The following is a 71300-nucleotide window of genomic DNA, read 5'->3' on the forward strand; positions in this document are numbered from 1 at the left end:
AGGATAAGGAACCATTTACACCTACCTAGTATAACTCCTAGATTCATTCCTGAGAATATGGTCCTCCAGGTCTGCCCTGGTGGCCCACATGGCGGCTCTGAAAGAGTCTAAACATCTAGAGATCCTTAGGGAAGCCAGTGGGTCTAGAAATGTCTTTCATCCAGACTTTAAGTGTTGCTTAAGAATGCAACACACTTGATCTAGTTTCGTACATCACGGGTTTCCAAGTGACAGAAAAATTTCGCTATTTTGTTCATTATGATTTTGGAGTAACTGTAATAGCTGATTCACTGAACCAAATTAAGTTATTCACTAATGCTTAGTTTCATTTCACTTAATTTCATTACTGGAAGTTCAGGTAACAGAGAGGTGCCAAGGCTTGTTTCTCCCTAACAGACTGTGATCTGTTAACACCTCCTAAGTCAGAATGTCTGAGATTTTTCCCTCTTGGTTTATGATAAACATGGAGTGAGAGTTAGAGTGACAGAGGCACCTTGAGTTTTACCTACTTCCATGTGCTATTTTCCAGTTAGCCCCCCAAGATAGAGAGCTATCTTGCTTCTGCAGATCAAAGATCTGTAATGATTCACATTATACTACTTCCCAGATAACCCAGTGTGAACAATTAGTTGTCACATCACCTGGTATGCAGTCGGCACTTAGAAATATTTTCTGATGAAGGTTGAATAAGTAAAATGTTCAAGCTGAGTTTCACTTTAGGTCCCTTTTGTCTTTCTTGGACCTTAGCAAAGAAAACTGCTCAGTATTTTTCTCAAAGCCCTTTATTGGACTTGAAGAGAACACTAAAGTCTTTTCTCTTGATGAAATGACTTTTTAAAACTTTTAATAGGAGCACTTTGTAATTTTGCAATTTTGTTTGTAATTTTTTATGATAATTTGGATAACCAGTCTCTGTATTTTAGGAAAGAACAATGAATACAATAAGCTGAGAAGGCATCACAAATCCAGTGAGGAAGAGGACGGAGAATATTCTTGACATTAATGTCACCATCTACATGGATTAATTTTTAAGCTAGCCCCATAAAATAGAACTAATAGTTCGAAGAACGGCGTCGTCTGCTTCTCATCAAGATTCAATTCAGTTAGCATTTATTGAATATCTTTCCATTGTGCTCTGGGCAGGTTGAAAGAAGTAAAATACACAGTCCTGCTTTTGAGGAGCTAGTAACTCCAAAGGTGCTGGGCTCTCTCAATAGTTTCTTAATTCATTAAGAACTCTGTTCTGATTTTATATACTCTGAGAAGGCTTTTGCATGAAACACTAATTTCTAGTGTTTACATGCCTTAGAGTTTTGCCTCAGGAGGCAGAGAAAGAGTTGGGGTGTGTGTGAAATTTTTTAGTTGGCCAAGAGTTTCCATTCACTTTGAATCTTTGAATCCTCTCTTTTCTTTTTGCTATTTCATGGTGTTTTTTTCTTCTTTTTTCTGAATACAATCAAAGATTTTTGCTGTATCCCAAAGAAGTTCATGTAAACTTTGCATATGTAAATGGCATTCCCAGCATAGCAGAGTGGAATGCGTGTTATTGTGAGTAAATGCTTTATAACTTTTCCTTCTATTTATTCTCAATGCCCTTTACAACTCTGTGAATTAGCCCTTTGTGTGAAAATTTTTTCCAGGGATTTTTAAAAAGACAGGCAACAGCTTTTTACAAGTTGCATTAACCATTCTTAGATAACACATTATAAGGTTTTGGACCCAATTCCAATGTGTGTTTGTGGGGGGAAGTTCCCACACCACCAAGGAGCAGCTGGGTGTCCTACAATTCAACTCAACTCTGACACTATCCACCTGGAGACGGCATCAGATCCCACAGGTCAGGGCTCAGACCCACGAGACTGCCCTCCACTTCAGACAGCAAGCACAAGCCCAGGTTTTTAACTGTGCTTCTGACTGACTGGCTACAGATTGGACACTGACGATTCTCTCTGTGGGTTTGACTAATTTGCTAGAGCAGCTCCCAGAGCTCAGGGAACCCACTTACTCACTGGATTAGTAACTGATGGCAGCTTCATACCATGCGTGACCAGGTAGCCATTCCAGGGGTCAAACATCCTTCATCCCTCACCCTTTATCCTTTCTCTTAACAAACCACGTGTTTGTGTGAGCCAGGGCCACTCTAGCAAACCCCTTTTCTCTGACACCGACTAAGGGTTCTGGTCACTGTGTCCAACGTGTGGAGGGCGTCTCCACACCACCGAGTAACTCTCAGACACCAACTAACCTTGGCATGAATCTAATAAGAAAAGTGCTTGAGCTACGTGACAAAAAACTATAAAACTTTAAAGTCCTAAATTAAAGGGTGGAAAACAATTCTATAAAAACATAAATTTTTTTAATGTTTATTTATTTATTTATTTGGTTGCGTTGGGTCTTAGTTGCGGCAGTTGGGCTCCTTAGTTGTGGCTTATGGGCTCCTTAGTTGTGGCTTGCCGGCTCCTTAGTTGTGGCATGCAAACTCTTAGTTGTGGCATGCATGTGGGATCTAGTTCCCGTACCAGGGATCAAGACGGGGCTCCCTGCATTGGGAGTGTGGAGTCTTAACCACTGCTCCACCAGGGAAGTCCCATAATTATTTTATATTAACCTGTACATTTAATGTTATTCCCCTCTAAAAATCCCAGTGGAAAGAATTTGACAAGATGATTCTGATATTTTTCAAGAAGAGAAAAATACAGAAGTAGAAAAGAAATTCTGAAAAAGAAGACATAAAGAGGAAAATGATATAACAAATATGTTTTTAATAAAGGTATATTAAAAGAGTTTGGTATTGAAAAAGGAATAGATAATTAAATCAATTGAAACAAATGAGATTCCAGTATGATTCATATGTAAACTGTAATTTAAGATACAGAGAAGACAAGTAATCAGTAGATGGCTTTGAGATAATGGCTATCATTTGAGAACAAAACATATTTTATTACATTTTACATAAAAATACAAATACAGAAAAAAATAGGTAACAGTTCTACAGTCTTGCGGTGGGGAATATCATTCTAAGTAAGTACTAGAAAGAAAGGGAAATGAAAAGCAACTTAAAGGGAGTAATATTTGTAAGATATAAAATAACAGTGTTACTATCCATCATGTTGGATACATACTGGATACGTACAATACATAAAAAGCTTCAGCAAATCTGTAAGAAGACAAACAATCCAACAGAAAAGGGTCAAAATGCATGACACAGTGGTTTAGAGAAAAATAAATTAAAATGGTAAAATAACCATTTGAAGAGATGGTCAACTTCACTAATAATCAAAAACGTGTAAATTAAAACAAGACACCACTTATACCATCAGATTTTGAAGAATTCTAGATTGAATACACAGTTTGGTGAATGGGCTGGACAATCAGGTACTTTTAAGCACTGTTAGTGGAAATGTAAACAATGATTACCTTTGTGGAAGGCAGTGTGGACCCTCTGGTCCGGTACGTGGCATATGGTAGGCATGTGATAATTATCCGTTGACTTAATACAAGATTACTTTTGTGAATGGAAAGAGCATGGACTTTGCTATCAGACAGAGTTGAATTTTATTCCTGGCCCCGCCATTTATTTACTAAGTAAACTTGAAGCAATTGACTTCTTTATGCTCCAACTTCCTTTTCTAGAAAACGGAGCTACTTCCTATTAGAATTGTGACAAATAATGAAACAACGTACGCAGGGTTTCATCTTATGGCTGCCAAGTTTATGTGCCGGAAAAATGGAAGACACTATTCTCTCCCAAAGATTTCCCTGGCTACCCAAGAGAATTCCATATCCTCAGAAAAGTTTACCCAGCCTCCTTTCACATTCTTCTTCCTGGTCATCCAAGCACCTCGCTGTTTAAATCCAGCCATCCTAAATCTGCACTTTGATTCTTCTCTTTCATGCTGCCAAGAGTTCATTCAAATCTTCCAATGAAGGATGATTTTCCACCATCACATCAGCCTTTTAATAGACTCACCAACATTGCCTTTTGTGGGTTGAATTGTGTCTCCCAAAAAGATATGTTTAAGTCCTAACCCCTGCCTCCTGGGAATGTCACCTTACTTGGAAATAAGTTCTTTGCAGATGGAATCAAGTTAAGACGAGGTCAAGATGGAGTAACGCAGGCCCTAACCCAACGTGACTTGGTGTCCTTATAAAAAGAGGAAATTCGGGCGCAGGTGCACGCTGGGCGAGTGCAACGTGATGATGGAGGCCGAGGGTGGAGCCAGGTGCTTCCAAGCCAAAGGATCCCAAGGACGTCTGGTAACCACCACAAGCCAGGAAGAGGCAAGGAAGTAGCCTCTCCTAGAGCTCTCAGAGGGAACACAGGCCTGCTGACACCTTTGTCCCAGACTTCCAGGCTCCAGAACTGTGAGAGATTAAATTCCTTCTACTGAGTCTGTGGTACTTTGGTGAGACAGCCCTACGAGACTAACACACTGACCCCCAAAGGTCATTTGACTCCGATTTTTGGCTTAGTAATAATCTGTGGATCAAATGGAGGCAGCACCAGGTTTTGATAATTCTGGATAAATCCGCTAAAATATAATCTTGGTTTTCCAACATGAAGCCAGGCTTAGAAAAGGGGAGAATATTTAAGGATGAGATGGGTTAAAAAAAAAATCTAAGGAAACAAACAACAAAGCAACAAACTAGTTCTCTCAGGCTGCCTGGCCTCAGGAAAGATGGTTTCAGGGGTAGATTCCCCACCAGGGAGCCCCAAAGCCCCACATTTCCCTGGCAGCGTGCCAGAGGGTGGTACGTTCTTAGTGTCCGTTCAGGTGCTTCTGGGGCTGCCAGGTTCTTTTCTGCTATGCTGCCTAGTGGGGAGGATGTCTCCCACGGGGGGCAGGGACACGACAGCAGAACAACTTCACCATCATGTCTCACGGCACAGGGTCGCATCCCAGATACGTGTCAGTCTTGCCCTGACAAGGGGAACGGAATTATCATGATGAGTTCAGAATAACTGACACTCACACAGGTGCTGCGTTCCTTGAACACTTGCTACAGGTCCTCGTGTTGGGACTCAAGCCTCAGTGTCTGCAGGATGACCGTCTCCTGCCAGCCATGGTGCCGGCACCGCCACTGCCTCTGATTAGGCCCCAGCTCTCTGTGCTGCTCAGTGGCAGCTGAAGCTTCTGTCCCCACCATCCTCACCGCTCTTCAGTGAGGTTCCTGGAGGGGCAGCTTGCTTTCTTGGGGCTTACTGTTAGCTTTAAGAACTTGGGATGAATTACGGCAGAGCTGCACCTGAGGATTACTTGGTGGCTCCACCCTGCGTCACACCAAAAGTGAATCTTTTTATGAATGATTAGGACACAATCAAGGACAGAGCCCAGATACACTTCAGCCCTCCTCCTGTTACCGACCAGCGTTCTTGGCCTTCCCCAATCAATAGAAATTGACTAGAGGCCAGACAAGAAATTCAGGCAAGGCTTCAGTGGGGCCCCTGCTACAGCAGGGGGGAGCGAGAACAAGTAGCGGGTTCCCTCTCTCACTCCTGGAGGGAAGGCGAGCCAGTTCCTCATATGGGGAGGGTAGGGGTGTGTCCAGGGGTTTGGCTTAGGTGGTGTGCCCACCCCTTTGGTGGTGTCGAGTGCCGGGGGCGTGTGCAGTACCCTGTTTTTGCTTCAGCTCTTCAGAAGTGGCAGCTGGGTTTTTTTGGCTTTTTTGTAGCTTTTTGTCCGTAATCTGCCCCCACTGCGCATGCGTGCAGTGATTCTTAGTCCCATGTAGTTTCGTTGTATTTTGTTGCTCCTGGAGACATCTGTCCAGGTGCAAGCTCTGCAGCCCTGCAGCAAAGGGGCCCAGGTCCCAGCCTACCTCATTTCTAGTCCTAGAGAAGATTCCTTAAGACATGCCTCCCAGAGGTCAAAGGAAGCTTTCTCGGTGGGGGAAGAAGGGGCCATTAAAAAAATTCATTAGCATCAAAATTCTTACCATGTCTCCAGCAGGTCTAGCAAATTCTCTAATGCACAGGCTTTGTGGTGCGTGCCTTTATAATCCTAATGTTCCTCTGTTACCTACACACATTGGGCCCCTAGCCCAGACCTTCCTGGGCACACAGGTATTGGAGAGAAGATTGGAAGCCAAAGTGGACTCAGCCTGGAGAAACTGGAAATTTATGAGAGCATCCTGAATATGTTCAACATGTTAGTACAGAAGGGTAAAGTTTTCTGGAATTAGAATTCTTACAATTAAAAATGACACCTGGGGCTTCCCTGGTGGCGCAGCGGTTGGGAGTCCGCCTGCCGATGCAGGGGACACGGGTTCGTGCCCCGGTCCGGGAGGATCCCACATGCCGCGGAGTGGCTGGGCCCGTGAGCCATGGCCGCTGGGCCTGCGCGTCCGGAGCCTGTGCTCCGCAACGGGAGAGGCCGCAACAGTGAGAGGCCCGCGTACGGCAAAAAAAAAAAAAAAAAAAAAAAAAAATTGACACCTGTATCTTAACCTTGAGGCAATTTTGACATATTATAAGGGTCAGAGTAGTAGCCAGGAACTGGAAGGTTTCCCTAGGCAGTCAAGGGCGTTTTATTACCTCATCTAATTTAAAGAATGATGTATTACCCCTACTCTAGTGACTATTTTGCGTTATGGGAGATTCACTTTTTATTGGTCACAGCTTTAGGAAATATCACAAAGGGGGAGTGAGCACGTATGCGTCCCAAAATCCAGAGAGGAGAATGCTGAAAATCAGAGCCAAGGGACACTTAAAGCTTCACATGCTTTCCCCCTGTGTTTGATGCCAGTAACGGAAAAACAGCATTGTGTGCCTTGAGTGGAGATTCTAATGAGACGGTACAGCAGTGACCCCGAGGCTGTTCTCCCTGGGATTTTTGTGAATTAAGAAACTAAGACTATCAGAGGGGAAAACTTTTCCAGTGGATAGCTCTTCTAGCTTGAAAACTATTAGTCCAACTAAAAACTGAAATTTTAAAAACAAAGGAGGTAGTGGCAAGGTGACATCAGGCACACATGCTCCACTAGAGATAGAGTGTGTATAACAGGGCCCAGAGAGCATCCTTCTAATACACGTTTGCCTGAAGACAGAGAGCTATCTGATGGGAAATTGTACGAGTGAGGATGTGAGAAGCACATGTCTTCGATTGTTTTGGATACATTTTCCCTTTTCTAAAATCATGGTCTAAAAATCTTGCAATATTGTAATTTCATTTGTCAAGTGGGAAACCCCAAAGTGGAGGTGACGGATTTCAGGAAGTCCTCACAAACCTTCCAATTCTGTTTCTAAAACTCTGCTGCTTCTGCCACAAATCCTAAGACAGGAGACTCACACAAGTTAATTTTATTCTGAAGAGAAACACAGTGGAAAACAGAGGTCTGAGTTGCCTCATCTCCAGTGGAGTTGGAGCTGATAAGATTTTACTTAAAAATTCGCTACTTCAGGGCTTCCCTGGTGGCTCAGTGGTTGAGAGTCCGCCTGCCGATGCAGGGGACGTGGGTCTGGGAAGATCCCACATGCCGCGGAGCGGCTGAGCCCGTGAGCCATGGCCGCTGAGCCTGCGCGTCCAGAGCCTGTGCTCCACAACGGGAGAGGCCGCAACAGTGAGAGGTCCGCGTACCTCAAAAAAAAAAAAAAAAAAAGATTCGCTACTTCTACCCTGCTTTATTTACTGGAAAACTGGTATAAATCCTGAAATAGAGGGAAAATAAAAAGGAAATGGTCTCTTCTTTCCCACTGGATGTTTTCCCTGCTACAGCCCTTCTCTCTCAATTACACACACACACACACACACACACACACACACACACACACACACACACACCCATTTCGTTGGCCTTTCTATGGAGGTGAAGGGTACCTGTCTGGAGTTTCTGTCTCGTCCGTACTGCTGTGTCCATCAGAGTTTAGAGTGGGACACAGAAACCACCGAAGGCAATTCACGTAGAAAGGGATTTAAGGCAAGATATTCTGTTAACAAACTCTTTGCAAGAAAACAATTTGGAAGTTTAAAACAAAACAAACAAACAAAAAACCCCAACTAAACATGCAATTACTATATGGCCAAGCAATTACACTCTTGAGCTAAGTGAAAACTAGAGTCACAGAAAAACCTGTACATGAATGTTCATAGCAGCTCTATCTGTAGCAGCCCCAGACTAGAAGCAGCCCAAATACCCTTCAATGGGTGAATGGCTGCACAAACCTGGGGCATCCACACCATGGATTGCTACTCAACAATAAAAAGGGATGGGCTGCTGATACACACGACTGGGATGGACCCCCAGGAAACTTAGGCTCAGTGAAAAAAGCCAGTTCCCAAAGACTGCAAGCTGTATGAGTCCATTTATAATACTTTTTGAAGTGACAAAACTTGAGTAGTAAAGGGCAGATTAGTGGTTTCCAGGGATGAGAGATGGGGCTGTAAAAGGGCAGCAGGAGGCATCCTTGTGTTGCCAGATATTCTGTATTTTGATCTTGGTGGTAGATAAACGAACCTATACATGTGATAAAATGGCATAAAGCTAAACACACGTATGTACAAATGAGTACAGGTAAAACTGGGGAAATCTGCATAATAGAAGCAAATTGTATCAATGTCAATATCCTGCTTGTGATGTTGCACCGTAGTTTTTGAGCATGTGACCATGGGGGAAATTGGGTAAAGGGTGCATGGCATGTCACTGCATTATTTCTTACAAATACATTTTAATCTACAATGATTCCAATAAAAACCTTGGTTTAGAAAAAAAAAAACTTTGTAAGGAGTGGAGGAACAGAGGCTAGAGGGCTATCACTGGGCTGCTGATGTCAAGGGCACACCCCCAGAGCTCCAAGCCAGAATTTAGGAAGCTGCTGCCGCCACCACCCTGACCGGCTCCGGTACTCATGCAACTTGTGACAGACCTAAACTTGGAACCTAGCTGCCGAAAACTTTTCTACTATGTGACCAGCAGGAGAAAGATGGTGCCTGTTTCCCTTCCACCTGTCATAGTCTGACTGGTAGAACTCAATTTCCAAAACCCTGGATGCAACATAACCTGGGAAATGTGGGCTTTAGCACTTCAGTTTTTCCAAATAGAATATGGAATGGAGTTGGAAGAGCCAATCATGGTTTTTACCCTAACCAGTTACTAGCTATGTGACCTCGGCAACACTTTTTACAAATTACAATCACCATTCTTAGATGACATGTTATATAAGGTTCTGGACACAATTCCAACGTGTTTTGGGGAGGGTTTCCCATACCACCAAGGAACATCAGCTGGGTGTGTCCTAACAACGCAACTCAATTTTTTTTTTTTGGCCAGGGATTGACCCCACGCCCTCTGCAGTGGAAGCGTGGTGTCTTAACCACTGGACCGCCAGGGAAGTCCCAGCGTAACTCAATTCTGACACTTGTTACCAGGAGGTACCTTGGTCTCTAAGCCAAGGAGAGAGGCTACAGAAGGAACCAACCCTGCTAACACCTGATCTTGTTCTTCCAGCCTCCAGAACTGTGAGGAAACAAAATTCTGTTGTTTAAGCTCTCAATCTGTGGCAGCCTCAGCAAACCAATATACTGCTCTACCACTGTTCTCGGGCCCTCTCCAGATTCTGGGACAGCAAGACCATAGAAATGAATGTCGCTCCCACAAGACTCCTAGGCGAGCAAAGCTTTCTATTGGAAGGAGAGCTGGTGCACGAGGGAGAAGGTATGAAAGAATGCCAGCTCCCCGAGGACTTTCAGGGAAGGGGTTTTAAAGGTCATGTGAGGGAGGGGATGCAGGAGCCTGTGCTCAGGTCTCCAATTCACTGGCGTCAAGGTGAAGTTTAGAGCATCATCAACCATCTGGTTTCAATAGGTCTGGGGTCCACATGCTTGTAGTCAGCAGTTTTCGTCTGCTTCCTGCAAGAACAAATTAGGAATGTGTGTCAGGCCTTTATCTATATCTTTCAGGGAACCGGCAGTTCAGTGGTTCTGCTAGGTGGCGGTTTTACAGTCCTGCTTTTGTACTTTGGAAACTGTGTACATTCATCAGTGGAACAGAGATAACCTTCTACTCCTGTGGGTCTTTGGTTATTTTCTCAGAAGGCCAAGCCTTTAGGTGCTTTGTTTTACTGGGCCTGTCAAGCCCACTAACTCAAGGCCATTCCCCAGTCCTTTTCCAAAATGGCTGTACTCCTGTCTTCCTGTCTCATCACCTTTCTTCAGAGAATTTTTCTAGAGAAATATCCTTCTTTTTTTTTTTTTTTGCGGTACGTGGGCCTCTCACTGTTGCGGCCTCTCCCGCTGCGGAGCACAGGCTCCGGACGCGCAGGCTCAGCGGCCATGGCTCACGGGCCCAGCCGCTCCGCGGCATGTGGGATCTTCCCGGACCGGGGCACGAACCCGTGTCCCCTGCATCGGCAGGCGGACTCTCAACCACTGCGCCACCAGAGAAGTCCAATATCCTTCTTTTTAAACCTCCCACTGTATTTCTGAACTACCATTTCCCTCAATATTTTGGAATTATTTTATTTGCAAGCCCTAAAATATAATTGATTTTCTTTCCATGGGTCTTCCACTGTCATGCTTCTTACCAGGACAGGCCAGCAGTGTGATCGGAGGTCTCGGCTGCCAGATAAACTTGGCACGTCCTCCCTAAGGATCCACTTTTTCAGCAATTTGGGGGAATGTTAAATAATTTATCTGCAAATTAATTCAAAGCATATTTATATTAAAACAAACATAAGTTTTTAATAGAATCTAGTAGATTTCAAAGACATTTCTTGCTTATAGCGAGTTGCCCTAGTGAGAGGGTTTCCTCTCCTCTGCCTCAGGGCCTCTCTGTTAACCAGTGATGCAGCCCTCTGCTGGGGCTAGTAACAGACCTTCCTTTAGTCATTCTCTGAATGGAACGGACAGGGGAGAGGCAAGTGAATCCAGAGACAAGTCTATCCATAAAGTTAAGGCATATTGCTGACATGCTTAGGGGACAGAGAGATTTTTAATGAAATCCTGAGCTCTTCTATTTTGGGATTTGAAGGGTGTAAGGGTCTTTCCCCCCACCCCTACCCCCATTTTTTGTACGGGCCCTGCCAGCATGCGGGATCCTAGTTCCCCGACCAGGGATCGAACCCGCGCCCCCGCCTGCAGTGGAACCGCGGAGTCTTGACCACTGGACCGCCAGGGAAGTCCCAAGTCTGTAAGGGTCTTGCAGGTTAGGTTGGGCACCTCCTAGTCACTCAGTTTGTGATTTCAAGCGCTGGTCTGTGCTGATCCGTTGGGGAGAGGAATATGTACAGTGCAGAGAAGCAGAGCAGTGGGCATAAGGAAGTTCCTCTCTCCTCCCTGGTTCCAGCCAATGCTTAGGTACACACACCTGCTACCCTGCCAGCGTCTGAGTCAGCTCCTCTCCTCTCCCTGCCCTATGTGCAACTGCCACACGGAAGCCAAATTCGACAGACGTCAAGCTAGGACGCCACCTTGCATCTGAATTACTTTTTGAAATTCGGCATGTCCAGGTTTACTGACCTGTGCAGTCTTTTCAACACTTCCTTCTGCTGCACATGGTTGGGGTCACAAACTTTCGTCTTGCTCTGCCAGTCCTCTGACTACAACATTTTGAATCGAGTTACTTGGAATCTCGTGCCTGGTTCCAAGCCTCAGAAAAACACGAGAAGATCCAGAAAGCAGGTTAGGCGTGAGGCCGGTCATTGCCCCTATCCGTGACCCCATTCAGGGCCCTTGTAACGCTAGTGCCCTTCAGGAAACAGAGAACCAGACTCCTCAAAGGGCATTGCAGCAGGTTTCCAGGAATTACTTATCAAAGCCGATGACCCAGGGGCCGTGACCCCTAGATTCGGACGGGATTCAGGGCTTTCTCCTAAGGGAAATGTCTGCCCCTACTTCTTCCCAGCATCCTCGGATAGTGTGACGATTCCTGGGAGATTCAGGAGGGTGGAGGGGAGGACGTGCAGCGTGAGATGGTGAAGTCAGGCCGCCGACGGTCCGCCCCGTCCACTGCCAGCCCTTGCAAGCGGCATGCCTGGCGTAAAGACCCGGCATCCCAGCCTCTCCTGAGGATCCGGATAAGCCCGCGCAGGCGCGCCCGACGCCCCGCCTGGCGCGCGCGCTGCCGGAAGTGGGCGGGGCCTTTCAGCGTGGAGGGCGGGGCCTGCCGCCGGCGCGGCGGTGCGTCGTGCGGTGATGCAGCTGACGCTGCGCCCGCCAGGCCGCAGTCCGGCCGCCCCGCCCCCGGCCCGGCCCGCCCCGCCGGCCCCCCAGGCGGCCCTGTCAGAGTGCGGCAGCGGGCGGCGCGGGGCTGGTCCTTGCAGCCGGCGAGGAGGCACCTGCGGCATACCCCCGGCGGTCGGCGCCTCTCTTCAGCGCGCGCGGACATGGCCCAGGCAGCGGCGTGCTGCCCCAGCGCCCGCGGCTCCGGGGACGGCGAGACTGGCAAGCCCAGGAAGGTGGCGCTCATCACGGGCATCACAGGCCAGGTGAGCAGGGGCGGGGGCCGCGGGCACGTGTGCGCGCGGGGCGCCGGGGGGGCGGCCGCGGGGGCGCCGGGAGCTCGGGCCGCGAGGAGGCCGGTGCCCGCGCGCGGGGCTCCCTTGCTGCCCGGTCCCCTCGCCCGGGTCCCAGGTCGCGGAGGAAGTAAGACGGAGCGGTGCTGTGCAGTCACAGACCAGGAAATGTTTTCTTGTTTTGTGTTTTCTTACACGTTAAAAGCCACCTCGCAGGAACTTCCGAGACCGCGGCCGCACCTGGACGTGGGGCAGGCTGGTCTGGGCTCGGGCCAGGTCCCCTCCCTGCCCCAGACCCTCAGGAGTGTCCGGAGCCCGGCCCGCGAGCGGCGGGCGGCGCCGGGGCCGGGCCTCTAGGGTCCCCCCGGGCGGTGGCGGTGCCGACACCCAGGAAGTGATGGGGTGAATAAAGGTGATAATCCTAATGCGCACGCAGGCTGTGCTTATTACGCGCAGTCACTTGGCTGATAGGACCTCATTTAGTTTTCCCAGCTGCTCTTTGAGGCGGTGCTCTTATGATCTCCACTTCACAGATTGGGAAACCAAGGCCCGCGGTCAAAGCGCTAGGAAGTGTCCAGTTGGGATTCACACTGCTGTCAGACTCTCTGGCAGGAGACAAGAGGTAGAAACTGTCTAGGCGTACAGTCAAAGGGAGTTAGACAGTTGTAACTGCTGGATACCTGATTACTTCTTAGTTACTCATGCATCGTGCTGTGTTTAAGGTAATTACAGTAAACCCCGTTTTGAAAACTGGTGGGAGGGGTGTGGGGGAGGGACAGGGATCTGAGGCTGAGTAAGAGAACCCTCAAAGTCAGTCAAGGGCCTGCATACTTTCAATATTATGGAGAAAGTAGTTAAGCTGTTCGTGTAAGTCTGTTGGTATGGCTTATGCCTACGGAAGTGCCAGCAGCGTGAATCCATGCAGGTTAGAAGGGAAGCCTTATTTAGAGCCGGGAGTGCAGTGGTCGGGTTGGTGCTGAGTGGCCTCCTCCAGGCTGTCTTCCTGAGCTACTCCCTGGCCAGACAGTTTTGGCTCCCCACTTCATTTCCACCTTAAAACCCCTGCTTGAGGGTCAGGCTCCTTCTAACCTCTGCACCAGTATCTCCCACTTCCCTCCAACCCCACCCTGTGCATTGTCCCCTCATTTGTTGGGTGTTGTGCTGGCTTCTGCAGCCCCTGGTACAGTGCTGATCTCTGGTTGCCACGTAAATCCCTGCTGGTGGAGTTTACTGCTCTGCTTCGCATTTATCTCCCAGGACAGTGACTCCCGCCGTGGGTCTCGGAGTGCTGTGAGGTTAATGCAAAGGATCTGGAGAGCCATACCTGCTGTCCAGTTTCTTAGTCGTGTTGGGTGAGAGCTTGTTGAGCTACTCATTCTGCTGAACATTTTATATATTCCTATGTAAGAGGCAGGTACAGTTTTTGTCCCCATTTTACACCTGGCTTAGTAAGTAAGGTTAAGTATGTTCCTTGAAGGCGCACACCTCATGAGTGTCAGGGCTGAGATCTGAACCCAAGAGTTGCTCTAGTCATTTTGTTATACTGCCTCTGTGGTAAGCCACATTAAGTTACAGCCCTGTGTGTGTGTGTGTGTGTGTGAGAGAGAGAGAGAGAGAGAGAGAGAGAGAGAGAGACAGACAGAGACAGAGAGACAGAGACAGAGACGGGGGAGTAGGGGAGAGAGAGGGACTGTTTTACTCTAAGAAGAGGTCTCAGATTCAAGGTGAGGTTGAAACCGCTGCTCTGGCCCTTAGGGCTGTCGTGGCCTTTGTGCTAAGATGGGCTTTTGCATGGGTTGTCCCACGTTCGCCCTTGAGAGTGCATGCAGGTGGCCAGGGTGCCTGTCTGCTGTGCATCTCTAGTGCTCACTGCCAGCAGTCACTCCAGCTTTCTTCCTCCTGTCTCTTCCTGACAGTAGTTGTGAATCATTCCCGGGGTTTTTTTTACCTTATTAAATCACCTCGAAGAAAACCAGGCTGTGCTCTGCATTGCCGCTTCAAGGCCCTCTGCCAGCCATCCCCAGGGCTCACCTCATGGTCTAATTATGCTTGCTCTTTGCTACACCCGGGGAAATGTTATTGCTGCTCCCTGAATATTGCTGCCTTGTACCTCCGTGGGGTCATTATTTTGCACCTGAATGCCCTCACAAGTCTTACTCCTTTTAACTCAGCTAAAAGCCTCAGCCAAATGCAATCATTCCAGGCTTTGTATTTTCAATTCTTTGTATTTACAGATGTGCAATCCATGTTGGCTACATAGATAGTTCACATAGCTTAGTTCTTTGGTTTCTTAACTCCTTTAGGGTAGAAACCTTCTTTTGAGCTTACTACCTCCCATGTGGCTTCACCTAGTGGGCTTCCAAAATGTTGACTTACTCTTCCCATGAACAGAACTTGTCTCTACTGTGTGCCTGCAGGGTGCAAGGCTTGCTTTGTGGCTGCTGGGAGCCAGAGCCTACGTAAGCTGTACTCTCTGCCCTCCAGGATCTCACAGTTTTTGAGGGACTTAATGCACATGTCAAAGTCCGTATTTTACAAATATGTTAGGGGCCGCATGCCTGGTTCATCCAACCTCACTGAATGCTGGCAGTAGCAGGGGCTGTGTTTGGGGAGAACAGCGTGTACAGGAGTGCAGAGAGGGGAGAGTTTGGGGGGCCATGAGGACCAAACATAGTAATAATGGGAGGAAAGAGAATTTATTACATTTTGTACCTCTTGCTTATTTCCAAAAAGATTCTGAGGTGGCTTCAATAAAAAAAAACACAGCGTTGGACCATCCTAAGAAGAATGAAAAAAATAGGAGTCTGCAGTGAAGGCTGTAGAAAGATGGAGGTAGTGTCCCCAACACTGAGGACAGCTGCCAGGTGGGCATGAAATTCAGCTTTGAGCTTCCTGACCGTCGAGGCAGAGTGGGTGGGCACGTGGAACTTTGTTAGTACTGAACTCTCGGGGACACAGAACAACATGATGCACAATGAGCTCGATGGAGTCATCTCCTCAGGACGCTCTTGTTACCCCGATGGACTGTGGGAGCACATTTTTCGGTAGGTGGAGACTTCAGAGAACTGAATGGTCAGCGTTTGTGGGGTTTTCCCTTTCTGATATCTGTTATGTCAAGCTAGTCTCTGCCAGGAGCATAGGCAAGTTGGAACTGTAGATTACCTTGTCAGGTGTCCTTGGTACGAAATTAATATTGGTGTTTTAAATATGGAAGAACTGACACGTTGAGGTCCTCCACACCTGCAAGCAGCCTAGGTTTTCCTTAGGAAGCGCTTTAGATGTGGTCAGACATCTAAGCAAACACCAAGTCCAGAGTTCTGCGCCATGACACATGGAAGGCAAAGTGTTTATCTTTAAATGGTTGGAAAGTTAGTCCTGGTCAAGAGGAGTTAACTTGTCTGCTGTTGGCAGACAACACATTTTTACCAAGTCTTGCGTAGAGGAAAGAGATGGACCCTTTGAGCTGTCAGGCAGATTATTTAAGCCGTAATATTTTGTTTCAGAATTTTATTTTTATGGCCTTATTTTTTATTTTCACTAATTTAATTATTTTCTTTTGAGCATGTTCTAGCTGCCATCAGACAACCATAGCCTTTAAAGAGAGCATGTTTAAAACAGATACCCAGATTCCCTAGACTTAGGTGGCTCTCACAGGCTTATTATCTTCATTTAAGATGCTGGAAAATGGTAATTGAGAATTGGCAGGAAGTACCATTCTTTCCACAGTTTTCCTTATCCCTTTTAAATAATGCTTCAATGGGATCATAATAGATGACGGGGATATTACATCTTCTGGTTTTACTTTCTAATCCATATTTGGTGTCCCGCAAATTTCTGCATTCCAGTATTGGCATCAGAATCATCACTTGTGTAGATAGAGATTTCATGAAATGTGATGAAGTCTATTAAAATAAGCCTATTTGATTGGTAATGGCTACATGGAATTGCGGAGCCAAAGCTGTGTCCAGTTCAAGGGAGAGGCCCATGATAGATTAGTGATGTCTGCCTGGGAGAGGGATGGGAGTGATGGCACAGTGCTATGTCTTTACAGGATTGTGAATCCTTGGGTTTAGGAAAAAAGTGTCTTAATCACTTATCCCCTATATCTAGCATAACTGGTAAAGGTTAGGTACTCAAAATATTTCATAATTAAGTCTTTACTTACTGATGTTTATTATCTTGCAGAAAACTTGCCTGGAAGTTGTAGAAGTCTGTAGAAATGAGAACAGAATGCAGTTATTGTTGGTTGGGTAGAAGCAAGGCATTTCAGGGTACTGTGGGGGAATTGGACAGTGTATACCCAACATAGTTGCAATTTAGGAGATAAAATGATTTGTTGTAACTTCAGATTTAAAGGATTTAGAAAATACCCATTTCAGGGAAAAAAGTAACATATCCAGTTTTATATGATAGATTTCCTACCATTTTTGTACTCATGTTAACCATTGAATTAAAAAAAATATTCCGTTGTCGTGTGCGTTGAGATCTTCGTACTGGAGTTAAATAACCATCATTGTGTGGAGGAGGAGGGGAGGCTGAGAAAGTGTGATTCCCCAGGTCACACAGCTGGTTAGCACGGGGGCTAGGACTGATCAACACTGTCCTTCACTGACAGCAAAGGGGCTGCTTTGAGCCAGAAAAATTGGAGTAAAGGAGTCTATGGTAGTGAAATGTGGAGGATGGTGTTCTGTAAAGTTGAATAATAATAAATTACACCTGAAAAGCCATCAAATCTATTTCAGTATTTAAGGAAAAGGTGACTTTATGTTAAGTTTTATAACATTTAACATCTTATTTTGACAAAATTTTTGCAGTTTGAAAAGATTGAGAGGCAATTAAATAGGAGTCTTTAGTATTTAACTTACAAAGGAAAATTAATAAAATACAGGGACTAGAGAAGGTGGTTCACGTTCGGCCATTCCTTAGAGAACTCGGACACTCCCTTCATTGGAGGCGTATGCTGTCCCGAGCTAGAGTTGCCTCCGGAGCCTGCAGACTTCTTGAGCACGGCCTGTCTCCCCGTTACACGCAAAAGCCCAGTGCTTCTGTCTCCATGTGGGGCTTCGGGACTCCAGGGCTGAAATCGAGGGGAGTTTTATTAGTTACCACCTGATCGCTGAGATGAACTAGAAGAACTGCTAATTGTCCTTGTGATCTTGAACAGCTTTCTTTGAGGTGTGGAGTTCTCAACTTGCCTGTCCTTTGAAGCAGCCTTTCCTCAACTTTTGTTAGAGGTTTTCACTAAACTGGGATTATTTGGCTATGATTCCATATAAAGAATCAGGCTTAAGGAGTGAGGCAAAATGTTTGCCTTTAACCAGGATTCTGGACACTTGGTAGATAATTATTTGGGGGAAGGGCACAGAAAAAATTTACTGACATTGATAGAATGATTGCTGTGTGCCAGGCAGTGTGCCCAGCATTTTATATAAATTATCTCATTTAACTGTGGGTGGTAGGTATTTTTACTGTCCTCCCTATACCGAGCAAGGAAACTGAGATTTGGAGAACTTCAGACTTGCCTGAGAACCTCTTGCACCAGTCTTTTCTCAGGACCTTCTCTCCTGTGTCAAGTCAGACTAGCTCTGTTGGCCAGATTGTTGACAAACTGTACAAGTTCACTGCTCTTGAGAAGCAGGTTGTTTTTAAAGGCTGCTTTTTGATTAGTGCTTTACCATGCTGTTTAGGTGATATTAACATTACTAGCCTGTGTGTCTAGGAGAAGTCTGGGGTGAGGGGGGGGAGGGGGGCGGAGAGCTGCCCTCTGAAGCCTGCTGAAGACCCCTGGTGGCTCCTTTCCCCAGCGTTCTTCCCAGTTCTCTGAGGGTTTTACGGTAAGAAATGGAGATGGGGGAGCAGAGTGGCTTCCCTGCCCACAGACCTCCCGGTGGAGGGTCAAGAGCCAGCAGCCACTTCGTGGGCCCTCAGAAGTGGGCCAGGGCTGCAGCTTGGGTGAGGGCGGTCTGGTTGGAGCCTGTGGCTGCAGAGCTTGCCCGCGGCCCAATGTGCACAGGGACAGCCAGGTCTCCGGGTGGTGGAGAGAGGCGGGCGAGGGCCCTTCTCCACCTGCATGTGGACCGTAGTTACAGCTCCGGGTTCACTTGCTGTGCTTCTTTCCTCTCTGCAGAGTGGGGTTTGTTCTTGCTGTCAAGGCCCAGATTCCTGAGGAGACTAAGAAGTCTCCTGTTCTAGACTCTTGGATGCCGTCATGTAAGCTGGAACATCTTTTGGCCTGCAGAGTGCCCTTAACGGATACTTTGGACTTGCCTTTTCTCCAGGTGGTAGTTTAATCTGAAGAGATGCTTACTTGACTTGAGAGGACCCTCTCTTCTCTCTTCCAGTAAGCCTTGCATTCGGGCTGAGAGTGGTTCTCTATTTCATATCCCCAAAATTTCCAGTAGGATTTGGTGGTTTTTTTTTTGTTGTTGTTTTTTGCTTAATTAATCTTTTCTCTTGGAGGCAATTACATTTGGGGGCAGATCATCCTCTACTTAGTGATAGAAGTACTAGTGCTCATGATTAATTCGGTCGACGGATGTTTGAGTGCCAACGATGTGTCAGGCACTGGGGATACGACAGTGAACAGAACAGACAAAAATGAGCCTCCTGTGACACTCACGTTCTGGGTGGTGATGATGGCGGTGATGGTGGGTGGATGACAGTAATTAAGGTGTGTTGAGCATTCACTCTGTGCCAGGCACCGCTTAGTGGGCTTTACACCTGTTTCCTTTCTGGAGCAAGGGAGCCCTCCTCTGAGGCGGTTTTCTTGTCACCCCTGAGGAACGCAGAGGTTAAACAGATAGCCCAAAGGTCACTCCCGTCCTTGTTTGCAAAGTCAGAGGTGAAATGTAAATCCCAGTAATTTTATTTTCTATCAAGTTTATTACTAGAATTAACAAATAAATTCTAAGGAGAGGTAAATAGATGGTGTGTCAAATTTGAAAAATAAAGCATATTCAAGAGGTTTTTTGTTTGTTTTTGCAGTTGTGGAAAGATATGGATTATAGTAGTAAAATAAGCCTGTATTAATCACTACATTATATGGCCCTTATTTTATTTTCTTTGCTGTCATTTAGGTCACACCGTTAATTAATTCATTGATGACTTATCTTGCGAACTCCCTAAATGCTGGGACTCTGTCTTGGGACAAGTGGAAGAGGAGTTGAATTTCTTGGCCAGCATGGGTTTCAGTTACTGCTTAGCTAGTTAGGAGCTGCATCGATTTGGGCAGGGTATTTACCTTTGCTGCCAGGTTGGAAGAGTTATTCCTACCGAATAGAAAAGAAGTCCGGCATGGAATAGGGCGTTTGCCCCATGACTAGAATGGACCTCTCTTCACAGTGCTAACCGGATAGTGAGAGTACTCCAATATGGGGAAAGGACATTGAATGTGGAGGGAGCCAAAGTCAGCCTTGCTCCGTGGGGGGAATCTATCGCCTAGGGCGGAAAGTTCCCTGGGATTTGGAATCAGCCACAGACTACAAACAGATTTGAAGTCCGGTGTGTCTTACAGTGCAAAGCAGATCTGGGGGCCGATCTTATCTTCCCTTGTGAGAGGATTGTGGGCAGTGGACTGGACTCTAATCCTCCTTACTGTGATTTTCGGTCCAGGAGGAAAGGTTTGGCATAACTGGGAATGAGAAGGATGTCTTCAGTCCTGTCCTGCTTTGGTCAAAGACTGTTATGCGGTGAAACTTTTTTTTATGTCTTTACATTACACATAATTAACTGATTAACTGAGGAAAGAGCATGGACCTGAGAATCAGAGGCTGGGTTTTAACACCAATTAATTGTATAGCCTTAATTTTTTCTTAATCCATAATACGAAGGGATCACCTGGCGATCTCTAAAGTCTGTTCAGAGTGGAACGTGCTATAACTTTAGGATTGAACACTAATTATAGTTTATTGTATGCAAAAAAGTCTTGCATTTAAGCAGTGCAGTCATTTAATATCAGTTTCAAGCTAAGGCCAATAGGACAATTTAAAAAAAAATAAAACCAGTGACTGTTAACTGTAGTGAATTTATAATTAAGTGTGTAAACTGGGAAGAAATTCACATATGAGTTGTATTTTGCTAGAATTTATAAGGTTAAAGCAGGAATTCTGAGCTGTCTGCCCTGGTAGGTTTTACCAAATGAAGTGGTTTTTTGGTGAGGAAGGATTTAAAATTCCTGGAGATCACGCCTCATTTTCCACATTAAAAATTAGATTCAGAGAGGGCTTCCCTGGTGGCGCAGTGGTTGAGAGTCCGCCTGCCGATGCAGGGGACACGGGTTCGTGCCCCGGTCCGGGAAGATCCCACGTGCCGCAGAGCGGCTGGGCCCGTGAGCCACGGCCGCTGAGCCTGCGCGTCCGGAGCCTGTGCTCCGCAGCGGGAGAGACCACAATAGTGAGAGGCCCGCGTACCACCAAAAAAAAAAAAAAAAAAAAAGCCGTCTCTGGCAAACTGCCATCCTGAGCAAACGCCCGGCGTACGGACTCCCGGGCAGTAGGCGCCTGGGGCGAAGCGCAGAGGTCAGGAAGCGGCCGTGGGGCTTCGGGACCGCGTGAGACTGGCCTGTGCCTGCCCTTCCCTGCCTGCGTCTCCCCGACCCCACCGCCAAATGGACTCGGAAACACTGCGACTTGTCTCCGGGAGTTGCTTGAGGGTTAAAGGACGTGGATGCCTCTCAGGCCCTGAGCCCAGTGGTTGGCACAGACGAGCGCTCAGCACCCACGGAATCAATGCAACCAGAGCACGGACGCCACCCTCCCCAGCAAACCTCAATTTAACACATGCCCGCCAAGAAAATGACGTCTTCTCAGTGTCCCCCGAGTCATCCCCTCGGTGCCAGACTCTGGGGCGGGTTTCTAGGGCAGAAAGGTGAGCAAGTTAAACACGGCCCCTGCCCTCCGACCGGGGACAGGTACATGATTCCTCCACTTGGCTTCAAATACGCGCGCGTTTGTCAAGTAAAATCAGGGTCACCCTCAGATCGGGCTGATGCACCGTAGGGGAAATCTGGAAAGGCATCTGCTGCAGGAGCAGCTGGGGAAATGCAGGGTCGGGAAGCGCCCCCATGGGCCTTCTCTGCGAGGGTGCTGTGGGGGGACAAGGGGACTGAGAGGTACCTGGTGGGAGCGCTGGCTGGCCGGGGCACTCCCCCTCCGCGGGGTCCCCCTCCTCCGGAAGACGGGCACCGCCCTAGTCAGAGGCCTGAGCGTGGTCACCGCAGCCTGGGCACGCGCCACACGAGATGATGCACGAGGCTGACGCCGCTGCCTCGTGGATGCCCTCTGGTCACAGCGACCTCTCGCGGCCTGAGCCTCCTGCTGTCTGTCCTCAGCCTCGGTGCCCCCAAGGGACCCTGCTTCCACCCTAGTAGGTGACACGGGCCCCGTGCTCCAGTGTGTGGGTTCATCACATGCAAGGCCCACCCCTGTGGCCGTCCAGCCAATGAGGGTGCAGCTGGCGGGCTCCTGTGGCGGCTGTCTGGAGCTATCCGGATGCGGGAGCAGCCTGTGCAAAGCTTCTGAGGCCAGAGTGTGCCTGATGTGTTCAAGGAAAAGCCAAGTGTTTGGAGCAGAGTAGGTGAGAGAGAGAATAGTAGGAAATGTGATCAGAAAGAGAATAAGGATTCAGGCTTCTACTGTGCATGAGATCTGAAGTCCCTGGAGTGTTTGGATCCTTAGAGAGGATTCTGTCTTATGTTTTGGAAGGACGCCTGTGGCTGCTTGACTGTGAACAGGTTATAATGGGCTGAAGAGTGAAGCAGGAAGGCCAAGTAGAAAGGTACTGCTTCATGCCTGGGCACAGTGGCGGAAACTGTGTGCCCTTCATGCCCTGCAGAGGGAGACGGCAGAAGAGCTGCAAAGAGGATCATCTGATGGAGGAGATGGAAAGGGAGACGCCCGAGAACCAGGGGAGAGCAGTGTTCGGACAACGAGGGGAGGTCTATGGGGCGTGGGGGGCATGGTGTTGAGTACGGGGGGCTAGAAATGTCTACTGGGCTTAGGTGATCACCAGTGGCTGTGGGATGGATTTGGGCAGCAACAAGTCACAAGGGGAGAATAGAGAGTGTGGTCTGTCCTTTCAGCAAGTGTCAGCATGAAAAAAAAATGAGATGGGGAAGAATGAAGGCAAGGTTTTTCCTTAACGTACTAGTCATGGTTGAGCCTTTAGAGTGTGTGCTCTGTGCTGGTACCGTGCTGAGCACTTGACGTGCAGCCACTGATTTCATCCGCCAAGTTTTTCATGGTAGGTGTTATTATTATTATCCCCACTTTATAGATGAGGGTCCTGAGGCTAAAGGAAGTGGAACAACTTGCCTGAGGGTGCCAGCCAGGGGGAAATGGGATGTGGGCCTGAGCAGTCTGGCTCCATCATTGGTGCCCATGAGCACAGGGTCACGCTCAGCGGCCAGAGCCTGGAGACACCCATCCTTCTACTCCTTCCCCCTTCATTCCAGAAACACTCCCCAAGAGAGTGGTAAAGACCCGGGGGAGAGGGGTTGGTTGACAGATCAGGAGGAGGTCTGGGGTGTGTGCTAGCATCTTTCCCTGGCTTTCTGATCCTTGTAAGCTGTGAGTTGGTGCATTTGCTTCTTGCTCCAACTTTAGGGGCAGTGGTTTTCCTTTAACATCTGATGTATGTGAAAAGAGTTGTTGATTTTCAATTTGTTCATCTTTTTTCTTGTTATGAGGATGAGAGTCATGACTTCCAAGCTCCTTACTTGCTGGGCAGGAAACCTGGTTTTATTTTTATGTCGGAGAATGTTCTGGTTTTTAGGAGATATGTGCTAAAAACAAATTTAGGAATGAGGTGTCATGAGGTTAGAACATGTCGTTGAAAAGGTTCAGCATGTTGGGGAGGAAGAGATTTTCCTCTACCCTTCTAGCTTTTTGTGGCTGGTCTAAGAATTAAACTTTTTAAAATTTTAATTTTATTGGAGTATAGTTGATTTACAATGTTGTGTTAGTTTCAGAAGTAATAAGACTTAAATTGACGTGAGACTGATTAACAAGAGAAAATCACAGAAAAGTTTAATAATGTGTATCCATGGGAGAGACCCCAGGAGAACTGAGTAACTCCCCCAAATGGACAAAACCTTCATCTTAAATACCAACTTCAGCTAAAGATAGAAAAGGATGTTGGGGGTAGGGGCTTGGAATGTAAAAGGGGAGGAAGGCATTTCACATGAAGATGGAAAAGCAAATGTTTGGTAAACAAATGTTTGCTGGGCCCTGCAGAGACAATGGGACCCGGGGTGGACTCTGATCTCTAAGAGTTGCCCCCCCAGACCCAGCCCCTATTCTTACAGGTGTCTCTGGTGATAGTTCTATTCTGAGAACAAGCCCTGTACCTAAATTCTTTAGGTGGTTAGGGGGAAAGTCAAAGTTTCTTCTTGAGTCTTTTGGACCTAAGAGACATTTTGGAGTGGCAAATTTTGCTCTCCTATGTGCACAGTGTTCATGGCAAGAATGTTAATGATAGTTGTGTTTAGATGGTGAATATTTGGGTGTTCATGGTGCTATTCTTTCAAGTTCTCTGTATATTTAAAATTTTACATATCATTTTGAATTTAAAAATCAAAAGGAAAATAGGAATCTAATCATGTGAAGGAGCTTGGTAGTGACTATTTCCCTAAGGGAAATTGTCAGCCCGGTGAGGTTTGACATCCTTAACCGACAAGGTGAAAGAAACCAGAGGCACACAACATGGGGATTCTAACTCTGCCAGAAATGATCTGGGCCCCCAAGTTGTTATGGTCTAACGGCTGGGAGGAACAGGAAGTGGACTTAATATCGGATGGAATTATAGATTAGTTTCAAATACCCTGGTTTGTGTAGGGGCCTCAAGTTTTGCACTTGGTTTTCTTGGCCCCCATCTAGAATGACCCCAGGCATCTGGCAGAAGCAAATGAAAATCCTCTCTGGAGTAAGCTGCTAGCATTCTAGGTCTCAAGTTATTCTTACAAATATATTTGAAACACAGTGGACAGCAGGAGTGCAAAAACACGTAGGCACAGATAGAAACAGGTCTCTGTGAATGCAACCCAGCAGAAACGGAGTCACTCTGCCCAGTTTGACAGGCACTTGCCAGTAGGTTTTGGTTTAGTCTGTTCAGGCTGCTCTAACAGAATATCATAAACTGGGTGTCTTATAAACAACAGAAATTTATTTTTCATAGTTCTGGAGGTTGGGAAGCCCAAGATCAAGATGCTGAGAGATTCGGTGTCTGGTGAATGCTCACTTCCTGATTCTTACACAGAGGTCTTCTTGCAGTGTCCTCACATGGCAGAAGAGAACTCTGGTCTCTTCAGCTCCTTGTATGGGCACTAATCCCATTCATGAGGGCTCTACCCTCATGACCCAATCACATCCCAAAAGCCTCACCTCTAAATACCATCACACTGGGGGTTAGGATATCAACATCTGAATTGGGAAGAGGGGGAACACAAACATTCAGTCCATAAGTTTGTTTTGTTTACTCTGTGAAGGTCTCTTTGCCCCTAATATTTTATTTTCTCATTATCATATTCTGCTTCACAGCAAATAGTTTGCATAGTCAAAGAAGGAATTACTTTGATGATTAAAGGCTGTTTGAAAATGCAGATTTTAAGTAGGTAAACATCAGGTAGATCTGGGCGGGCCATATTCCAAGTCTGGCAAAATCCACTATTAGACAAATTGTAAAAGAGGCAGAGAAGAAAAAGACATTAGGTAATAAACTTCTAATTGCATATTAATTACATGTTGATCATATGTAATATTTACTATGCCTGGAAAGCATCTCCAAACGACTTATTCTGCAATGACTGAATAATAGTGATGTGGTTAGTGCTTTCATTTGCAAGAGCGTATCTCCAATACTAAATAAGATAAGCCTGTTCTAAACTTTTAAGGTATAAGTAATATTTTAAAAATATTATACTTGATTATACTTACCAAAGGAACATTAATTTTTTTATAATTCGTTTTTGAATTTTATTTTTTTATACAGCAGGTTCTCATTAGTCATCCATTTTATACATATTAGCGTATACATGTTGATCCCAATCTCCCAATTCATCCCACCACCACCCCACCCCACCCCCCGCCACTTTCCCCCCTCGGTGTCCATACGTTTGAGGAACGTTAATTTTTTCCCTTTGTATTAAATATGGGTTTAGTCTTTTACCTAAAAAGGAATTAATGTGATCAAAATGATTAACTCCCGGGACTTCCCTGGAGGTCCAGTGGTTAAGACTCCGCACTTCCACTGCAGGGGGCGCAGGTTCCATCCACGGTCGGGGAACTGCAATCCCTCATGCCACGCTGCAAAAAAAAAAAAAGAAAAAAGATAAAAGAAAGATTAATTCCAGCCATCACTGTTGATTCATACCTAGTATCCAATCAGTCTCTGAAACTTTTGCTTCTGTCCTCCTCATTGCACGGTTGCCGGAGTCAATGCGTTCAGGTGAATTTGGGGGAAGACCAGTAGGAGGCTCCACAAGAGCTGCAGGAGGTCCTTTCCTCAGGCTGCCCTGGTGTTCCAGAACCTCTGGGTCTGCATAATGGCTCATGGCTGGTAATCATGTGTAAGGATGATTCCAGGGCAAGGTACACTTAGTCCTTGTACAGTTGACTTATAATTTGCACCTGACTATACTCAGCTGGCAGAAAAACACGGACACAGTGGGTTAATACTTCCACATATTTGGGGGGGGGAGTCAACCCATAACCCCCTGTTTTAATTTATATTGGGCTGTATTAACTATTTATGTGGGATTGAAGGTCCAAGGGCTTGCATTTTGTAAAACCAGTTGTGCCAAAGACTTTATCTTTCATTGAATCAGAGCATAGTTTTGGGTAATTTGACTATGGGGGAATTTATGCAAGGCAACAGTTCTGATGTCCTTTATTTTGTGTTTGATAACTCTCTCCTAAAAGTATAATTGGTACCTTTTTAAGATCTAGTGAGAATCTCCAGGTATAACTGTATTCGTGTTCTAAGTCTGATGCTGATTAAGGCTATGAAGCTTTGCCAATTGGTGCATATCAACAGATGCTAAAGTTAATTCAGAACCTCTCTTGTAGAAGTACAAAAGCCAGTTAGCATAATTTAATCTTTTGTTGCATAAATTCTTTTAGTAAATTTTGGATTTCCAATTGGGTAGAACTATGAACCTCTATTTTAGTTTTTTGTCCCCCTCACCACCCAGTGTTTTGCCTTTTGCATAGTTACTGGATACTTCCAGGGTCCTCTCTGTTCTGCTTAACCCCAAATTTGGTTTAGATATCAAGACAGGTTACACCTTACATGCATTAAAGCACTAGTAACAGGATCAGTACTCACATATTGAGGCTTTCTTGGGAGACCAGGGCAGCCTCCCCAAGTAGGTCTGAAAATGGCTTGAGTGAACAGGGAAGGGAAATTGACTTTGGGGCTTTATTATGCTTAGGAGATGGAGCTGGGGTGAGGGATTTTGCTTCCACTGGGTGGGGCTGGCATGGTTTGAACTTCTGGCTTGCATCAAAGGAGGGAATATATGTACCACATCTTTAAGATGATGTGGTCCATATATATAATGGAATATTACTCAGCCATTAAAAAGAGTGAAATAATGCCATCTGCAGCACAGGAAACTCTGCTCAATATTATGTTTCTAAGTGGGAAAAGAATTTGAAAAAGAATAGATACATGTAAAGAAAAAGTTGTAATAAGAGGGAGAAATTGGGAAATGCTAATGCCTAATTCACTAAACTAAGCAGATGGGGTTTGGGTCAATTACTAAAGAACTGCTGTGGGCACAGTGTTCCCCCCACCATACACACACACACACACCATCGCCACCTGCTCCGGGGAAGCTCTCCCCAGTCCAGGACTCTCGGCTCTCTGCACAGACACACAGCACTTACACTGCTGGGTCTGGCCTGCTTTTCCAATGGGGGACTGTGTAGGGAAGCTGGGGACACAGAGTGCCCCCTCCTCCTGGGGTGTTGGCCTGCTAAAGGGACCTCAGGTGGGGCTCCGTTAACCAATGTTTCTGATGTTAGGGTGGACACAGGCTGCTTTCCAAGGGGATCAAACTGAATAAGAGCAGACTTTGAGGGGCCACCTCCCAACCATACATCTCCAAAGAAGTTTGTCATTTCCCTTTCTCTGCACTGTGAGTCTTGCCTCTGAAATCCCTGACTCCCACTCCAGTTTCCTGCTCTTCCCAGATCGGCGAACTCCCTTTTGCTGATCTGACCCCTACCCTCTTCTTTGTATTCACCCCACCCAAGCAGAGCATCTCTTTTAGGAGCTGGGTTGCTCTGCCCCCCTGAACTAAGTATTCACAGCATTTGAGTACGGCTTGCATTTCCCCAGGGCACTTGCCCCTGCTCCCTGGGGGGTTCAGATGTGATTGGAGAGCATAGCTGTCCTCAGCCCCCACTGGTGGCTCCTCCCCGCACACAGAGTTCTGCCTCTTGTCCGAGGGAGGGTGTTCCTGCACCTGTAGCCCGTCCTTGGTGCTTTCTATTGTTCTCATATGGGGTTTGGAATTTTTTTTTTATGTTAAAGCCATATCGTGCCTAGCCTCTCCTCTGTCCTCTAGTTTCTGGGATGGCCTGACCTTTCCTGAGTAATTGGCTTTGCATTCACTAAAAGTGAAAAAGACGATTTGTGGATATGCCCCTGCATTGCTGCAATGGTCCCTGTTCGCCTCCACTGTGCTTTGCTGGCTCCAAGGCAGGTTGCTCCCTGGTCTCCGAGGAGGTCTAAACTCTGCGACTGACCCCTGCCTTGCACTTGGATATTTGCACATTCCTTGATAAAACGTGCCAATGAACCCCCTATCACAGCCCTGTTGCGGTAGCTTCCCCTTTGGTACCCTAGTCGCTGGGTTAACCTCATTTTTACCTTTCAGTTGCTTTTTACAGTCACTACAGTGAATAATACTATTCTGAATGGGGCACTTAAGATGGGCTGCCAGTGTATTGCCTTCTGCAGTCGCCTCCATTTCACATGATCTGCCCTGAGTCACAGCTCCCTGCTCACCAAGCGTGGCAGACAGTGCTGGGGTGATCTCCATGATCCCCAACTCTCGGTATCCATGCTTTTGTGTAACCTCCTCCCCTTGAGTATGAGTGGGACGTTCTAACCAGCAGAATGTAGCAAAGGTGATAGGATGAACATGATGACAGTGTATAAGATTGTAACCTTCATCTTGTGTGAAGACTCTCACTCCCTTTAGGCTTTGAAGAAGCAAGCTTCTGTGTTGTGAGCTGCCCTTAGGAGAAGGTCACGTGACAAGTAGCTCAAGGTGGGCTCTGGCTGACTGCCAGCAAGAAAGGTCCTCAGTCCAAAGACCACAAGGAACCGGATGCTGCCAACAACGATGTGAGTGAGGAAACAGATCTTTTGCTAGTAGAGCCTCAGAAGAGACCACAGCCTCAGCTGACACATGGCCTGAAGACTTTACTGCAGAGGACTCAGCTAAGCCAGGCTCAAACCACAGAATCTGTGAGATGTTTAATGTGTGCTGTTTTAATCTGCTAATTTTGTCTTAAAATTATTCCCCCACCATTAGATAACTAATATGCTGATGATGTATAAATTCTGCTAGTAATGCTTGTCCTTGGACCCCCATGCCTATTTTTCTTTCCCAAATGGACTGATATCTCCTCTGTAGTAGCCTTAGCTGTTGTTATGGTCTAAATGTTTGTGTCCCTCCAAAATTCATATGTTGAAATCCTAGCCCCTCAAAATGATGGTATTGGGAGGTGGAGTCTTTGGGAGGTGCTTAATTCATGAGGCTGTAGCCCTCACGAATAGTATTAGTGCTTTATTTAAAAAAAAAGAGAGCCAGGGAATTCCCTGGTGGCCCAGTGGTTAGGACTTGACGTTTTCACTGCCGTGGCCCGGGTTCAATCCCTGGTCGGGGAACTAAGATCGCATAGGCCACTCGGAGTTGGAAAAAAAAAGGAAAAAAGAAAAAAAAAAGGAAAATGGAAAAATGAGAGAGCGAGAGAGAGAGAAAGAAATCCATCTGTTACCCCTTCCACCATGTCGCCATGTGATGGCACAGAGAGAAGACACCAGCTATGAGCCAGGAAAAGGACTCCCACCCAACCGAGCTGGCACCCTGATCTCAGGTTTCCAGCCTCCAGAACTGTGAGAAATCAATTTCTGTTGTTTATAAGATTCCCAGTCTGTGGTATTTTGTTACAGCAGCCTGACCGCACTAAGACAGTTAAATTTGCATATAATACTCTGCTCCTAGTTTCAGCTAGGAGTAGGCTGACTGACTGCTGTTCTCTGCAGGTATTTAAACTGTTACTGACAATTTTTGCCTCACCTCCATATCTGATTTCTCACTGCACAAGGTGTCTGCTTTATCTATCATGGTCTTGTTGTGACCTTGGGAAAATGTGCTACTGTCTTTGGGCACCACTGTGTTCAGTGCTCTGAGAGGATGCCCCAGGTCATTTTCCTCATGCTACACAGATAGCTCTATCCACTCTTGTCCTGACCACTGCTTTATTAAGACCTAATCTTTTCTCAGACATTGACCTTTTAAAAATAGCTTTATTGAGTGGATGGACCTAGAGTCTCTCATACAGAATGAAGTAAGTCAGAAAGAGAAAAACAAATACCATATGCTAACGTATATATAAGGAATCTAAGAAAAAAGCTACTGATGAACCTAGATGCAGGGCAGGAATAAAGAGGGAGACATAGAGAATGGACTTGATGACATGGGGTGGGAGGGCGAAGCTGGGGTAAAGTGAGAGTAGCATGGACATATATACACTACCGAATGTAAAATAGTTGGCTGGTGGGAAGCAGCCGCGTAGCACAGGAAGATCAGCTCAGTGCTTTGTGATGACCTAGAGGGGTGGGATAGGGAGGGTGGGAGGGAGGCTCAAGAGGGAGGGGATATGGGAACATGTGTATGCATGTGGCTGATTCGCCTTGTTGTGCAACAGAAACTAACATAGTATTGTGAAGCAATTATACTCCAATAAAGATCTATTTTAAAAATAGCTTTATTGAGGTATAATTTATGTACAATAAACAGCGCCTATTTAAAGTCAACTTTGACATATGTATACACAATGAATCAAGATAGACGTTCCCGTTACCACCAAACGTTTCCTCTTGCTCCTTTGTAGTCCATCCTTCCTTCCATTTCCATCCTCAGGCAACCACTTATTTACATTCTGTCACCACAGAATAGTTTGAGATTTTTCTAGAGTTTTAAATAAATTGAATTGTAGAGTATGTACTTCTTTTTACCAGTGTTCTTCCATTCCACCTAATGATTTTGAGGTTCATAGAGTTTGTTGCATTTATCAATCGTTCTTTCCCTAATATTGCTGAATAGTATTCCATTGTATGGATATATGACAATTTATTAATCCATTCACCTGGTCATGGACATTTGTGTGGTTTCCAATTTTTGCCTATTACAAAGAAAGCTGCCTTGAACATCCACGTACAAGTCTTTGTGTGTACGTGTGTCATCTTCTCTCTTTGGTAAATATCTAAGAGTGGAATTACTGGGTAACATGGGACGTGTACGTTTAACTTTTCAAGCAACTGACAAACTGGTCTCCAACTGCTTCACATCCTCCCCAACACTTGGTATGGTGAGTTTTAAATTTTTTTAGCTTTTTTATTTTTATTTTTTCAAATTTATTTATTTATTTATTTTTGGCCACGTTGGGTCTTCGCTGCTGTGCGTGGGCTCTGGGCGCGTGGGCTTCAGTAGTTGTGGCACATGGGCTCAGTTGCTCCGGAGCCTGTGTGATCTTCCCCCACCAGGGCTCGAACCCATGTCCTCTGCATTGACAGGCGGATTCTTAACCACTGCGCCACCAGGGAAGTCCTTGGCTTTTTTATTAGTGTTTAGTGATTGGTATCTCATTGTGGTTTGATTTTTCATTTCCCTAATGACTAATAATGGTTGAGCATATTTTCGTGTCATCTATATAATTTCTTTGGTCAAGTGTCTATTCAAACTGATTGCCCTTTTTATTAGATTGTTTGTCTTCTTATTATTGTATTGTAATAGTTCTTTTTGCTGCACCGCACAGCTCGTGGGATCTTAGTTCCCCCGCCAGGGATCAGTCCCGCGCCCCCTGCAGTTGAAGCATGGAGCCTTAACCACTGGACTGCCAGGGAAGTCTCTGTAATAGTTTTTTAAAGATATATTCTAGATATAAGTCTTTCATCCAACATGTGTTTTGCAAATACTTTTACCCAATCTGTGGCTTGTCTTTTTATTTTCTTAAGTGTCCTTTAAAGAGCAAAATATTTTAATTTTGATGAGGTCTACTTTATCAATTTTTCTTTTATATTTTGTGGGTTTTGGGGGGGTCTTATTTAAGAAATCTTTTCCTAAAACCTAGGTCATTAAGATTTTACCCAGTGTTTACTTCTAAAAGGTTATGGTTTTGTCTTTTACCTGTATGCCTATGATTTTGAGTTAATTTTTGTATTTGATGTAAGGTAAGGGTCAAGTTTTGTTTTAAAAAATATGCTTATCCAATGTTTTCAATACTATTTGTTGAAAATATTATCTCTTCTCCGTTGTATTGCCTTGACACCTTTGTCAAAAGTCAGTTGTCCATATAATCGTGAGTATATTCTGAACCCTCTGTTCTGTTCCACTGATCTCTAAATCTATCTTTATGCCAAGATCACACTGCCTGGATCATTGTTGCTCTATACTAAGTCTTGAAACTAGGTAGTGTAAAGTTCTGCACCTTTGGTCTTTTCAAAATTGTTTGGGCTATCCTAAGCCTTTTGCAATTACAAACAAAAGAAGAGCAAAGAGCATTGCACTCACCATTCAAGTCTACAAAGATTAACCCGCTGCAGCTGCTGACGGACAGTGCACTTGGTGCTTCAGACGAAGAGATTAAAGGGATAACTGGGTGAAGCACCCTGTGCTTCAGACAGAGGAAATTAAAGATGATAACGGGGTGCTCTGTTCTTTGGGCAAACAGGCCTTTAGATAGTTAAGATGCATTTCAGGAAGAATTTTAATGGACCTGCTTCTTGCACCTTCCCATACGTAGAAAAGCACTATATTCATTGAGTTGAGATATCTGTTTTTGGTGACTAGCAGTAATGTTTTGCCAAAGTGTATGCTGACTGCTTGTATTCCCTCGCACACACAAAAATCACATATAAACTAGCCTCTATCCCCGCTGTTTCTTTGGAGCAGTTCCTCAGAGCTATCTGAGAGGCTGTCTCCTGGGCTATACTCTTCAGTAAGACCCTGAACAAAACTTAACTCATAATTCTCACATTGTGCATTTTTCTTTCAGTCCACACATTTCTATAGAAATGTTGGACTCACCTTGTCAATTAAAAAAAAAAAAGGTACTGCTATGGCCTTTTTACTTTACTTCCTCACTTCCTCCCCCTCTCTGTTCTATAAAAGAAACTGGCATCCAGACCCCGATAAGATGGTTCTTGGGGACACCAGTCTGCCATCTTCTTGGTCTGCCAGCTTTCCGAATAAAGTCGCTATTCCTTGCCTCAAAAAAAAAAAAAAAGGTCCTGCTGTGACTTTATTGGGAATGCATTGAATATATAGATAAGTTTGGTAGAGTTGACATCTAACAATATTGCATTTTCAAATTTGTGAGCATGGTACATCTTTCCATTTATTTATGTATGTATTCTTTAATTTCTTTTGTAATTTTCAGTATACATACAGGTCTTGCATATCTTTTGTTAAATTTACTCCAACTACTTAATACTTTTTTCATGCTACTGTTAAGTATTTCATTTTTTTTATGTTATTGTACACGGTCCTTTATGTTTTGTTTTCTTTTTCTTTCTCTTTATTTTTTCTTCCAGTTTTATTGAGACATAATTGACATAACAGCATTGTATAAGTCTAAGGTATACAGCATAATGATTTGCTTTACACACATCATGAAGTGATGATCACAGTAAGTTTAGTGAACATCCATCATCTCATATAGATGCAAAATTAAATAAATAGAAAAAAGTTTTTCTTGTGATGAGAACTCAGGATTTACCCTCTTAACGACTTTCATATATAACATACAACAGTGTGAATTCTATTTATTATGTTGTACATTATATCCCTAGTACTTATTTATCTTATAACTGCAAGTCTGTACGTTTTGACTGCCCTCATCCAGTTCCCTCTCCTCCCACCCCTACCTCTGGTGGGTACATGGTCCTGTTTAAAAATAATTCAATTGCTGGAAATCCATTGCTAGTATACATAAGTGCAGTTGGTATTTTTATTGACCATGTGTCTTTCAATGTTGCTAAAATCGTTTATTAATTCTATAAGCTTTCTAAAAATAATTCCTTAGGATTCTTTTTTTTTTTTCCTTTTTTGCGGTACGCGGGCCTCTCACTGTTGTGGCCTCTCCCGTTGCGGAGCACAGGCTCCGGACGCGCAGGCTTAGCGGCCATGGCTCACGGGCCCAGCCGCTCCGCGGCATGTGGGATATTCCCGGACCGGGGCACGAACCCGCGTCCCCTGCATCGGCAGGCGGACTCTCAACCACTGTGCCACCAGGGAAGCCCTCCTTAGGATTTTTTACATAGATAATGAAATCCTCAGCAAATAAAATTTTATGTCTTCTTTTCCTATATGTATTCCCTGAAAAAACTTTATTGCATTGTTGCATGTTTACTTTTTTAAGTAAATGCAGAAACTTTTTCCAGGGTGGCTGTTTAACAAGTTACACTCCCATTAGCAAAGTATGAGAGATCCACTTTCTATGCATCCTCCCCCAGTATTTGATGTTTTCACTAGTTTTAACTTTAGCCATCATAATAGGGTAAATTCATCTTTTTGTATAGATTTCCAATTGTCTCAGCACCATTTGTTGAAAAGACCATCATTTCCCCATTGAATTGTCTTGGTACCCTTGTCAATATCAGTTGATCATTCTAATATATAAAATACATAAAGAACTCTTATAACTTAACAAAAAAAGACAACTCAATTTTAAAATCAGTAAAGGACATGAATAGACGTTTCTACAAAGATACACAAATGGCCAATAAGCAAATGAAGAAATGTTCAACATCATTAGCCCTAGGGAAATGCAAACAAAAATTACAATGAGATACTACTTCACACCCACTAGGATAGCCATAATTTTTTAAAAAGGAAAATAAGTGTTGGAGAGGTTATGGAAAAATTTGAATCATCTACACTACTGCTGAGAATGTAAAATGGTGCAACCTATGTAACACAGCTTGGTGGTTCTAAGGTAAGCATAGAATTACCATGTGATCCAGCAGTTCCAATCCTAGGTATGGATGCCCCAAATTGAAATCGGGTGTTTAAATAAAACTTGCACATGAATGTTCATAGTAGCAATATTCACAATAGCCAAAAGCTGGAAACAATACAAATGTCCATCAACATATGAATGGATAAACAAAATGTGGTATAGCCATACAATGGAATATTATTCAGCCATAAAAAGGAACAAAGTACTAATACCTGTAACAATCTGAGTGAACCTCCAAAACTTGCTAAATTAAACAAGCCAGGCACAAAAACTCACATATCGTATACTACCATTCTTATAAGATATCCAGAATAGGCATATACATAGAGACAGAAAGCCTGTTTGTTGTTGCCAAGGGCTGGGGTAGGGAGGGAATGGGGAGTGACTGCTTAATGGGCATGGCATTTCGTTTTGGGGTGATGAATTGTTCTGGAACTAGATAGTGGTGATGGTTGCACAACGTTGTGAATGTACTTCATAGCACTGAATTGTATATTTTAACATAAATTTTATGTTATATGTATTTTACCACAATAAAAAAACAATTGATCATAAATGTAAGGATTTGTTCATAGTCTCTCAATCTGTTCCATTGATCTACACACCTACTTTGCACCAATACCACACTGTCTTAACTGTTGTGGCTTTATAATTTTTGAAATAGGTAAGTGATTCAACTTTTTCAAAATGTTTTGGCTATTTAAGGTAATATACATTCCACATACATTTTAGCATCAGCTTTTCAATATCTATAGGAAAGTTAGCTGAGATTTTGATAGATACTGTGTTCAGTCTACAGATAAATTTGGGGAAGATTGCTATCTTGACGATATTCAGTCTTCTAATTCACAAAATGTCTTATTTATTTAGAGCTTTTATTTTCATTTAAAAAAATTTTTAAAGTATAGTTGATTTACAATGTTGTGCTAATTTCTGCTGTACAACAAAGTGACTCAGTTATACATATACATAATCTTTTTCATATTCTTTTTCATTATGGTTTATCACAGGATATTGAATACAGTTCCCTGTATTATACAGTAGGACCTTGTTATCGTCTTATACATACTAGTTTTGCATCTGCTAATCCCAAACTCCTGATCCTTCCCTCCCCTACCTCCCCCTCCCCCTTGGCAACCACAAGTCTGTTCTCTATGTCTGTGAGTCTGTTTCTGTTTCATATATATGTTCATTTGTGTCGTATTTTAGATTCCACATATAAGTGATATCATATGGTATTTGGCTTTCACTTTCTGACTTACTTCACTTAGCAGGATAACTTCTAGGTCCATCTGTGTTGGCATTATTTCATTCTTTTAATGGCTGAGTAATATTCCATTGCATATATATATATATATATATATATATATCAACTTTGCATTCCTGGTATAAATGCCACTTGGTCATGGTATGTATGTCTAGGGTGTTTGGACCAGGTCTTTCCTGGTCTCCCTACTTCCCATTCACAGAGGATGTGATCCATGAAGCAGAAAAAAGAGAATCATAGTGAGGAGGGTGCAGATCCCCCAGCTTCTTCTAGGGCTGTATCTCTGATCAAAAAGCCACACCTTCCATGCCAGTCTCCCATCCTCCCAAGGACCCCACAGAGGAGCCCCTCATCCCCCTGAAGCACACACAGGGCATAGACCCCAGCCCATTTCCCTATGGCCACCAAATTGGCACCCTCACCAATGATGGGAGGAGCCAGGATGTCCCCGCCCACCTCCTCTTAGCGGCCACAGGAGCCCACCTGCTGCACCCTCATTGGCTGGACGGCCACGGAGGTGGGCCCTGCACATTGCGCACCCAGGGACTGGAGCATGGGGCCCGTGTCACCTACTAGGGTGGCAGTAGGGTCCCTTGGGGACACCGAGGCTGAGGACAGACAGCAGGAGGCTCAGGCCCTGAGAGGTCGCTGTGACCAGGGGGCATCCGCGAGCCAGTGGCGTCAGCCTCGTGCATCATCTCGTGTGGCGCGTGCCCAGGCTGCGGTGACCACGCTCAGGCCTCTGACTAGGGCGGTGCCCGTCTTCCGGAGGAGGGGGACCCCGCGGAGGGGGCGTGCCCCGGGCAGCCAGGGCTCCCACCAGGTACCTCTCAGTCCCCTTTTCCCCCCACAGCACCCCTGGTCTGGGCGGCAGAGGCGGCTCCGTCTTGTGTGCAGGGGGTTTGGGGCGTCCCTAGTCCTCGAGAGCTGGGCCGGCACCACCCAAGCCCCAACTCTCCATCGGTCTCAAGTGCGGAAGACGGGGGCAGAGAAGGCCCACGGGGGTGCTTCCCAGCCCTGCATTTCCCCAGCTGCTCCTGCAGCAGATGCCTTTCCAGATTTCCCCTACAGTGAATTGGCCCAATTTGAGGGTGACTGATTATATTTCACAAACGCCCATGTATTTGAAACCAAGTGGAGGAATCATGTACCTGTCCCCGGTCGGAGGGCAGGGGCCATGTTTAACTTGCTCACCTTTGTGCCCTAAAAACCTGCCCGGGAGTCTGGCACCTAGGGGATGACTCGGGGGACACTGAGAAGGCATCATTTTGTTGGCAGGGATCCTTTAAACTGAGAAAGTTTGCTGGGTAGCGTGGTGTCCCTGCTCTGGTTGCATTGATTCTCATGTGTGCTGAGCGCTCATCTGTGCCCGGGCAGGAGTGGGAGGTGAGCACCTGACTTCACCCCAGATGCCAGGCAGGCTGGCCTCAGCACCAGGACAACTCCCATGCTCCTGGGTTCTAGGTTCTAAAAATAGAACTACCGTGTGATCTAGCAGTCCCACTTCTGGGTATATAGTTAAAGGATATGAAAACAGAATATCGAAAAAATATCTGCACTCCCATATTTATTGAAGCATTATTCATAATAATCAAGATATGGAAAGAATCTAAGAATCCATTAATGGATGAAAGGACAAAGGAGATGTGATATGTGTGTGTGTATATATATATATATATATATATATACACACACACACACACACACACACATATGTATACACACACATAGAGAAAATTTTTTCTTTTTTTTATTTTGGCCACAGAGAATGTGGGATCTTAATTCCCCGACCAGGGATGGAACCCGCGCCCCCTGCAGTGGAATAGCGGAGTCTTAACCGCTGGCCCACCAGGGAAGTCCCATAGAGGAATTTTTAAAATTTTTTATAGTTGATTTACAATACTGTGTTAGTTTTGGGTGTACAGCAAAGTGATTCATATATATTATATATATTCTTATAAGAATTATATATATAATTATATATATATATTCTTTGATTCTTTTCCATTATAGGTTATTATAAGATATTTAATGCATTTGCTTGTGTTATAAGGAAATTGTTGTTGTTTATCTATTTTATTTATGGTATGTGTACAACAGAGGAACATAATTCAGCCATGAGAAAGAAATCTTTCCATTTGTGACAATATGGTTGGGACTTGAGGGCATTATGCTAAGTAAGATAGGAAAAACAGAGAAAGACAGATACTATCTGACATCACATTATGTAGAATGTAAAAAAGCCGAAGTCATAAAAACAAAGAGTAGAACCATGGTTAGCAGGGGCTGGGAGGTGGGGAAATTGGGGAAAGGTTATTCAAGGATACAAACTTGCAAACAGGAGATGAGTTCTGGGGATGTAATGCACAGCATAGTGATTATAGTCAACAATACTGTATCATAAACTTTAAAGTTGCTAAGAGACTAGATCTCAATTGTTCTAATCACACACACAAAAAATGGTAATTATGTGATGTGATGGAGGTATTAGCTAACACTACTGGTGGTAATCAAACTGCAAAATATAAATGTATCAAACAAACACGTGTACAACTTAAAGGTAGACAATTTATATGTCAATTATATCTCAATAAAAAATTACTCCCCATAGTTTAAAACTACAAATGGCCAATGGACATATGAAAAATTTTAATCTTGATATGTATTGAAAGGCATGCAAAATAAAATATCAAAATAAACAATTTGGCTTATCCAATTGAGAGATTCAAAACCTGTCTTGAGACTTCGCTACAGGCAAAGGTGAGGAGCAGAAAGAAAGGAACCACGACTTTATCCCAGGACAACTGGAGAGTGGATTTAATTCTAGCCGTGAGCTGGGGATGATGGGAAAGGAAGAGTTTGAGGGAAATGATGAGTTAAATGAACGATTACACTGATCTTGAGGAGAGAGAAATGCACCCAGCTTGAGGCAGGAAAGGCAGTAACAGATTTTGAAACGTGTTGTGACCCACAATTGCCACCCTCGTCTGACAACAGTCTCACTCCTGAGTGGCATGAGCACAGTAACGTGGCACCGCTGCTCTGGAGGGTGTCAAACCCCTGAGGCATGCCTACCCTGCGGCCCACGTGCAGGAGTGTATGGTAAAAGATTGACCATGACTGCAGCACAGCATTTATCCACAAGGACACCTGTCACCGCGTCATCAGTAAAACCCAATAAAAACCACAAAAGCAAACCAAAGCCAACAACAACCTCAAACTCAACCCCCCAAACAACAAAGGAAAACAAGCAAGAGGCAGTGCGAAATACATGATGAGAGCTTCATACCAGAGATACTCTGTGGCTTTGGAAGCAGAAGCGTACTTCATCACACAGGAAGATGAGCAGGAAGTGTTTATGTCATAAAGTGAAAAAAGTCATATGTTCCTAATTTTACGTATAAAAGGGACATGCACACAAAGTGAAAATTCATCCGAAACTGGGCAGTTTCCCTCGGGGTGGGCTGGGCTGGGACTCTGTACGCCGTTTCTCTCTCTCGTGTTCTGACTGTATTGGGTTCTGACTGGCCCTCCTGGAACTGCCCTCTCAGCTGCTCTTTCGCCCTCCCTTGACTCAGTTGCTTGGATCCCAGTCAGTCTGCAGAGGTGGGAGGTTCGCAAGAAGACAGGTGGCCCCACCTCAGCGTGGCCCCAGCTGCTCCAATGGGGAGCTCCACGTTGCTAAGGCTCCCAGCTCCGCCCCCAAGCCCTGGGTTTCTTATCTGGCCCCTGGCCCCTACCCAGAAAGACCAGGGTCGCCTTCAGACTGTGTCCTTGCACCACCCCTCCAGCCTAATTCCCTGCCCCTGCAAGAGGCACTGGGGCCTCAGGAAAGCAGCTTCTGCTTGGGCTTCTAGTTCAGACTGGGCTCCGAGACTCAGTTTCTCCGAAAAATGGGGATAACCGTGGTGCTGGTTTGCAAACTGGTCCTGTACACAGAAGGCAAGGAGAGACCTAGAAAGAAGCAGACCACTCCAGACTGGGAAGGGGGCACGGTTACTAAGCAAGTGAACTTACAGATGAGGCTTGTCTTGAGTGCACAAGACAAGCAGATCTCCCCACCCACCTGGCAGAATCTTAAAAGTTTGTACAGAGGTCTTAATGGAATTCAGTCACATATTCAGTCCAGATAGTCCCAGAGACGCCTTACTCTCTCAAGGCCACGTCCTCAAAAGGGCTCTGGCTGTGGGAACAGTGGGCAGAACGTGCATCCCAAGGAGCGGGGAAGGGTGAGGAGCCTCCGACGGCCTGAGGCCAACTCGAGGTTCAACCTCAGTGACATCCTAGTGGTGACCTCCTCCAGAAGGTGGCCATGGGGATAATGAGGTTAAGGGATGGTGCCTGGAGCTCGGCAGGCTCTCATCACCTGCCAGTTCGTTTCCTTTCCTCATGGTGACAGGGCTGCTCTGGCTGAGACCTGGGGCCATTTGTTGAAGAGACAGCCTCACACTGAAGGCCCACAGCACGCTGAAGGCTCCTTTCTGAAAATGCACGAGTGCCCGTGGCTGGCCTGGGGCTCCGCTGTGGTCAGTGGAAGAGCTGGGCTCAGCGCGCAGGTCTCTGGTCTCCTAGGCGCCCCTCTTAACCAGAGTGTGATGCGCCAGCCTGCCTGCCTCCCTCGCGGGGGAATACGGTCCTCCCTCATCACGGTCCCTTGGCCCCTGGGTGCTGGATCCTCTCTCCCATCTGGCTGTGCCAGGCTACCTGGTCCCTGAAGTGGGTGCAGAACCATCAGGGACTGAACAGGACCATCTGGACCAAGGGACGGGAAGCTCGGGGCTCTGGCCGGGACTGGAGTCTACCCCTCCCTCCTAGGTTGGCGGATGCTGGAAGAGGCCCTCTTGTCAAGTTGCTCTGACCCCTGCGGAGCTCTTGGCGACAGGTGTCTTACCCCAGGCTGCGCTCCTCGTGTGACCACACCCCGAGTCCTCAGGACACCCCTCTCCTGGGTCCTATGGGCCTGCATTCCTCCGATGGGGGGTGCTGCCCTCCCCTGCAGGCGCCCCTCCCCCAGCCCTCTGTCCTCGGCCCACCCTCCCCCTGCAGCAGCCTCAGAGCCCCCGCCCCGGCTTCTCTGCCGGGACAGCTTGCGTCTAAGGTGGGAGTAAGGGAGGCAGGTTTCCAGTCCCAGAGGTTGATCTTCTCCGAAACTCAGACACCACCTGGCCAGCTGGGAGGTGATGGAGACCCTGCCACCTGCGGCTGCGGAAGGGCCTTCGGGGACACAAAATGATCTGCAGACAGCCCATTCCACCTCACCTACCGCAGCCCACCCTCGGGGTTCAGCTGAATTACGCGCCTTCTAACACCAGCCTCTAAGATGAAGAAAAGGCCTAGGCGTCAGTTGATTCAAATAAAGTTTGTGAATGGGACAAAGTGCCACCTCTTGGGCCAGGCCTGTGCTGCTGCCTTCCCCTCACGGGAGCAGTGGTCCGGCTCAGCTCGGGTCTCGCCTCATCTTCTGACCCGGCACCAGCCCCGCCCTCAGCCCCGCCCCCTTAGAGCCCTCGGGGTGCTCCCCTCCCCCAGCTCCCGGCCACCAGAGTGGGGTGAGCTCGCCGCCCCTCTCTCCTCCGAGGCGGCAGAAACAGGAGGCCTCCAGGTTTTATTTGATTGAACTCAAAGGACTTTCTTCTTAACTGAGACAGACAACAAGATTTGACAACACCCGAGACAAGAACCTTTCTCTGACCAGACGCTGCTGCCCGGTGCAGCGTACATCACACACAGCAAAGTGGAAGTTGTCTTATTCAAGTCGGTGTCTGATATCGTAAAAGCTCCACTGCCTGAGAAACAGACGGCAAATAAATAAAGTGCTCTGAGAGCCCGTCAAGCAGCAAGGGCCCAGCGGGGGAGACGAGGAAGAGGTGGGGAAGCGGAAGCAGCTCAGGACTCAGGGCCAGAACCGTAAGAACAGCCGCGGCAGGAGCGCATGCTAAGGACGCGTCCCCAGCCCCTCCCACGGCCAGCCCCTCAGAGCGCAGACAGCCCCAGCCAGGGCCACCGCCGTGCTCCTCCCACGATGGGTGGGAGGGGGTCTCTGAGCCCGGGCCCCTGGGCCTCCAGCGCGCATTCTCCCTGTTGGGAAGCAGCCCCAGGCAGCTCCGGCTGAGCCCGGAGCCCAGGGAGGACAGGGCACCCTGCACAGCTCACTCTGCTCAACAGCTCCGCGCCCGCTGCAACGCACAGCCACTCGTGTGTGTGCACAAGCACCCACACACACGCTCACACCCGCACGTTCACTCACACACACGCGCTCACACCCGCACACCCGCACACACTCATACATGCGCACTCACACACGGGCACCCACGCGGTCAGTGAAGAGCCTCTCCTGTGCCATTCTCAGGCCCTCTCAGGCTGGCCCAGCAAGAGGCTGGAGCTGGGGATCGAGCCACCTGGAGGGTGAGAGCTGGGCTTGAAAGGGGCACGTCAGCAAATCAGCCCCAAGGAGGCCCCTCGTCCTCTGCTGCTCTCCTCCCGTGCAGCCCCGCGGCACAGTCTCTCAGAGGCTATCCCCAGAGCTCCGGGGATGCAGTCCGCAGGCTGGCAGGCTCCCAGAAGTGGCCCTGGGTGGGCACAGTTGGGCTGGAGGAGGGCCACCAGGACCAGGGCTCCCGGGTGACTTGGCACAAGGAAGGAAGCCATCAGGCCCCGTCGGTGGGCATCTGTGGGGGGCACGTGGTGGCCGCGGTGCAGCCTCCGGCCCCGGGGTGAGGCAGGCAGAGATCCTCAGCTGGGACCCGGGCTCCAGCTGGGCAGCTGACGAGGGCACATGGTGTGAGGCTCGGCCGCTCTGTCCTGGGGGCAACCAGGCTGCTGGGGTGCTCAGCCCCAGGAACTCTGAGTGCATCGACCATGAGCAACCACCGCCCGAGCAGACGTGGCAGCGGTGCGGGGTGAGGGCCAGGGTCTGTCCTGCCTCCCCTCTGCACCGCTCCTGGGGTGTCAGTCAGCAGCGCAGCCAAGGCCTCCAGGACCAATGCAGGCCCATCCAGAGGAGACTCTCCCGTGAGATGCTGGGCCCAGGGGCCAGCCTGGGGACAGAGACATGGGGTCAGGCGTGGGTCTCAGCCCCACCCCACCCACCACTGTCCCTTCCCCTCCTGGTGACACGGTCCCCAGGAGCCACCCATCGTCCCGTCCCACCACCCAAACTGAGAGCGTTGTGCCACTCAACACTGAGGAGCCCTTGGTCCAGCCTTGGGTGGGATTTGTGGCAGGGTGGGGAGGTCCGGCTCTGTGGGTGAGGACCTTGCTCGCCGGGGGTGCTGGGACTCATCTCTCCCGTGCCCATCTCAGCTCAGACTGTCCCCCGGTCTTCCCTGTGACTTCCCATACACTCCACTTTCCCTACCATGGGCCCCTCTGTCTCTAGGTCCCCTGGGAGCCTCTGCTCCCTTCCCCCATCCCATGGCGCTAGGTCTTCCAGAAGAAGGTGGGAGAGTGCAGGCCCAGAGGCAGATTCGGCTCCACCACTTCTTACCTGTGTGATAAGGGCAAAGCGCTCCCCTCCCAGAGCCCCAGTAGGTGGGGAGGACAGAGCTCCCGCAGAGTGTCGCTAGGTCTGTCCTTCCTTCCCCGTGTCAGAACCGGAGCACTGGGCCTCCCCACCCCTCGGGGTCTGTGCCTGGTCCCTTCCTGTCCTCGTGGGTCAGGCCCTTCTCTAGGCTGCTCCCCAGGCAGCTCTAGGGTCAGGGTCAGGGTTAGGGTTAGGCACTCTCTTGACAAGACCAGAGAAGGGGCAGGTCACTTCCTATAACACCAGTTCCTGAGACAAAGAAAGAGATGGGGACTTGAGAGCTGCCTCCCCACCCAGAGAGGTCCCTGTCTCGCCAAGTGTCACCTCCTCTACAAGCCCCTTCTCCATCTCCCCTCCAGCCTGAGAGCTGCCCTCCGCTCAAGGAGATCCCCCCTTTCCCAAATCCTCTGGGACACGGGGGCTGCTGGAGGCCGTCCAGGGCTGTGACACCGGAAGGGCACGGGGAGGAGCTGGAGGGAGCGTGGCTGAGATGGCGGGAGGGCCGGGGAGGAATGCACCTTTCCTGCTCTTCCGTGGCCGCAGATGCGGAGCTTTGGAGGATGCCCCAGGAGAGCGGAGAGGGGAGCAACAGGGCCAGCAGCAGCAGGCAGAGAGCAGTCCCCCGGCCGCAGAGACCAGGCAGGGGGCCGGTTTGCAAAGCGCTGAGAAACAGACCTGGGCTTTGGCCAAGAACACAGCCACCCTTCCAGGCTGCCCCCCAGCGTGTAGAGGACAAGGGTAGCAGCATCTTTTCTCCTCTAGGGCCTTCCCTGGGCCTCCCCTGGGCCTCCCCGAGCCCATTTCCCTCCACTCCCCCGTGTTCAGGTGACACCACTGGGGCCGTGGCCGGGAGGTGATGGGCTGACCCTCCAAGATGCCGAGGCCGCCGCCTCTCACCCCCATCTTGGAAATATGACAAGGGACTCTGGAGGGCATGCGCCCGCCCTGCCTTGCCTGCTCGCGGCTCGGCAGCTTTCCGGGCTGGCTTTCTCGGGCCCCTTCCACGTCTCCCCCAAACCACCGAGGGGCCTGGACATCTACATGTCATGGCAACCACCTCCCTCCAGCCCGAAGTCCAACCTCTGGCCTCCTACCTCTTCGGTCAGGGCCAGTCATTCACGTTCCTGCTGCAGAATTTCTTCCTTCTGCTCCCCACTTCGCCCAAGGTGAGGCAACAGGTCGGCCGCACTCAAGTAATTTTCTCGAGTTCGATGGAAAGGGCCCGTTTCGCGAGTTTCTGTGTAGTTCGTCACCGGCCGCGACGTGGGTGACCGGAGCCGGGGCTTGGGGCTCGGTGGCCGTGACCTCCGCCGAGGTCTAGGGTCCGGTGGCCCGGGCCGCCCCTTCTCCTTCCCCCGCCGCGTCCCGGCGGCCCTGGGTCCCGCGGAGCTTCATGCCGGCGCCCCTGCCGTCGCGGCCGCGCGGTGGTTGCGGGCGCTCACTCGATCCGCACCTGCAGGCGGACGTTGAGCATCACCGAGGCCACGATGTAGAAGTAGGGGAAGTTCATGCGCAGCCGCCAGGCCAGGTCGAAGAAGGTGATCAGCGTGCGCGTGAGCCCCTTGCAGAAGGCGCCGTACGAGCCGCGGGCCGCAGCCGAGCGAGACAGCCGCACAGCCAGACCCGACATGGCAGCCGCCGCCGCCGCCGCAGACAGGGCCGCCGACGCTGCCATGGGCCCAGCCCGGCGCACACCCCGCCGACTGATCGCACCGCAGGCTGGCGGGCAGGTGGAGCCGAGGCCTTGAGCCGACGGCCAGCAGCCCTCGCGTACCGCCCGGCTCTCGGTCTCGCCTACCCGGCTGGGCTCCAGCTGCAGTGGTAGCCACAGCCAAGTCTCCGCCTTAGCCGCCCAGGGACAGCTCCGCCCCCTCGCCTGCTCCCGGAGTTGCGGCCGCCAGCGTAGCTCCGCCCCTAGCGTGGTCACGCCCCTTGCCGGGCGCCATAGAGCTGCGGGCGCGGACTCAGCCCCACCCCCAGACCCGCCCCCCGGGAAGCCCCGCCTCCTCCCGGGCTGCCAAGAAGAGAGCCCAGAGGGCCTTGAGTGCTTTGGAAGGCAGTGCTGTCCTGGCATTCTTTTGCAGAATGTGCTAGAGCAGGGGCAGTGGAGGCCCGGAGGGTCTGGACCGCTGGGCTTATTCTGCACAGAAGGTCCACCCTGAACGCTCTGCCAGTTTACACCATCCCCTCTCCCTCCCTGTCTCCACAGAAAACTGGGCCAGCCAACCCACTGTACTTTTTCTTAAAAGTATTTATTTATTTGGTTGTGCCGGGTCTTAGTTGCAGCAGGCGGGCTCCTTAGTTGTGGCATGCAAATTCTTAGTTGCGGCATGAATGTGGGATCTAGTTCCCCGACCAGGGATGGAACCTGGACCCCCTGCATTGGGAGTGCGGAGTCTTACCCACTGTGCCACCAGGGAAGTCCCACTCTGTACTTTTCTTTAATTCACATTTTTCTGGTAACTCTGCACTATAGAGTTTCACCAAGCCCACATGCACATTTTTTCCCCTTTCTGGTATATTTGCTGGTGTTGTGTATTTCTTTATTCATGAATTGCCCCATTGTCCTTCCCTTTTACCTGTAGGGGAGGAAAGACTTTCCCTCTACCCTCCTAGATTCAATATGTCAATATATACACTTCCTAGGTCAATGAAAAAAACCGACAACAGGCAGAGTAGCAGGAGAAAAGGTATACATATTTATTAATTTTTAATGTTATTTGGGCGATGGCATCATAAGAAAATAAAGAATACCCAGACAGGCAGTGAGATTTGAGATCTTATATGCCACCTTAACAGGGGAAGGGGAGGTAAGATGTAGGCAATCTAGGGAAGAGTAAATGATTTGTAGAAAGTTGGATGACATCTTAGAAGCATAGATAGGAGATTTCACAGTTTGAGACAGAGTTTTTCTGGGTGTGGTGTTGACATCTAGTTCTTCTCCTGTGGTAAGAGTCAATCCTCCCTGGTTGATGAAAATTCCAAGGAGGGGATTTATGACAGAGTTCCTTTTAGAAGCTCTGTCTTTAAGCAGATAAGGGGATTTCAGAGAAAGCTGTTTTTTCAGATGACTTCCGCTAAAGATAATCAGTATAACCGAAGTGGCATATTTTGGGGTGGCATGTACTGAAGTCCTTCATACCCTACAGTGATTTCTAAGCACTTCTCCTAATCCATTGTTTGTCCTGGATACTGCACAGAATCTCTCAGCTTTTCATTTGCCCTCGTTCATGGCATTTCTTGCTGGTGTGTTTAAAAGCCCTTTCATGGTTTCATCTCATCTTTATTGCAAGCCAAGTCCAACCCAAACTTGATCATGTTTTCAAGACTATTTAATGAAGTGGAAAAATGCTCATGTTTCCTTATAGTTGTAACTTTTAAAAAACTGTCTGCAAGAGGTAGAGTCACCACGACCCCATCCCAGTTTCACAAGGAGGGCTGGCCTGAGTATTAAGGCTTTCTCAAAGTGCCTGTTCACCATCACATTTGAACATCTATATGGCATCCATGTGACTGTTTAAGAAACCCAACAGATTCGTATACACTGATTGGGCAATTGTCCTACCTACATGATCAAGGAGAAAAAGGCAAACCTGAAGCGTCAAGGACACTGAAAGAGGTGGTACAGAACGGAACTAATTGCTGGTTCAGTTTACCACCCATACACACATACACAAATTCTATATTTGTGAAAACCTCCTTCAGAAGTGAAAGGGAAATAAGGACATTCTCAGAGAATTTTTCATCAGCAGACCTACCCTTAAAGAATGGCTAAAGAAAGTTCCCTAGACAGAAAGAAAATGATACGTGAGGAGGATGACTTGATGGTTGAAGCAAAAATTATGTCATCTGCTGCCATTTATTACATATGGTGGGTATTGATCTTTTTTTTCCCATCCAGATATTTGGCTTCAGAAAAAATCAGATTAGGAAATGCTTATAAACAAGCTAGTGTTTCTGTTTTTAAATAACAGTTTCATTGAGATGTAATTCATATAGCATAGAATTCATCCTTTTAAAATGTGCAATTCAATAGTTTTTAGTATATTTACAAAGTTGTGCAACCAGCACCACTATCTAATTTTAGAAAATTTCCCTCACCCCAAAAAGAAACCCTGTACCCCTTAGCAGTCAAACTCCATCACCCCCTTCTCCTAGGCCCTGGCAACCACTAATGTACTTTCTATTTTTGTGGATTTGCTTATGCTGGACGTTTCATATAAATGAAATCATACAGTATGCGGCTGTTCATAACTGGCTTATTTCACTTAGCGTAAAGTTTTCAAGGTTCATCTTGTTGTAACCTGTATCAGTATTTCATTTTTCATGGCTAAATAATATTCCATTGTACAGCTAGGACAAATTTTGTTTATCCATTTATCAGTTGAAGGATATTTGGGTTGTTTCCACTTTGGGGCTGTTATGAATAATACTGTTAGGAACATTCATGTACAAAGTTTTGTGTGGACATATGTTTTCATTTCTCTTGGGTATATACCTAGCAGTGGAATTGTTAGGCCATATGGTAACTCTATGTTTAACTTTCTAAGGAACAGCGAAAGGGTTTGCCAAAGCGGATGCACCATTTAACAATCCCACCAACAATGTAAGAGGGTTATAGTTTCCCCCATATCCTGCCAGCACTTGTTCTGCCTGTGTTTTTTATTATAAACATCCTAGTGGATGTGAGGTGGCACCTCATTATGGTATTGATTTTTATTTCCCTAGTGACTAATGATGTTGAACATGTTGTCATGTGCTTGTTGGCCACCTTTGGAAAAATGTCTATTCAGACCCTTTGCTGATTTTTTTTATTGTAGTAAAATAGATGTATCATATATGACGTAATAAGAAAGATATACTTGGTCTTTGACCGTGGTTCCTGACACTGAGCTCCCAAAACTCTTATAATGTCCTGGATGATAGGGGTGCTAGAAGCATCTTATTCAGAGTGCCTAAATCCCTTTCTGGGGTAATAGGAGTGTCTTTCATTCTAATGAGGTGACCCTTGGTGGGCTCCTGGGTAGTTCCAGGATGGGGGCTGGTCCCCAGAAGGACCAAGTAATGATTAAAAGCTTAGTGCTTTCAGCCCCAAGGGGAGAAGAACCTGTCCATGTGTTGGAAGGATGGCACACCACAAACTCCACAGGGACACAAACTCCTGTGCTCGAGACCCTTGCAGACCTCTCCCTGAATACTTCTTCACCTGGCTGTTCCCTTGTATCCTTTATAATATCCTTTATAATAAGCTGGTAAGTGTAAGTAGTGTTTCCCTGAATTCTATGACCTGTTACAGCAAATTGTCAAACCCGAGGAGGAGATCATGGGAACCCCTGATTACAGCCAAACTGTAAAGAAGTGTAGGGAACCTGGGAACTCATTACTTGTGATTGGCATCTGAAGTGGGGGCAGTCTTATGGGACTGAGCCCTTAATCTGTGGGATCTGTGCTAACTCTGGGTAGTTAGTGTCAAGATTGAATTAAATTGTAGGGCAACCAGTTGGCGTCCACAAAGAACTGCAGAACTGCTTGGTGTAGAAAACCTACACATTTGGTGCCAGAAGTACTGTGAGCAGAGAAAGTTTCCCTTTACATAAATTTACCATTGTAAAGTGTAGAGTTCAGTGGCATCAAGTACATTCACAAAGTTGTGTAACCATCACCACTATCTAGTTCCAGAATTTTTTCTTACCCTAAATGGGAAACCCCATACCCACTAAGCAGTCACAACTCGTCCCCACTTCCCCCTGTCATCCCCTGGCAACCACTAATCTGCTTCCTGTCTCTGTGGATTTGCCTGTTCTGGAAATTTCATGTGAATGAACTCACCTAGTATGTGGCCTTTGTGTCTGGCTTCTTTCATTTAGCATAATGTTTTTAAAAATCATCCCTGTTCTAGCATAGATCAGTACTTCATTTCCTGTTATGGCTGAATAATATTCCAGTGTATGGATAGATCACATTTTGTTTACCCGTTCATCCATTGAAGGACATTTGTGTTGTTTCAACTTTTTGATTATTGTGAATAATGCTGCTATGAACATTGGGTACACGTATTTGTTTGGACATCTGTTTTCAATTCTTTCGAGTATATGCCTTGGGGAGGAATTGCTGGATCATATGGTAATTTTATGTTTACTTTTTGAGGAACTAGGGAACTGTTTTCCACAGTAGCTGCACCTCATCCTCCCCTCCCGCCATTCACCCCTTAGCCTCTGGAAGGTCTCATGCCGTAAAGGACTTCCCCTTACATGCAAATCTGTCATAGCATTGCCCAAATGAAACTCTTGTACTACTTCCTCGTGGTCATATTTGCCCCTTGATTAACCCCGTAATCCTTCAAATTCACTACCATTGGCCCCCATACCTGCTGGTTCTGCATCTGCACATACGGAGGGCTGACTGTATTCATTGTACTAGCCATTTTACATAGCACACTAGAGCATCCATGGATTTTGGTATGGGGGAGGGTGTGAGGCTCCAGGAACCAACTCCACGCAGATACAGAAGGACGACTGTATATTGTCCCAGTCCAGATTTGTTTCGGGGAGACTTTAGTGAAATGGGAGAGCTGCTGGAAAAACTGCACCCCAACATGATCCTGCCCCCGAAAGAGACACTCAGCGCTCCGCTCTTGCCTCTTTGACGGCACTCCATGGCCTCCAGCAAAGGAGCATTGCAGCTGGAGGAAGGAAAATGCCCTTGCTTCAGAAGCTACTGGATATGGGCTCTTCATAAATCAGCATTTTCCAAATCAGCCTGGATTCCCAGACACTGTGCTTAAGGGCACCCAGCACTCAGGCTCTGCCCACCAGGATCCCCCTCCCACCCACCTATATAGTACTCTGTGCCGCAGACGTGGGACTTTTTGTTGATGTCTCTTGGAATGCAACAGCCAGTGCAGTTTCTTCTGTCCAGCCGCAGAATCTGTTGAACATCCATTTCCTTTCCAGAACTAATGACTTTTGTTTTTCCATCCCAAGAGAACTTTGAACCCAGGAAGGTGGCCACTGCAATCCATGGAGGGGATTGTATAAGTCATTTTATATGTCTGTTGCTAATATTTTGTTTGAGGTGAGAGGAGAACCTTCTTCTTTGTTGAGTTTTTAAGACATTTTTGTAAATGTATTTAAAAATTGTTGCCTACCAGCTGTTAAAACTCCAAACTCTGCTGGGTTGTCACAGACTCAATTCCCCGTTTGTGGCCAACGCTATCGGGCAACTTGTCTGTGGGAGTAATTCAGAATTGGGCCCAAAGAATTTGTATTAGCCTCATTTTTCTTCTTCAGGTACCATGCTGGCCGCCACACAAGAGAGGCATAGTGGTAGTGGTGTCAGATTTCTACCAAGTCATCAAATATTTCCATTTAAAGAATTTGATCATCATATTCACGTTGCATTCTTGTCTTTTAGTGTGTTTACAATTTTCAACAGCGATATTGAAGGGTAATCGTCATCTAAAATCCAGTAGTTAGCCTCTTGCAGGCTAAGAGTTGTGAATGGTCCCTGTTGCATGGACTTTCAGAGAAGAGGGCTAAAAAGGAAGTTGAAACTGGGGCTCTGGGACAGGTTAGGTGGGGGTCTGTAGACTCAGTTAATCTGAACTCACAATCTTCATTATTATTTAACTGGGAACTGCAATTCACATGTTGGACCCCTAGCCAAGGAAAAGGATTTTTGAATAAAGGAATATATTGACCATCATGATTACATTAAAATGAGAAATATTATTCTGTCAAAAAATATCCAAAATCTCAGGGCATACATCAAGCTGGTGAAAATATTCACAAATACAGCAGACAAAAGGCTGACATCTTTCCTGTGTAAGAAACTCCTATGAATCGATTAGATAAACAGAGGACATGAACAGGCAATTTACAACATGGGAACCACGACTAGTTTACAGACATGGAAAAATGTTCAGGCTCTCTGGTACAAAGGAAATTCAAATTCAAACAGTAATGAGATACTCTTTTTACCTATCTAATTAACACAATTAAAAAATATATACCACCATCACCAACCAAAAAAGAATACCTAGTACCCAAGGTGTGGTATATAACATAATTCTCATACATTATTGGTGGGAATGTAAATTTGAATAATCCTTTTGGAAATAAACTAGGTAATATAAAGAGAACCATACAATTTTTATATCTTTGACCCATAATTTCCTTTTCTGGGAGTTTACTGGAAAATATAAACCTATATATGTGCTATGGACTATTTTCCCCAAAAACTGTGTTTCCTCCAAATTCATATGTTGAATTTCTAACCCTCATGTGATACTATTTGAAAGATTATTAAGCTTATATGAGGTCATGAGGGTGGGACCTTCATGATGGGATTAGTACCCTTGTAAGAAGAGATACCAGACAGCTTGTCCTCTTTCTCTTTCCCCACCACGTAAAGACACAGCCAGAATGCACCTGTCAACAAGCCAGGAAGACAGTTCTCATCAGAAATCAACCATATTGGCACCTTGATCTTAAACTTTTAGCCTCCAGAACTGAGGGAATATTAATTTCTGTCATTTAAACCACCTGGTCTATGATATTTTGTTATGGCAGCCCAAGCTGACTAAGACAACATGACTTTCATTCATTCATTCATTTGTCTGTTTATTCAACAAATATTTATTGAGAGTCTGCTATACCCTAGGCACTATGTTACGTGCTGAGGGCACCATGAGGAATCAGGCAGGTATGGTCCTTGCCCTCATGGAGCTTACCGTGTAGTGGAAAGATACACATGAAACAGAAAATTATGGAAAGTGCCATGGAGGAAAAGTACAGAGCGCTATGAGAACATACACTATGGGATTGACTGGGGTTATTTACACAAGCAATGAATTGAAAACAACCTGAAGATCCATATAAAAGAGATTGATTCAAGAAGTATCAATGCATCCACTTGGAGGATTACTACAAAGACATTTAAAAGTCCTTTAATAGTGATGGAAAATTGCTAAAAGAAAAAAAGGATAAAAATTGAGGACCTAGGAGGGTCAGATCAAGATGGCAGAGTAGGAGGACATGGAGCTCACTTCCCCCCACAAACACATAAAAAATACATCTACATGTGGAATACCTCTCACAGAAAACTAACTCGAAACTGGCAGAAGAACTCTTATACAACAAAAACTGCAAAAAATATTTCCATGTAACAGGGTAGGATGGAAAAAAGGCATAGGGTCAGGATCTCTGCCCCTGGGAGGGATCTGCAAGGAAGAGAAGGTCCAGAACCTCACCCTGGGGAGCAAGTGGGTTGAGCCACAGACCAGACATCCCAGGCCTGGGGTCCTGTGCTGAGCAGACAAGCTGCCTTCACTGCTGGGAGAACCACTGGGACAGATAGAAGGGCTGGAGAAGCCAAGATTCCACTTGCAAAGGGTGTGGGGTACTGACTTACCAACAAACAGGACAGAGAAAGCCATACACTGTCAGCTGCCACCACGCTGCACTTCCCCATTCCAAGGGGGCAAACACCCTAGTCCTGCTCACTGCACACCGCAGCTTGGTGCAGGTTCTGGGCCAGCTGGGCCCCGGGGAAAAGACTATGTCTAGCTATGCAGATACAGCCCTGAGGCCTAGAGTGTTGTCCAGGTGGAGTGGTGTCAGCCAGTGTTGGCACTAGCTTAATCAGAAGCTCAGATCTCTGATGGCAGCACAACCACTTCAAATCCTGCACCCACAATGCCCCGACCCCCAGCCCCAGCCTAGCAAACAGTCCAGCCCCACCCACTCCACATCACAGCCTTGCACTAGATCTGAGACAACCGCAACAGGAGAAAGGATGCAACCTTGGGCTTCATCTGGGCAGAGCTGCAGATGCCTACACAGGCAACACACCGCCCTCTGTGAGCACATGAGCCTCACTTACTTCAACACTCCCCTCCTTTGGGGCAAAACATGCACTCAAAGGAAACAGAGCCTGCTAGAGCCCAACCCTCAGGTCTTCTGCTCCAGCAACTGGGGAGCAGACCTGGCCCCTAACTGGGTGACAACAGCCATGGAGCAGAGAGGAAGTGCCACCTCATACCCTGCACAGGCTTTAGATCCCCCAACACTAACCACATCCCCTATCAAGGTGGTAGCAGCCAGCACACACTGAGGAAAGGTTGGCATCCACATCAAAAACAGCCCTTGCACTAAATACACTGGACACATGCAGCCTACACAAGGATGCTCCCACATAAAAACACCCTTTCGCAACCACAATACATAAATGTTTCTCCTAAATTCATAGACACAGAGAAAGTTAAGTAAAATAAAAAGGCAGAGGAACTACTCCCAATTAAAGAGCAAGAGAAAACCCCTGAAAAACTAAATAATGAAACAGAGATCACCAGTCTACCAGACATTGAGTTAAAAAAAAAGAGGCAATAAAAATGCTAACTGAATTAAGAAGATTATCGATACAAATGCAGATCATTCTAACAAGGAGCTAGAAACTATGAAGATGCCCAAATCAAAAATAGATAATTCAATTTCTGAGATAAAAAGCAATCTAGAAGCAATAAACAGCCAACTAAATGACACAGAAGAACAAATAAGTGATCTCGAAGACAGAATAATCAAAATCACCCAATCAGAACAGCAGACAGAAAGACAAATTAAAAATTTTGTGATTGTCTGGTACCCCAAAATTGATCCTAAAAAACCAAAATTATTTTTAATAAATAATAAAGCTAGTCAAGAGGCTGAAGGCCCAGCACACAACTTACAAGGGTGAAGTCAATTCTTAGTTCACATGTAATAGTTGTAGGAAAAATGAATACTCCATGTAATTATCAAAAGTTTTTCAGCTTATTTACTTCGATAACTATACAGTCAACCCTCAGTATCCGAGGGAGATTGGTTCCAGGAGCCCTGCGGAGAACAAAATCCACCGAAACTCAAGTCCCTTATATAAAATGGTCTAGTGCAGTCGGCGCTCTGTAACTGCAAATTCGGAAGCTGCGGTTACGGAGGGACGATTGTCTATTTTCCCTCTTCTTGAGTGCTGCCCAACCTTTATCCTCTTCTCTTCCTATTGCTCACACTCATTGATTCAGTCCATTATTTTAATTCCCACTTCTAGGGTCATACTAATGGTGTTCGCATGCTTGCAACTCAGAGCACTGTGCTTGGACATTGGCAAGAGTTTAATACAGACTTGTGGAATAAACTTACAAATCTACTTTGTTAGCCTCGATTCCCTCCCAAACTCCAAATCTACACGTTAGGGAACTAATATAGGGCAGTGGCTAATAGGGTGGGCTATAAGATAAGAGTGTTTAGGTATAAACCTTGGCTCAGTTACTAGCAAGTTGTGTGGCTCAGAGGAAGTTACTTAAATTTTCTAAGGCTTTTTTTCTTGATCTATAATAGAGGGATGATAACAAAACAAGCCTTATAAAGCTATTGTAAGTATTAAGCAATGTAATGCATGTCACGGACTTAGCAGAGTGTCCAACCCAACACATAATAAGCCCTCTATAAACAATACCTTTGTTTAACTGTTTGGTAGATATTGTCTCACTGATGTCTCCCAAACACCTTAAATCTGTCCAAAACTTAATCCATTACCTTAAACTCAGTGTTTCTATCACTGGGCAGGCTTCTCAGGTGCAGGCAGACAACTGATTTCCTGTACGTGGCACACTTTCTCACAGTTCCAGTACTCTAGTCACCGTATTCCCTTAGTGTAGAATACACTTTGTTTCGATTTCTGAATTTTATACCTATACTTCAACCCCCTTCACTTTCCTGGTTTCCTTAATAAACTTTTTTGGAATTAAGAGCTTCCTTCTCCAGTGTTGTGTATTGAGTAATATGATTTCAAACCCACTTGTTTTGATCTAAGAATGAAGCTGTTTACATTGAGGAAGTGTGTCATTATTGATATCTGTGGTTGACCATAAGCATTCAGTAGTTCAGCTTTAGCACTGCTGGGGGCTTATCGATAAGAGCATGTGAAGGAGCGACTATGACTGGCGGACATTTAAGCTTTAAATACCAAGAGGTGTGAACAGCATCTCCAGAGTGTTTGGTCTGGGCGAGGCGACTCTTTGCTGATCTAAATAGCTCTCTGAAGACCTTGCGGGGAGCGGGGAAGGGAGGGACTCTTTACCTGCTGTGGTGAAAACCGAGCAGCGGCCCCTTGAAGGAGACCATCTTGCCCGTCAACATGGCTACTTCCCTCCCTAGCAACGTGCCCTAGCAACGGGGGACTTTTGCTTTGCTGGGGCAGCTGAATGTCAGCCCTTGTTGCCTAAGCCCACTTGTAGAAAACCAACTTGTAGAAAGGTGCAGCTCAACTAAATTTGGACTTTATTCCTTTCATCTCCCCCTTGCCTGGAACCATAGTGTGCTTAACCTAGTATTGGTGTGGAGTATGTTATTTCTTCATTGGCTTATTAAGAGATATTATCCTTTATGCTATTGGCTTGTGAAATTATTATAATTCCCGCAGTGAACCTGTGTTAAATAAATTATTGGCGAAGACAATCTCAGTCTCTGAGTATAATTTGCCCCCCCAAAAAAACATTCAGTTTTCCATAATATTCCCTAAAACTTTCTTAAAACACTTATTTGTCTATGTTTAATAATGAAGACTTTACTTACCTTGTTATTAATCATAGGGCTTAACACAGAGGTATATGAATGTATTCCAGTGTATAAATTAAATTATGAATAATGGTATTTTGAAATGTACTGTAAAATATGTGGCAGGAAATACATTTTTCAAAATCATGTAAAATGAAACCCAAAAGTTGTTAGTTAACACTGACCTATTTATAATCGAAATAAATTTACTGGTCAAAAAAATCAAGACCAGAGTTCGAATGAGTTTGAATTACACTCATTTTGTGTGGGATAATTCACATATTCCTGGTACAGTGGTATAAATCATGTGAAATGTCCTAGTGCCTACAGGAGAATTATTTCAAGTTCTGCCATCTTTTCACTTTGACCATTCACTGTCTTCTGACCCCTCCTATTTCAGTCCTATCCCATTTCTGGCAATTTCTTCCTCTCTGTATAAGCCCTACAGGTCCACAGCTCCACACAACTCAGGCATAGGACAACCACATTGTGTCCAACCCAAATTTCCAGAGACCACATTCTCTCCATGAACTTGGTACCTTGTCTTCCTGAAGACAGGTGGATTAGAAAAAGAGATAGAACACTGCAAATCATAACATTTCAATCACTTAAGTTTTTGTTTTAATTGTGGTAAAAAAAAACTTGTTTTGCCCTCTTAACTATTTTTAAGTGTACAATTTACTAGTATTAAGTATATTCACATTGTTATGCCCTATATCTGCAGAATTTTTACCTTGCAAAACTGAAACTCTGTACCCATTCAACAATTCTCCATTTGTCCCTCCCCCCAGCCCATGGTAACCACCATTCTACTTTCTGTTCCTATGAATTTGGCTACTTTAAATACTCCATATAAGTGGAATCATACACTATTTGTCTTTTTGTGACTGGCTTATTTCACTTAGCATAATGTCCTCAAGTTTCATCCATGTTGCAGCATGTGACAGGATTTCCTTCCTTTTTAAAGGCTGAATAATATTCCATTGTGTGGATATATCACATTTTGTTTTATCCATTCATCCATTGATGGACATTTGGGTTGCTTCCTCTTCTTGGCTATTGTGAATAATGCTGCTGTGAACATGGGTATGCAAATATCTTGTTGAGACCCTGCTTTCAGTTCTTTGGATATATACCCAGAAGTGGAATTCCTGGATCATTTGCTAGTTCTAATTTTAATTTTTCGAAGATTCAATCACTCACGTTTTTAAAAAGAAAGATGGTGCTTTTCAGTAACTTTATAACCATTTAGGTTTGCTTTTTCAATCAATTGTTACAAGAAGAAATTAGTCTTAATTTAAAGAGCAGAGTGTACTTAAAAATAACTAGCCTTTTGAAAAAATGTTTTTTCCCTTTTCATCTGCAGGCGTCCTTCTGTGCAGGCTGAACAATCCTTAAGTGAACAAATGAAGAAAACTTTCTGTTTCTTGTCCCATAAATCAGCAATAGGTCAGAATTGCTATCATAAAGCCAGATTATCTCTTACCAATAATAATATACACACCTATAGATAGATGATGATTACCCTGTACCCGGATTGTCTTGCAAAATCAGTATATTTGTGAGTGTCATCAATATTACTCTGGGAAGTGAGAGAGTGGGTCTTGCAGTGTGCTGGAGGTGGTTGACACTAGTTCCTGAGAGTACATTGCCTCACAACTGCCAAAAGCTGATTGTATGTTAGTGACATGATGTTGGTGGGTTGAAATTGACCATAATGATAGTATTTACACGATGGAAATTGGCAAACATTACAAATCAGGACTTTTATTTATTTATATATATTTTTTGAGAGCCAGTTGGCAACTATTAACCAGCATACTACTGAGTGGGTACTAAGGAACTTTCAGTTCACTGTCTCGGAGATTAATAAAAAGCATAGTAAAAAGATTTTTAAAAGAGCCTTATGTAAAATAGATGTGAGTAGAAAAAGAACCTTGATTAAAATTGAATGAAGTGAAACAAATGGCCTGGAAGAGGGTGAACTAACTTCCTTATTATAAATAGAAGTTTCCATTTGTTTGCTTTTTTAAAACAAATAAAATAGAAAATATTTAATTTAATTTAAAGCTCTTTAGAAATATATCACGAAATTTTTAAGAGGCCATTTTTTTCATAAAACTTGATCAAATATTTGATCTGACAGTATAAACGTATACCTATACAAATTGACTTAGACATCCAAAAATTAACTATTGCCCAACAAAATTACATTTTCTGCAATAAAAGTAAGTTTATAGACAAATTTATCTTCTTTTTAAAAAATTAATTAATGTATTTATCTTTTGGCTGCATTGGGGCTTTCTCTAGTTGCGGCGAGGGGGGGCTACTCTTCTTTGCGGTGCGTGGGCTTCTCATTGCGGTGGCTTCTCTTTGTTCCAGAGCACGCACGGGCTCTAGGTGCGCGGGCTTCAGTAGTTGTGGCACGTGGGCTCAGTAGCTGTGGCTCACAGGCTCTAGAGCACAAGCTCAGTAGTTGTGGCGCACGGGCTTAGTTGTTCCGTGGCATATGGTATCTTCCTAGAACAGGGCTCGAACCCGCGTCCCCTGCATTGGCAGGCGGATTCTTAACCACTGCGCCGCCAGGGAAGTCTCCAAATTTATCTTCTTAAGTTTGCCAAGTTGTATTATTTTACGCTAGAAGTTATATTTTTGATAATTTTTCTACTTAAAAACAAATATTCAAGCTCTGGTACTCCACGTACCATTAAAGGAGAGGCTATTGAGGCAATGTTTGCAGTAGCAATCATACTTTACATCAACCCTTTCCCTAACAGATGCCTGAATTCTGTTAACCTGATACAAATCTCTGGCAGGAGACTCAACAACCTGGTGTTTGAGAGAGATCTCCCTTTCACGTACAACAAAGAACAATCTGATTAAAAGCCACTTTCTGTGAGAATAAAAGCACTATTCAGATTATTTGCTTAATCAAAGCCATGTACAAAAGAGCTGTAAAAATTCCTCATTGAAGAGATCTTTGCACAAATTGTGATTTGTGCCCCTAGTTCAGTAAGCATTCAATGGATATATGTATATATTTAGTTATAACTTATCCATATCCGTCCATTCTCTTTAGGCTACACCAAATGTACCATGAAGTTAGTATGGTGCTAACTGGAGAACGTTTACCTTTTAGCACTCACTTCAGACAGCACTCTTTTTTTCTTCTGGCCGTGCTGTGTGGCTTGCAGAATCTTAGTTCCCTGACCAGGGATGGAACCCGTGTCCCCTGCAGTGGAAGCACAGAGTCTTAACCACTGGACCGCCAGGGAAGTCCCCAGACAGCATTCTTCAGAGGACGATGTCTGACCCACCCTGTAACGGTGCTTTACTTCATAACTTCATTTTAATATTTATCACCCAATTGTGCACTATTCACCTGACTTTCTCCTTCACTAGATTTTGAGTCCTTAGAGGAGAGAAAGAAATTTTATTTGTAATATGTGTATCTCCTAATTCTATTAAAATCCCCAGTACAAAGTGACTGTCAGTTAAATGTTTGTGGAATGACTACTTCAAATTGAGAAATAACTGTTTCTTCTTTATCCCTATATTTTTTTCCCCCAGAACTCCCAAATGGCTCATTCATTTTGGGGGAACAAGTTAGATACCTTTGGAGCATGCAGTCATTCTTCTGGTATGACTGACTTATATTCTGAGATAATTATAACTTAATGGTTCTGTCATGAATGCAGGGCCTGTTGGGGACGCGATCTTGGAATTTTTTAAGCTGGAATGCTGCATTTATAAAAATTGCAGTTCCTCCATTTTACACTGCCAAATGGAACTTGGTTTTACAGAAGGCTTCCTTTTTTAGGGTGGGATCGCTTTGGTGAGCCTGGTCAGTCATTCAGATAGTAGGCAGGTATGAATCCAGAAGGTACTACAGACAGGATTTGAACTGTTTAGTAATATAAATTGGGTGCATTTTAAAACAGATTATGCCTACACAGAGGCATATATAGACAAAAAGTGCCCTATGCCTGAGATCATTGTTGGGTTTGAAAGATGTCTATAAATATTGTGAACAGTTCTCAGCAAATCAGCGGGCATAAGTGGCCTGATCTTCCCTTGACTTGTCACTAAAGGAAAACCTTTGGCTAGAAATTAGACTGAGTTTGATCCCGCATGCCCTGCATTGGACCATAGGAGCCCTTTGTGGGGTAATTTAAGTCGGGAATAGGCCAAACGTTGGCTAAATGCTTTGTACTGTGATGGTCTTCTTCAGGCCATAGGGTCCAGAGTCCTTTCTGTAGAGATGGGCGTGCGATTCCCTCTGAGAAAAACGAATGTCCCGGCTCCATTCAGAGGCAGAAAAGGAGTTGTATGCTTGGGGAAAGAATTTCCTCCTTTTTCTGTGGCTAAAGGTTCTGGGTTCTGGGGTGGGGTAATGAAGCATGCCATGGCTCCCCACCTCGAGGCTGCTGAGATGCTTGGAACGGGCTGCTGATCAGTGAACAGCCATGTCTGGGAGTGGGTATAAGCCGCTTTCTACATGGGGTCTTCCCTACACCTCCAACGAGGTCTTTACAGCGCTCAGCTCCATGTGATCTGTGCTGTGAGAAACTGGATGGAGCAGGGTCCCGTCCCACAGCCTGGAGTTGCAGGATGAGTTACCATCCACGGCAGAGGAACAACAGCTGTTCCCAGAAGATCAAGCACCTCTCTGCGTTATCAGCAGCGCCAGAGGCCTGGGAGCAATAGAAGTCAAGGTCAAGCCATGGAGCAGAATGTTCCAGAGCACAGGTGAGCAGGTCCCACGTTCAATGCTCAGGAATACTTAGTGATAACTCTTGGAGTGGGCTGAACTCCAGCAAATGAGGGGGGATAGGTAATTATGCTGTGATGATTTGGGCATGCAAAGAAGAGTAACTTTATTTTGTAGGCATTGGCTATTGAGGAAGGTGACACAGTTATATTATTGACTATATAACTTTGTCTTAAGGTCCCCAATTTTATCCTATGGCTATTGGGATCTAGAATTACTTTGAGTATATAAAATACTATTTTCTATAGGGAGTTATTGTCAGGGAATAAATCAGCTACCAAAAAATCTGGCTTTGTGCTCTGACCAACAGAAATTTGCTTATAAACATTTCCATTTTTATGGACAAAAGCAAGAATCTGCTTTGGGGCTTCCCTGGTGACACAGTGGTTAAGAATCCGCCTGCCAGTGCAGGGGACACGGGTTCAAGCCCTGGGCCGGGAAGATCCCACGTGCCGTGGAGCAACTAGGCCCATGCGCCACAACTACTGAGCCTGCACTCTAGAGCCTGCGAGCCACAACTACTGAAGCCCGCGCGCCTAGAGCCTGTGCTCCGCAACAAGAGAAGCCACCACAATGAGAAGCCCACACACCACAACGAAGAGTAGCCACTGCTCACAGCAACTAGAGAAAGCCCACGCGCAGCAACGAAGACCCAACACAGCCAAAATAAATAATAAATAAATAAATAGATTTAAAAAAATAAAGAATCTGCTTTGGCATGTTAAAGGTTCTCTCTTTCACAGCTCTATTTGAGTACAAGTGGTTAGGCTGCTGTGGGACCTGACTTTCTTGCATTTATGTTGATGGTCTGCTAGGCAAACAATTGCATACCATGTCCACAAGACTGAAACAACAGATGGAGAGCTAGAGCGGAAAGGTGCTTTTTCTGCTTCTGACATGATAATGTAGAAGAGAAAATTGGTTTTCTTTAAAGTAGCCGCAAACACCATACAACAAAGCATTATCAAATTAAATACTGACACGAGTTAGTTGACTTCTTACTGAGTTATAAATTGCTATTTAACCATGGATATTCATAACTTTCATAAAATCTAAAGTATATATTTATAACACCACTTTTTATTAAAAACACTTATTAAATGTTTACAATGGTTCTTCTATAAAACTGGCACATGGGAAGTGGCACATCCATCCTTAAAACTGCTTTTTGTTTAATTTGGTTATTTGCCTTTTACTTTATCAATATTTGAGTTACTGACTAAAGTGAACTGACAACTATGGGGCCAGAAATAAATTATTACTGTTTTCTACACATAGCTCTCAGCCTGAATTATTAAATAAAGCTAAAATCATCATAACAACAACATTAATAATGAAAGCATTTAAAAAACAGATGCATTTAGTTTTCACTTTTATTTTTGCCCTTTCTATATCGTCTGCAGAGAAATGGTCTTTAAATACTTGAAAACTACAGTCTGGCAAACAAAGATGAAAGGTCACTTTCCCCTCCTTCCCAGGCAACCGTGCAGGCAGTTCCAGGCATCCTACTCATCTGCTTCTTCCTCCCAGCACCATGGCTAAATGAACCATAGATGAGCTTTAAAAAATCACAAATGTAGTGGAGGAACAGCTCCCAAAGTCAGGACACTGCATTAACATAGTTTAATGTCTGGTTTCATTCACAAACAGTTTAAGAGAAAGCAAAGCAAGATGCATCAGAGATCCCACAAACTAAGTGGTTGCCATCTTAATAAAAAAAATAATAGATTTCAGCCAGGCACAAAGGTCTCCATGAAAACGGTGAGTTTAGATCCCCATAAGCATCATTTGTGCAACACAAAAGATCCATCCCACTAGCCTGTCTAGCAAATCTTACTTTTCTAATCTTCATTTCTTTGCCCTGAATTTGTATCTTAATCCTCAGCTATCTGTACCTTATTATTTAAACATCCTGGAAAATTGCAAAATAATTTAAAAACTGAATTTAGGGCTCTGTTTCCTTGATATTCACAGGGGAGAGAGATTCAAGGTTGTGTAGAGTTCATATTTAAGGCCAGCTTAATTTTATTTCAAAGATGGACAGTTGTTTAACAAACATGAGTTTATTCAAATTGTTTCATTTTTTGAAATGAGAGTGCAATTCAACAGAAGTAAAAAAAATGTGGTGAAATCGAACCAAGAAAAGGCTCATAGAAAAGAGAATGTTTGGATGCTGATTTAAAGCTAACTTTTATATACTGATATCCACCCACACCCACATCTAGCACCTCGAGGTACTCTTTTTTTTTTTAACTTTTTTTTTTGGCCGCACCGTGCGGCTTGTGGGATCTTAGTTCCCCCACCAGGGATCGAACCCGGGCCCTGGGCAGTGAAAGCACTGAGTCCTAACCACTGGACAGCCAGGGAATTCCCTCAAGCTACTCCTCTGAGTAATCATTTTTTAAAAATAAATTTATTTATTTTATTTATTTATTTTTGGCTGTGTTGGGTCTTTGTTGCTGCGCACTGGCTTTCTCTAGTTGCGGCAAGCGGGGGCTACTCTTCATTGTGGTGCGTGGGCTTCTCATTGCAGTGGCTTCTCGCTGCGGAGCACGGGCCCTAGGTGCACGGGCTTCGGTAGTTGTGGCATATGGGCTCAGTCGTTGCGGCTTGCGGGCTCTAGAGTGCAGGCTCAGTAGTTGTGGTACATGGGCTTTGTTGCTCCACGGCATGTGGGATCTTCCCGGACCAGGGCTTGAACCCGTGTCCCCTGCATTGGCAGGCGGATTCTTAACCACTGCACTACCAGGGAAGCCCTGAGTATTCTTTTTAGCCAAAACTTTCTATTTTAGCCAAGACTTTCACAATCATAAATTCAGCAAAATATTTTAAACATGTTTTAATGAATTATGTACTAAATGGATTCCGGGTTCATATTTTATAGCTAGGTAATTGGAGGCAAGATATTTTAAACAGAGATAACATACATGCTCCAATATAATTAGGTTGCTGTGAGAATTAATAGGGTGGTGCTGTACAATTATTTTTTAATTCTATAGAAATATACAAATATACATTGTTAGGGTGATATTTGATGTTGTTCAAAGGAAACAGTAATAGTGCTCATTTATGAAGACTTGTATTTAGTATTATTAGCTCAAATAAGAGCTAAACAAAGTGACTTAAAAATTAGGTTTTGATTATAAAACAAGCTTAGTATAAAAATACTTGAATAGTATATACTTTTATAAAGTAAAGGGTAGCTCTTATTCCACGCACTTCCAACCCCTGTCCCACTGTCCTTTTTTTTTTTTTTTCTTTTTTGCTGTACGCGGGCCTCTCACTGTTGTGGCCTCTCCCATTGCGGAGCACAGGCTCCAGACAGGCAGGCTCAGCGGCCATGGCTCACGGGCCCAGCCGCTCCGCGGCATGTGGGATCTTCCTGGACTGGGGCACGAACCCGTGTCCCCTGCATCGGCAGGGGACTCTCAACCACTGCGCCACCAGGGAAGCCCTCAGCTGCATTGTTTTATTGTTACTATCCATCAGGCAGTGAATCTCCATTAGACGAAAGCAGAGGAAAGTGAATAAAGCAAATATCTTGAAAGAAATTGTGTTTCGCTAATTTATCATAAGATGTGGTATTTTTTGTGAGTTTTGAGAATTATTATTGTGTGTTCGTTTGATATTTCAAACCCACTTGTTCTGATCTAAGAATGAAGCTGTTTTGCTCTAAGAGTGAAGTTGTTCACACTGAGGAAGCTGTGTCAGGATGTCATCACTGACATCTGTGGTTGTCGATAAGCACACATTAGCTCAACTATTGACAGGCACTGCTGGGGGCTTATCTATAAGAACGCGAGGAGGAGCGACTGTGGCTGGGGAACATTTAAGCTTTAAATACCAAGAGGTGTGAACAGCATCTCCAGAGTGTTCGGTCTGGGCAAGACGACTCTTTGCTGATCTAAATAGTTCTCTGAAGACTTTGGGTTGAGAGTGGGTGGGGGTGGGGACTAGCTACTGCCTGGACAAAGCAACTCTGCCTGCAGTGGTGAAAACCCTGCAGCGGCCTAAGGAGATGCTTTGGCCGCCACCATGACGTCTTCCTTCCCTAGCAACGTGCCCCGCCCGCCAGCATGGCGTCTCTTGCCCTAGCAACGTGCCCTAGCAACGTTTTGTCCTGGCAGCTGAACGTCAGCTCGTGGTTAGCTAAGCGCACTCTTTCGAGAACCCACTGTAGAAACTTGGACTTAACTAAATTTGGACTTTATTCCTTTCATTTCCCCCTTGCCAGGAACCATGATTAATCTAGTATTGGTTTGGAGTATGTCATTTCTTCATTGGCTTATTAAGAGACATTATCCTGTATGCCACTGGGTTGTGAAATTACTCTAACTCCCGCAGTGAACCTGTGTTAAATAAATTATTGTCAAAGACAATCTCAGTCTCTGAGCATAATTTGCTGCCTGGAAACCAAACAAGCAATTACGTTTTCCCCAAGCATACATGTACTCAACTAAAATGTCAATGTTTTTCAAAGATGACTTTCATTTCAAAGGTACATAGTTCAGGGACTAATTTTATTATTTTTAATGAAAATTTAAATATATAATAAAAAATAAATATCTTGGTTCCCAATTATGTAACCATGTTTTTAAAAAATGTGTTCAATGCTTTTTCCATACTCTATGTTAACATTTTCATTTGATTAGTTCTATAAATTCTAAAGCTTATGTACTAAATTAAATCACAAACTATAAAGGTATATGGCTGAAATTTGTTTAAAAATTATTATCTACTCTATATGTCAAAAACACCATACATGTTAGAGCACATAAGTAGAGGTTCAAAAATATGTTTTAATGAATGAATGAATGCATGATGATGTAGTCAGTAAAAGACTATGTCATCTGACAAGTATTTAATCATATGGAAACATAGCTGCAATATATTTCTGAATTTTAATTCTGGTTAATTCTTGAGCATGTAATTATAGAAGTTTCCTATTTTTTTCTTTTACATTTTCACTGTTCTAAAATTTCCACTAAAATAAATGATTTTTAAAATATGAGGTATGGTTTTTAAGCTATTACAAAACTACAAAATATAAAATTCAAACTGTAAAAATATTTGTAAAATGTAATGTGTTAAAATGAAACTAGCCAGAGGCACAAAGAGAGTGGCTGTGGAGCGTATCTGCTTTGCTGACATCTCATTGCTAGCATTAGTCCTATTAGGTAGGCTGGCAAACCAAATTTTGGCGAGAGGCTGTAAAGGACTGGGGAAAATCATGAGGACCTAGAGCAGCTTGGGAGAGGGTTGAGGGAATCTGTGAGAGAGAAGACACTGAGGCTGAGGAGATAAACCTAACAGTAGTTAGGTGAAACTTGGGAAACTAGAGAGAATTTTTTTAGAAAGTTTAACTGTGTGACATGTGATATAATCTCTTCTTATCTTTCCAAAACTTTAGTAAATATCTCCGTTCCTCTTCCAAGTTTAATTGAAAAATTGTCTATGTTGTCCTACATTGTCATACATTGCCACGTGTAAATTCACAAAGTACAGAAAGAATCTACCAAAGTTAATAGAAAATGAGTTCTACAATTTAATATTCATGTCATGATTGACTCTGAGGAATTGCCACTTATTAAATAAATAATTAAATACTTTTATTCATTCATTAAATAAAACTTAGTATAATTTGTTGGCATTTATTAAATAAAACTTAAATACTCAGTAGTCATGTGGATATTCTATGACCATATATTCAGCTACAGTTTTAGGTAGTTTAAAAATAAATGGCAACTGGGCTTCCCTGCTGGCGCAGTGGTTGGGAATCTGCCTGCCAATGCAAGGGACACGGGTTCGAGCCCTGGTCTGGGAGGATCCCACATGCCACGGAGCAACTAAGCCCGTGAGCCACAATTACTGAGCTCTGCGCGTCTGGAGCCTGTACTCCACAGCGGGAGAGGCTGCGAAAGTGAGAGGCCTGCGCACCGCGATGAACAGTGGCCCCCGCTTGCCACAACTAGAGAAAGCCCTCACACAGAAACGAAGACCCAACACAGCCAAAAATAAATAAATAAATATTTAAAAAGAGTATTACACCTTTAAAAAAATTAAAAAAAATAAAAATAAATGGTAACATAGTAGCATAGTATTTAAGAGCACAAATTTTAGATGAAGCTCCACTTGGATTTGAAACCCATTTTTACAAGGTACCATGCTTTATCTTAGGCAAGTTATTGAAGTTATTTGAATCATAGCTTCCTTATCTGAAAGACAAGGCTAAAAGTACCTACTCCATAGTATTATTGAAAGGAGTATACTATGCCCATGAAACGTTTGGCACAGGCCCTGAGAAATCAACAAATCTTAATTATAATGTAAGCTCAACGAGGGCAGGAATATTTATATCTTTTGATCACTGTTGTATGGCTAGCACACAGAAATGTCAATAAATATTTTTTGAATGAATTGATGAGTGTTGTTATTATCAGTAATTATTTCAATAATTAAAGTGCCAACTTAAATATATCTGGAAATATATGTATACAGGGAATATATGATATTGAGGGAGTTTAACACCACTTGTCCCTCTGTGCTGTCTCTTTCTCCAGGTCCTGCCCCTCTCCATCCAGGCTGAGAGCTTCTAATTGTCATTTAAAGGTTCCCTGGGGGAGTCAGGGTAGCGGGGTGAACTGGCCCTAAGTACTCCCTGGTCTGTAGATCGTAACAACTCTTAGCTTTATCACATCAATTGATAAATGGATACAAAGTTGCAAATGGTTTTAAAATTTTTTCATGGATCTCCATCAACTAATTTTGCAAGCTCAGTACTGAAATCTACAGTTTTAGAATTCCTCTATTTTTACTACAAGTTGTCCTACTGTTTCTCAGAATAAATATTTTTAGACATTATGTAGAAACACTCCTTAAGCCAGTTTCGTAAAGGCATAGGAAGACATATCTGGAGCTGGAAGAGGGAAGTTGGTGAGTATGGTTAGTGGTGCATTTTGTGTGCCCAGGAAAGTTCTGAAGAATCTGTTCTGAAATACCTACACCTTGTGGGATCCCAGAGGCATCATCTCCAACCCATATGACATGGCATCCACCTGAGAGCAAAAAGGCAAATGGCCTACAGATTTTGGAGGAGAAGTTGTGAGAGCTAGAGAGACGATAGAACTAATACCAGGATGCTCTAAAATTCCTTGCATTGTAGGTACACCAAAACATCAAGCCATGTCCCACTGTATCGTAGCTTCTACACCCATCGCTCGTTCTTCCTGACTGCCTAGTTGCTGTCTATCAATTGCTGAATGCACCCTTAATGTCTCAGCCTTCTTCAAAGTTCTTTGTGGACTCACTCCTCTCCTCAGTTCATTCCCTCCTCAGTGATTTCATCCACGGCTGTGTGTCGCAAGGCCTGAAATTCCGTGTGCTGCCTTGACATCTCTGAGCCTCACAGGGTCCCAAAGGCCTAGCCACGATTCCCCCTGCTTTTGCAAGATATGCTCCCGACCCAGTGGGCAAAGCTCCACACCCAGGTAGTTCCCATATTGGCTCGACTGGCTGCAGTGCACCTGGTCCTTAACCAGAATTATTCAAACAAACCAATTACATCCTCCCATATGAATGAAGGGCTAATCCGCATTCTTGTCACTACAAAACCTACCTCCCCCAGTTCCTCCTGGTTCCCTCAGCTCCTGAGTGCAACCCCTGTGTGGTCCTGCATGATGTGCCACGTCCTCCTTTCCTGAGCTGTGAGTATATGTGACTGATAACTGCTGCCAATCCCATCTGTCCAGAATTGGGTATTGTGTGTTCAGGTATCTCATACTATTTAGGCCAGGGAATCCCTCCTTCGTCCCTTGTGCAAGGGTGCTGAGATCAATGTATTATTCAAATGTCAGGAGAGCCACTGGCTTCAGGAGAGGTTAGGAGAAGTCAGTTCTGGTTCAGAAAACCACAAAGGGAGGGCATTGGCTCACTTCCACTCGTTTCCCTAGAGAAGAGCATTTCCAAAGTTCTCTGAAAATGAGAGGCACTATTTAGTACCTCCTTAAGTTCTTAGCGAACACCCAATATGTGCCTAGTATTAATTCACCAGGGAGAGCTGCTTAAATTTTCCAAAAAAGGGTGCACATGTATTCAGGATTTAGATTTGCCTTCCTCATTCTTAGTCATTCTAGGAGAGCCATAATTCTTGGACTCATGAACAAATTTTCTGACATTACTTTTGTCCAGTAACACTTTCAATAGCAGCTGAATCTGTATATGAGCCCAGGCCCTTGTAATCCACTGGTCTTGCCATCCCACAGAAGCATCTGGCCTCATATGGTGCTGGAATAGTGTGCTGAGACTTCTATGTAGGAGACAGAAGCCTGCAAGGCTGGAGGGCTGTCCGAGAGACGGCAGATCAAGCTCTGGACTCACAAGCGACCTATGGTGCCATTCCCCCAGGCCAGGATGGGTAGACGGTGACTCCTCCCATTCTTATACTTAAGAAGACAATTACAGATGTTTATTTCCCTGTCTTTCCCCTCAAAGCTGGGCTTGGAGGGTCTGAAGGTTAAAGTACTCAAGGCAAGAACGCCTCTCCCATGGAACATTGCCATACTTCTGTTAAATTGGAAACTGACATTGATCATTATCTCCTGCCCATTTTTAGGTCTTTGGGCAACAAAACTGATAGCTGACCACTAAGGTTATAGTTTAGGTTCCAGACAGGACTATGGCCAAATTGATCTCACTTTTCAGTGATAAGGTGGCTGACAGCACTATGTTACCCTGTGCTGGGCAAAGCATTTCTTCATCTGAGCAAATCAACAGTGGGTGCTAGCTGTGGAAAAAGCAGCGGATTGTTCTACTTATTCTGTTTGTCCGAAAGGTAACTCCTACTCCCTTCTTCCCACTGCTCTATGCCCCAGGAAGCTGAAACCCATAGACTGCGTTACTGTGGTTTTCTTGTCCTCTGGCTGGCAGATAGCTTTGGCCAATGAGAGACAGCAGACAGAAATTAAAGAGCGGAAGGAGACAGTATATAATTCCGTGACACAGCGTGAGGCGCTCTCCAATCAACCTCTAGTCCCTGAGCCTCACCTGCATCCAGATTCTCTGTTATGGCCTCCACAAACATCTCCTGAGAAAAATTCATTTAGGAGGATCCCAACCAAATCTCTCTTTCTGCCTCTGTCTCTGTCTGTTTCCGTCTGTCTGTCTCTCTCTTTTTGCCAGCCAGTCCCCTTTTGAATTTCGCATTTGTGATGCTTGAGACCTCATGCTCCCAGTACGTGAGGGATATTTTCCTCCTGTAAGTTCAGCACATCACCGAACCTCTGTGAGGAGGCCCTCCCTGGGCCTGAACCCACCCAGAACCTCACGTGAGTCCACGCCTCCCCACTCTGCGGGTGAGGGGTCAGAGGTCACACGAGTGCATGTGATGCCTCCCGCAGCAGTCAGTCCTCCGCAGATGGCCAGGCCACCCCTGGGAGATGTGGAGTATGGGTACCAATCACTCTGGGGAGTCAGCCAAGTCTGAGGCAGGCAGGATCAGCCAAGCATCTCACTGGTGAGCAGGCTTCCCCACACCCACACTGCTCCTGCCGCCCAGCTCTCCCTGTCCCCCCTCCAGCTTAGCTCCCGCTCTGGGTGCCCAATTTCCCACGCACTTATGTTTCCAATGTCTCCCAGTGAGCATCTGGCTCTCCCAGCACATTCCTTTGGGAAGCTCTCTTTGTGGGTGCCGTCGCAGTTGACCTAGGAGCTGGCCTCACTTCAGTCCAGTGGATTTTCTCCACCCAGCTGTGGCCTGAACAGGTGTGCTTCACATGGCACAGATAAAGGGAACTGGGATTCCACTTATTTGGGGAGAATAACAAGAACAAATACCTTTAGAAGGCCTTGAAGGCACGATGCTCCCATTTCTAAATGCCTTGTGTTCTGATGTTTTCATATTAAATAGAACCAACAAAGACTCTTTGATGCGTAGAATATCTAAATGATATTCTCATGAGCATCAACATTTAAAAAAGAGTATCCTAGATGCACCCCCGCCCTGACTCATGACCTGTTCTTAAGGTCTTCTCACCAGGATAAGCAACCAGGTTTTAGAGGGGAACACAGTGGATGTCTTTCCAAAACACCTAGGGGACAGGAGACTTGGGTCCTTGAGTGACCTAGAACTACATAACTATTCCCTTGCTTTTTTTTTGGATTAAAGATGGAAGAAATCTGACATGCAGTGTGATCTCACCATCTCTGCTGTGTCTGAGAGCCCCTGCATAGACTGTTAGGATGACTAGAATCCCCTCTCCAGTGTAAGTCAGGAAAACTATCGGTATAAAAAAAATCAAGCCAAAAGGAGTGAAGATGCCGCTTTTATTTTAACAGCTGAAACGAGGAGTTTGTTGTTCTACATTTTGTTGTCTTTTTTTGTTTTCTAAGATTAAATTTTAGAAAAAAAAATTTTTTTTCTAAAATTTTATGACTTCTTGGCCCTGGGTGTGA

General features: G+C 45.3%; 2 protein-coding genes and 3 long non-coding RNA genes across 6 annotated transcripts in view; 2 read left to right on the plus strand and 3 right to left on the minus strand.

Moving 5' to 3' along the window:
- Window positions 1-7481: 7481 nt before the first annotated feature.
- On the minus strand, window positions 7482-11994 carry LOC137217638 (uncharacterized). Its single transcript, XR_010940156.1, has 3 exons — window positions 11454-11994; window positions 10520-10628; window positions 7482-9845 (listed from the first exon to the last, which is right to left on the minus strand). It is a non-coding gene; the product is annotated as an uncharacterized lncRNA (long non-coding RNA).
- A 116-nt stretch (window positions 11995-12110) lies between these two features.
- Window positions 12111-12873, plus strand: LOC137217149 (uncharacterized). Its single transcript, XR_010940020.1, has 2 exons — window positions 12111-12421; window positions 12654-12873. It is a non-coding gene; the product is annotated as an uncharacterized lncRNA (long non-coding RNA).
- Window positions 12874-24592: 11719 nt separating this feature from the next.
- LOC137217147 (small integral membrane protein 10-like protein 2A) lies at window positions 24593-45370 on the minus strand. 2 transcript variants are annotated; one of them, XM_067723654.1, is made up of 3 exons: window positions 44585-45370; window positions 25610-25746; window positions 24593-25107 (listed from the first exon to the last, which is right to left on the minus strand). In XM_067723654.1, exon 1 carries the CDS (start codon window positions 45163-45165, stop codon window positions 44929-44931), a length of 237 nt encoding a protein of 78 aa, XP_067579755.1. In that variant the 5' UTR covers window positions 45166-45370; the 3' UTR covers window positions 24593-25107; window positions 25610-25746; window positions 44585-44928. The 2 variants fall into 2 exon arrangements, with proteins under 2 accessions (XP_067579755.1, XP_067579754.1); XM_067723653.1 differs by lacking the exons at window positions 24593-25107; window positions 25610-25746 and adding an exon at window positions 32805-43005.
- Window positions 25742-29415, plus strand: LOC137217151 (uncharacterized). The gene is made up of 2 exons (XR_010940021.1): window positions 25742-26031; window positions 28653-29415. It is a non-coding gene; the product is annotated as an uncharacterized lncRNA (long non-coding RNA).
- Window positions 45371-71163: 25793 nt separating the features above from the next.
- The window catches only part of ETDB (embryonic testis differentiation homolog B), a 695-nt gene continuing 558 nt past the window's right edge, over window positions 71164-71300 (minus strand). Inside the window, exon 2 of the mRNA XM_067723475.1 lies at window positions 71164-71300. This exon is cut by the window's right edge and continues 221 nt beyond it. The gene's annotated coding sequence lies outside the window, so the exon portion shown is untranslated.

This window comes from Pseudorca crassidens, chromosome X (genome assembly GCF_039906515.1).
Source record: "Pseudorca crassidens isolate mPseCra1 chromosome X, mPseCra1.hap1, whole genome shotgun sequence".
Taxonomy (NCBI): domain Eukaryota; kingdom Metazoa; phylum Chordata; class Mammalia; order Artiodactyla; family Delphinidae; genus Pseudorca; species Pseudorca crassidens.

Coding starts and splice junctions, on each gene's coding strand:
- LOC137217147 (XM_067723654.1), bottom strand. CDS start 45,165: ATGGCAGCGTCGGCGGCCCTGTCTGCGGCGGCGGCGGCGGCTGCCATG.